Raw genomic sequence first — 71050 nt, forward strand, 5'->3', positions numbered from 1 at the left:
TACAAAAGCTCATGGCAGCATCCGGCCGAGAGCATAAAAGTGCAGTTTCTTTCTGCTTTCTACCTTCAGGGCTTTTTTGAGCTGCCAGAGTCTGCTTGGCTCATGGAAAGACTCCTTGGAAATGTCAGGGGATTAATGTCCCACTTAGTGTGATAGAAGACACTATTTCAGGAGGTGGGGGAGTGCCCCTGAGGTCAGTGCTCTATAGACAGAGGATGGTAGTTTGCACAAGAATGCCCCAGATCTTTGCTCCCATCTTTGGAACTCCCTGCCCACTGGAGCACCTTTTGGCAATAGCTGTAACCCCAGTCGAGTACTCTGATTTGGTCTGTTTGCCCTTCCCTGTCTCACTTTCCTTTGCTCCTCATTTCCTGCTCTCAATTACCTATGATCATCTCCAAATAAACTACCTAAACCAAATCCTGGTATCAGGATCTGATTTCAGGGGAACTTGAACAGGGATCACAGGCCTCGAAAACCTGAAAAGTATGGCCTAATAACCTAGGTGGCGTCTCAGACCTTTCTAAAAATTGTGTGCGAAGAGAGGGGAACTTTTCTCTTGATAATTTTTTCTCCATACTTCTGTTAAATGTTGTGGTAGGTTATGGAACTTCATTGAGAAGGCTCTGAAATTGCAATGTTAGTGTGCAGACAGACAAAGGAGAGTTGGGTAAACAACCATGACACCTGGATGACTACCATGCATTAAGATGGTGGTTATACACTACTGATTCCCTGAATCTGACCCAATATTCTAGCTATTTGGTTTTTCTACAACTAGGGCCAGTATGGAGCCTCTTCCTCCTCAATAGACTCCACGTAGAACTCAGTCTGAATACGGGTCTACGGTATTCCTGGATGGTATTGCTCTCAGTAATTGTTCAGTACTTTCAGACCTCTTGCTTGTCTATTTGCTTAGACTTGTGATCGTTCTTAACTCTGAATTTTATCTATGTTTCCTTGGTTCTGTATTTAATAAGTCCAAATATGAATCAATTCCTAAGGCTCACTTTATTTTTGGGCACTGCTGGGGAACAAACCCAGGGAAAATGTTGTACCATTAAGCTGTACTCCTAGTTCCTAAACCTCACTTTTTTTTCCCCTTAAATTCTTTTATTGGTACATTTTAGGTAAACAATACATTTACATCTATCATTTTGTGCTTCTATCTGTACATGATGCATCTTGGTTCTTATTTTTTCCCCCATTACCGTGTGCCCTACACCCCTCCACCCTCCCCTATTTACATAGACTTTGTTTCCGTTTTTTTTCTTTTCTCCTAATTTTTCCTTTCCCTCCCTTCCTTTCCCCTTCCCCTCCCACCACCCCTACCCCTTTGGACCTTTCTTCCTATTTCAAATTATCAATTATTCGTTTTAATCATTTTAGTCCTCAGTTACACTTTCAGTTTCTCACACTAGAGAAACTATTTGGTATTTACACGTGTGTCCTATTTATTTCACTTAAAAGTATGGCCTCAATGTGCAACCATTGAGCAATAAATGTCTCTAATTTCTCATTTTTATGGCTGAGTAGTACTCCATTTTATTAAAACACCATATTTTCTTTAATCAGTCTCCAGTTCATGGGCAATTGGGCTGCTCCCAAGTTTTAACTATTACAAACTGTGCTGCTATGAACATGGGCGCGCATATATCACTATGGTATGATTCTTTTAATTCTTTGGGGAAAATCCCCAGCCAGGGAATAGCTGGGTCAAATGGGACTTCCAGTTCTAGTTCTTTGAGGCATCTCCATACTGATTTCCACAGTGGTTGCACCAGTCTACACTCCCACCAGCAGGGTTCCTCTTTCCCCACAGCCCCACCAGCATTTGTTACTGGTTGATTTCTTGATAGCAGCCATTCTTTCTGGGGTGAGGTGGAATCTCAGGGTTGTTTTCATCTGCATCTCTCGAATGACCAGTGATGTTGAACATTTTTTCATATGTTTATTTGCCATTTCTACTTCTACTTCTTTGTGTGATAAATGTCTGTTCATTTCAGATGCCCAGTTTTGGATTGGGTCTTTAAATTTGGGAGGTCTAATTTTTTTAAGTTCTTTATAGATTTGAGATAGTAGACCTTTGTCTGAGGGATCGCTGGTGAAAATGTTTTCCCACATTGTGGGTTGTCTCTTCACACTGCTGGTGATTTCTCTTGCTGTGCAGAAGCTTTTTAATAAGAAGAGATCCCACAATAGGGGCTAGGGATTTAGCTCAGTGGTTCTGGCGCCTACCTTGCAATTGCAAGGTCCCGAGTTCAAGCCCCAGTACCAAAAAAAAAAAAAAAAAAGAAGAGATCCCACTTGTTGATTGTTTGTGCTAGTTCATGGGCAAATGAGGTTTTGTTCATAAAATCTTTTCCTACACCAATGTCTTCAAGAGTTCTACCTAACCTCTCTTCCAGCTGTTTCAGCGTTTCTGTTTCAATATTTAGATCTTTAATCCATTTCGATTTTAGTTTACTGCATGGTGAGAGATATAGGTCTAGTTTTAGTCTTTGGCAAGTTGAAACCCAGTTTTTCCAGCATCAGTTATTAAAGACGCTATCTTTCCTGCAGTGAGGGTGTTTGGCTCCTTTGTCAAAGATGAGGTGGCTGAGTGTGTCTGGAGTTGTTTCTGCATCTTTTAATCTGTTCCACTAGTCCTCAGGTCTGTTTCTTTGCCAGTACCATGCTGTTTTTATCACAGCAGCCCTTCCCCTGAAGATAGTGCAGGTTGTGATGGGAGTTGATGGTCCCAGGTGATGATCCCTCCAACTTACCAAGTACAGTGGTCTGGTGTGCCTTTATTGTAGAGATTCTCTTTACTTTTCTACTGAGCTTCAGTTTTCATCAAGGAGCCTGAGAAGCCCTTTTTCTGTTACTAACTTCTGCTCTATCTTGTGGTGCTCAGGACAAGGGCCTTTATAATCCCCTGTGCCTCTGTAGTGTGAGACCAGGTAGCAGAAGAGCCGCCGGAAGGCCAGAGGCGGCGGGTGGGGGGAGTGGAACTGGGCCTTGGAGGCACCCATGAAGCTAAGAGGAGCACCGGATGCGGGGAGGGCTCCAAGCCGCACCTGGGGTCTCACTGTGGTGTGAGCGGGGCCTGGGATGGAGCTGGGGAGCTTCACACTGTTTGTCTCACCCGCTTATGGAGATACAGCATTTTAACAACAGGGGAAAAGTATTTGGGTGCAACAAAGAAGCAATATGAACACAATTTGGCACATTTGTACAATGAGATAAAAATACATGACAGGTTTTTAGTGGAGAAGCCACAAAATAGTTTCGGGGAAAAATGAGGTGAAGAGAAAATTGCTCACATGGATGACCAAAAAGGTAGGAGACAGACAGTAAGGAAGATACATGGGGAAGTATCAAAGACAGGGAGCCAGGGCAATGGAATCTTTTCAGGTATACATGTGTGGACCTTCCAATACCACTTCTAAAACAGATCCTACAGAAACCTTTTTGGCAGGTCCACAATCACCATGTAAGTGTGTACTTAACATTGCCCGAAGACACCATGAAAATGACAGTAGACATCAGGAGACGGTCCACTGAGGACCCGCATGGTTCTCCTAAACCACCTGCAACTGACCTAAGCTTCAAAGGCAAGTGGATGTGAACAGTCCTCCCTCTCACAAAAATAGAGCCTGTGACCTCTCTGGACAGAAATACATGAGTGGGTGAGTTGTTTGAAAAGTTTGTGATAGATGACATTTAATACAGGTGAACAGTATGTAGAGACATTTTCAGTAGTTGACAACCTTGGTGGCTATTGGAGAGCTCTAGGAGGTATGGTCTTTCAAACTTGTGCCCCCAAATTCGTAAGTTGAAACCTAATTTCTAATTTGATGATCAAAGAGGTGGAGCCCTTAGGAGGTGATAAGGTCATGAGGGCTATTGTTTGTCCCTTCTACCAAGTGTGTCAGCAATGAGAAGATGCCATCTATGAGCCAGAGAGAAGCCCTCACTACACAGCAAATATGCCAGCACACTGATGCTGGTCTTCTTAGTCTCCTGATTTATAAATATATTTCTGTTGTTTATAAGCTACCCAGATTATGATACTATTTTACAGCAGCCTAAACATGCACAGAGCCTAGGTTCATGTAATATAGGTTTCTGTTGGCTTATATCGATATGATCACAGATGGAATCATTGAGAAGTGAAAAGAATTTTGACACCCAGGTGTGGGTAACATTCTCCAAGGCATCATTTTTACTTCAGCCTAGGGTAGGGGCTGGTAGGACAAAGAGTGGAGGAATGAAGATATAGTATGTCAGGGAAAAGGAGTCCAGATACATGTGGTGGTGAGAAAAATGGGTGTCCAATGGAAGTTGTACATCCACAGCTCTCTGGGTGTCTTAGTTACTTTTCTCATTACTGACACAAAAGTTAAAGGAAGAAAGGTTATTTTGGCTCACAGTTTGCACAAGTTTCAGCCCATAGATGGCCAGCTTCAGGGCAGGGTGGAATGGCAGAAGGGCATCACAGAGAAGAAATAGTTCATGGCAGGCAGAAGGGAAAAACCAGCAAGCCCAGAAGCAGCACCTGACAAGTGACAGCCACAAGCCTTTTTTCTGTCCCTTACATCCTATCCAGGCTACACACCCTTAGGGCAAGTAGCAGTCACACCCAGGATGGGACACCCTTGATCCCAGCATCACACCATGAATCAATTCCAGTAATACACACCTTCCATCCAGTCACCTCTGGAAAGCTCCACCTACGACTGCGTGAGACTTGAAGAGATATCTAGATATAAGCCATAATACTAGGGGATGTAATGAGTGTCTAACAAGAGGGGACACAAGGCAGGCTTGGCAATGAACATTACGCAAAGGATTCTTCATTAGTGAGGACTGAATGAATACATGAAGAGTGGACAAATAGCTCTGTAGGTGTGGATCACCACAGGCAGACCCCACCTGCACTCACACCCACCTCCCTCCTCCACACAGAGTACTACAGCTCTGCATGCTTCTCCTCTGCCCTCCTTAGCTCCTGGATCTTCTGAGGCAGTGTCTCCGTCCAGAACTTTAGCCTGGGGGCCTTCAGGGCACGGCCCACAGTAGGATTGATGTCGAGCTGCAGGTACAGCTCCTCATGATCCAGTGCAGGCCAGTGAGGCAGACCCTGGCCATTGGGGTTCCTGTGAAGATACCCTCCCAACGGGGTGAGAGGTCAGTTTGAGCCCTGGGGAATCCCACCCTCAGTGCCTTGCTTTGCATCAGGACCTATATATAGCAAAGCTGCCAAGTGTTGAAATAAGGAGAGCTTCTCCTGACACAGAGAACAGAGCCATCCCACTAGTGTCCCCTCCATGTGAGACAGGGCTACGGGTCCTGTTTTACCCCTCCCTCTTAGAGGCAGGCTGTGACGGAATCACAGCACTATGGCCCACCATGCAGGTCACTCGGAGGGGATGAGTGACCTGTACTGGCAAGGGCCCTCTCTGTGTCCACACAATTCTTGATCATGCAGTGGAATTAACACGTGACCTAAGGATGCACATGTGCTAATAAAGTTCCCACAGAAAAGTGGCGCGCCTGATGGATTCACACACCCTGTGATGATTGAGGTAGGGAAGCATCATCTCACCCATTTCGTGCAAAATTGGCCCAATATTTCATCATCCTTCTGTTTAGTAGCTCCTCCTCCTCAGTGAAGTGCACTGCAGAGAGAAGGAGAACAAAAGGCCAGGTCTTAGACTGTGGCTCATCCCACTCATCTTGCTGACCATCGATAAAACAATCTCATCACTCAGCTGTAGCCTGATCCTGGACACCAGGCCTAGTCCCTACTTCCCCACTCACCCTAGACCAGGGCCCTCCCCTTCGTTCAGCCTTTCTCATGTCAGCTTCTAGTCGAATGGACCCTGGGCTCAGTACTGGCTCAGAAGTTCCCTCCATCTGTGCAGCAGATGCACAGTACTAACAGACCATAAGTGGCACATGCTTCTTGCTTTCTCTGATTCAGCTTTATTGTTTTATGTCAGGAGTCAGATCGAAACCCTATGTGACTCAAATGGGCATTTCAGATGGTGGACTGGGTGACTCCAGCTCCTCCCCCAGTGGCTGCCTCTGAGGTCTAAGCCCTGGTCTGTGAAGTGGCAGGGCTCTGCTCAGTTACGTGTGGCTCAGGTCAATGTGACCCCAATTAAAATCCTTCCCCCTGAATCATGGCTTCTCACTGACCTGATGGGTAGCTTGCTAATTCCACCCGGTCCCAGTACTTGTTTGTTCTATCCAAGCGAGATAAACAGTGCTTCCTCCCTCACAGCCCTGCCTGGCACCATCATGCCAGGAGTTTGGCAGTATTTGACCAGATGCCTTCAAAGCATACCCTGCTCCCTATTCCTTTCCACGCTTGTGCTCAATAAATCCTGGAGGCGCTTGAAGGCCTTTGTCTTTGTTGCCTAGAATGGTACTGATTGGCCCCAAGACCCAGCTTTTTCTCTAAGTCTCATTTCTGATGTTTTTCTTTAATTAGCCTTATACTGTTGTGACTCACAGGAGACCAGGACCCACTGTAGGGTTCTGTGGTGACATCCTCCCTCCCGTTCCTACACATCTGACCCTGGTAATTCATTAAAGAAACAAGAATGCCTTTGAGACGGTCCCTCCTGCCCTTTTCACACATGCTGAACAACATGGTGGGGATCAAGATAGATGAAGGAGGGAGCACTAAGTGAGTCTAAGGGCTTGAATTCTAATCCTAGCACAGTCTCTTGAAATGTAAAATAGTGGACACTGATCCCATCCTCTCTCTCTTGGCCTCAACTTCCTCATCTGGACTGTAGATTAAGGCACAACTCAGGGACCCAGCCAGACCCCCATCCCTGCTCCTGGATGTGCAGGAGACTCACCTTGGTTGTCCCACAAGAAATGTCCAAAGACAAAGGGAATCTCATCGCCATGGTCTGCCTTCATGTAGGGTGGCCTGATGTTTTTGAGGAAGTCGGGAGGATGCTGGAATTCATAGAAGTAGACAGTGCCATGGGAACCTGAGGATGTGGACAGCTGTGACTTGGTGACCCCTTACCTGGAGCTCTCCTGCCTCAGCCTTGAGGACAAAATGTCTAAGTCCAAAGTTGGATGGAATCTGTGTGTGGTGTGGAGCCCCAGGCTACAGCAGGAACAATGGGAAGGGCCTTGGATAAGTCATGACCTTGGATTTTCCAGTTGAGTAGTTTGGGGAACTCTGAGGGTCACTCTCCTCAGTTTCTCCACTTGTATAATGAGAAAGATCTCTGTCTCTTACATCGGGTATGAAAACAATTTTTAGTGTATATTAGGTAAAGCGACTAGTGGGCTTCAAGTTGGCATATTTGTACATGCATATAACATATGGTGATCGTTCTCCCCCCATTTCCACCTTCTCTCTTTCTTCCTGCTTCCTCTGATTCCCTTCCATTTCTCTACTACTAGTGTCCCTTCTTTCATGTCATCCCTCCTTTTCCTCCATATTTCCTCCATGTAGGAAATATGTGATATGTGACACTCTGTGCATGGCTCACTTCATTGAACATAATGATCTCCAGTCCAATCCATTTTCTGTCAAATGATGTGAGTTCATTCTACTTTATGACTGAGTAATATTCTATTGTATATACACACTTTATCCTTTCCTCTGTTTATGGGCACAAAGGTTATATCACAATAGCTTAGCTATTACGAATTATACTGTAATAAATATGGCTAGGCTGGTATCTCTGTAGTATGCTGACTTTAATTCTTTCAGAATATACTGAGAGTTGTATACTCTCAAATACCAGTTAGACCAAATGATAGCTCTAGTTTCAGTTTTTGGGAGAACTCTTATAATGCTTTCCATAATGGCTACACTAATTTTATTTCCATCAATAGTGAAGGCTTCCTATTAGGCTATATCCTTAATTTTCATCAGCATTTATTGCATTTTGTATTCCTAAGGAGAAACACAGTATTCTTTTTTTTTTTAATACTTGGAACTGAACCCAGGGCCTTCACTCAGCTACAGTCTCAGCCTGTTTTTCTTTTTTTCCAGTATTGGGGATCAAACTCAGGACTTTGTACTTGTGAGGCAGGCATGGTACCACTGAGCAAAATCCCTGGCCATTGTTTTTCAATTTTGATTTGAGACATCTCACAAATTCATCAAGTTGCCCAAATGGCAACTGCGTCAGCCTCCCAGAGGACTGGAATTAAAGGAGAGGAAGATCTAGTATCAGTCTTTTACACACATATACACTGCTCACCCAGCACCATTGGCTAAACATATATTTTTGGCTCCTTTTCAAAGAATCACATTAATGTAGTTGTTTAGGTTTGTTATGGTATTTCCTATTCTATTCCACAGGGCTACGGATCTATGTTGCATTACTATCATGCTGTTTTTGTTACTAATGTTTTGTAGAATATTTTGATGTCAGGAATTACAGCCCTGCAGAATTATACTTTTTTCTTGATATTTAACCAGGAAGACTAACTGAGATGAAGCAGAGCATCAATAAAGATATAGGACCAGATCTTGAATCTACAGACCTCACCTGAGACTCACAGCTCTGAGCTACTGCCTAGACATTAGGTCTCAGTTACAGATGTACTCACAGTGAAAATGTGCTACTTGGAGTGCAGGAATCATGAACATAAAATCCCCCATCATCTCATGGAACTGGATTTTGAGGGCCTGGGGGTCCTTAATATCCCCAATGTACTCTTCCATGAACAGGTCACCAAACTCAGCAGGCAACATCTACCTCAGGCAGAAGATTGTGGAGTGTGAAGTTAGCCAGGTTTCAATGTTCAGGAGGGAGCTTAGGGTGGGAAAACAGCTGAAGGGTCATGGACTTGGGTTTGTAAGAGGGTGACCCCACCTAAAACCAAATACACAGTTCAGCTTTTGTATGATGGAATAGCTGCATGGGCATGAATCTGGGGGTGCCATATCTTGGGGTAGGAACACAGGAGCCTCACCATCTGTGCTGACATGCTCTGCAGAACAGTCCGCAGAGTCTCTCTGTTCATTTCCTTCTGGGTGTCAGTAGAGCCGAAAAACTGGACAATGGAGGAATGGTATGGAGTTGAGATCAGCTTGTACCTGTGTAACTCAGAGGACCTCTACAAACCAAATGCACACACCAAACTACTGGGACTTGGCCTTACCATAGGAATAACCAAGCCATACTCATCACTGTTGACTCCAATGATGCTAGGGACGGGTTGAAAATCAGCAGAGGCCAGCAGCTCCTGGGGGTGCCTGGGCAGGAAGGCCCCATCCACTACAGCAGGGATGATCTTGAAGGGCTGAGGGGACATTCACATCAGGGATCAAGGTCAGCTCTGAGATATTTTCTAATGCCCAATGACTTACTTCCAGCCCCCCTTAACGTGTACCAGAATGCTCACATCCACCTCATGAATCCCACATTTGTCTTAGGAAATCTTTGTGCACATTTCCCATCCAGATCTGCATGGACAGCAATGGATGCAGATGAGGTTATTATCCCAGAGTGAAAGGGACTCACTCTCAGACAATATCACCCCCTTCATCCACACCTGAGAACAACCCACCTTTGTAATAGCCAAAATCTCCTCTTCACTCTTGCCACGTAAGCATCTCACCATGGCTTCTGAGTCAATCTGCCCACAGCCAGACACGTTGGCCACCGTCTGAAATTAGAACAGACAGGAGATGGCTCATCCTTCTAGGCAGGCACAGGATGAAGGTGGGTACAGGTAAACCCCAAATTTCACAGTATATCCTGTACAAATTGCTGCCAGTATGAAATTCTTTTATCATCCATGTTGCTCAGAAGTCTCAGCCAGAGGGGCCATTTGTTTCCATGGTTCTACCCACAATGGGAGCCCCATGAGTTAGCTTTGCTGACCACGGAGCATGCTCAGCTTGTTAGAGGCAGAGTGTGTAGACTGTCACCCTCTAGGACCTCAGCAATTCCTAGGAAGGCAGCAGTTCCCAAGGCACTTCAACTGCCTTTGTTGTCCCCACTGAAAGACAGGACAACAGAGGCTCTGAATGTGAGGGAAGAAAGAAGGGTCCTGGGCAGGGGTAGTTGAGGGCACTCACTGTGTAGATGTTCTCAGATGAGCTAGAGATGATACCAGGCAGCAGGGCCACCCCACTCTCCATGATGGCACCATGGAAGAGTCCTTGAGACATGGGGGACAAGACAAGTGACGACACGCTTACACCACCTGCAGACTCCCCAAATATGGTGACCCCATCAGGGTTGCCTCCAAAGTGAACTATATTCTGTTGCACCCAGCGTAGGGCAGCCACTTGGTCCAGGAAGCCCCAGTTACCAGCGGCATGCTGGTCTTCAGTGCTGAGAAATGACAAGGACAGGGATCACAATCCTGTCTTGGCAACGCTCAGGCTTATTTCCCAAACAAGCCCCAGAATTACCTGAAGAACCCCAGGACACCCAGGCGGTACTGGATAGTGACCACCACCACATTCTCAGAAGCTGCCAGTTTGGATCCATCATATAAGGAAGCCATGCCTACAACCAGTCCACCACCATGGATCCATACCATGACCTGGGAAATTAAGACAGAGGCCATGTGGATTCTTCCCAGCTAATATGCCACCTGGCCTCCTCATACACTATTCACTGCTTAGACTCTGTGCAACTATCACATAGGACTCCAGTAAGATCACATACCTGAGACATGGCTGACAGACCCAAGTTCAATCATGTAGACCAGGACACTCACTTTGGGGTCAACCCCATGAATCCCAGCCTGGATCTATTACTGTCTGACCCCTGGGCAATGGAAAAAAGGTGGATGGGAGTTTCTGATATTCTCCCAGTAAAGACTACTAAAAATGTTATTTCATTGGCCCAACAGAAAAACCATAGCTAAGCTCTTGGGTGTTTTCAAGAGTTCTGGTCTCTGGTACCAGTAAGGGCTCTAAGACTTCATGCCTAGGAGTCAGTCACCCATCCTGTTTCAGAAGCCCTTCTTGGACTCCATAGCAGAAGGCTTCACAGTAGGGTCCACACTGCAACAGAACCAGACTGACCATGTCCATTCTAATGTCATTCTCCTTCACTTTCATTTGATTTTGTGGTGCCTGGGCTTGAACCTAGAACTTTGTGCTTGATAGGCATATGTCTGTCATCAAGCCACATCTTTAGCCACCTTCTAATCTTGGAGAAGAAATGTCTTCCCAGACCTAGATGACCATGGCTTGACACTTACAGGCAGGCGAGATTCATCATGCACATGGGCAGGTGTATAGATGTTGAGGTACAGGCAGTCCTCAGCTACAGGGACTGAAGGAGTGGTCATATTAAACATCTTCATTATGTCCACATCTTGCAGACACCTGGGGGCAATGGCGGACAGTTATTCCAAGCCTTGTCAGAACCAGACCAGGGTACCTGCCCTGTCAGTTGTCCCGGTGACTATAGAGGCTGTAGTCTCCAAGGGGTTTGCACTACTGTCCTCCTAAGAGAGCTGCAGTATCTGCTGCTGAATCAGAGGTTCTTACAAGATTCACAGGTTAATCTGATCTCTTCCAGATACCTCCCCAATGTCATAGAACATGTGGCATAATCCAAAGCTGGAAAGAAATTTGTCTCAGCCCCTCTCTTTGGGACCTCGTGCCAATACCTTTAGCCTTCTAGGGCCTGAGCCAAGAGTCTAACATAGTTCCTCTACCCTCTGCAGCCTAGCATGTTCACAGTGGGAATCCCCCCCACAGAATGCAGAGGAAAATTGGCTGCAGGATTTAGATGGCAGAGCCACTGCAGCCTGACCCTGAGCTCAGGCACCCAACCCTTCTTTAGGGCCTGAATTTCCCCGCTCCCCAGAGAGCTTACATAGCAGGGTAGGAGGTTCCATCCCTCACACCACTCCAGGGCTCAGGGGCCTCAGGGGCTGCAAACCGCAGTGATCCTACAGGTGGCTTGGCAAATGGAATTCCCAGGAAGGTGTGGACTCCCACATCAGTGCCCTTCACGTGGACGAGGCTGCCCCGCACCTGCCCAGTGTTTGTGCTCCGGATGGGGCTGGCAGAGTCCAGGGCTGTGGGCAGAGAAATGCACATGAGAGTGAGGTCTGCCTGATCAGCTGCCTCCCACACTGTGATTATTGCCATCTCCTTGCCATCCTCAGCTCAGCCTTGTCAGGGGCCCTGATTTGAAAACCCTGGCTTCACACACATCCTGGTTGTCACACTCTCTTCTCATAATACCACTGACTGGTCATTAGCAGGTAAGGAAGGAAGTTGAACAGGGTGTTCCCAGGCAGTGAGTTCAGTGGTGACTCCTCCCTAGGGAAGGGTGAGGGAGATCATCAGGTTCCACATTAGGAGCCTTTCGGTGACAGGGTCAGAGTCTCCAAATACACTTTGTACATGGAGCCATACTGGCATCAGCTCCTGATAAGAGTCCAAAGTCTACTTGACTGTGATAGAGCAGACCAATCTACGCCCTTGAAACCAATCTATGCCTTTGCCCCATGTCAGTGACCTGGGGTGAAGAGATTCTCTAGCCTCTCAGTTCAGCTTTGGGATGTGGGGCCCAGGGGCTTCTGTGTCCTTCAAGACCTGCTACCTTGCCTCTGGAGAGTGCTAGGGCATTTTTCTAAGAGAAAGTCACACTCAGAGACAAATGACAAGGAGAAGTTATTGCTACCATTTCTGTTACACCCGAGAGCCAGGGCAGCTATAGCCATAGCCACACACACCCAGGAGGGAAATGTCCTGAATCCCACCCATCTCCAAAGACACAAGGCTTCCCACCTGCCCATGTGTGCTCCTTAGCCATCCTCAGATTGGACTTCTCTTTGGTGTTGGGTGTCCTCAGGCAGTCCTGACCCTGTCTGTGCTTCTGGGGCCCAATTTGGGGGATTGGTTTGGGCTATTTGTGGGCACGCATTTCCCACACTGTCATCTGCCATCTCTACCAGCCTCTCCCTCCCTGGCTCTTCTCTCCCACCTCACTCCCCTCCAACACTGCAGTTTCAAGCTCTGCCTCTGCAGTCTTTGCCAGATGGGACTTCTCCACCTGGCATCTTCGAGAATCTCACCTTGGCCTGGATGTAGAATTAAGAGCCCACAGGTCACAGCCCTCAGCAAGGTGAGAAGCTGGTCCAGTCCCATGGTCAGTTTGGCTGTATTTTGGTGCTGCTGGAGCTGTACTCCCTTTCACCCACAGGAAGCCTGGGATCAGAGTCCTGCCCAGTCAGAGTTAGAACCCAACAGGGAGGAGGTGGGGCATCTGGTGAGTCAGGCAAGGTGGATGCTGTAGGGGAGCAGCACTGATTGGGCAGATATTGCACTGAGTCATTGGCCAGCAGGCAGGACATGGCCATCTGTCTTCAGTCAGCTCTTTTTGAAAAAAATTTTATTAGTATATGTTTGCCATTCATAATGATTGCATTCATCCTGGGGAATTTTTACCTGTACATAACAAATCTTAATTGTCCTTTTTCCATTCTCCTGCTGTCTCTTCAACTTTCCTTCCCCTCCTCAGTATACAAAAGCTTTATTTGCATGGTTTCCTTCCATTCTCTTCTTTATCCCTTTTTCTTCCTTTGTGTCCTCCTCCAACCTCCCCTGAAATGTCTGGCACCACAGTGACAACAAAGACATTGGTATGGAACCACATGGTGGGCAGTGGTTCTGCTCCTGAGCTATATCCCAAGACCTGTTCTAATCTTCTTGTAGAACAAGTTTCGTCCCAACCTCAACTAACCATGTCTGATACTCAGAGTCAGGTTACAATCATCATTGAAATGCGCAGGTGTGTATATGGTCAGGTACAAGCAATCCTCAATAGTGGGGATTAGACTTAGGATCAAATACAAAAGGTTCAGAATCTCTGTATTCATTACATCTGTATATGGCAGACACCTAGTCACAATAGCAGAAGGTTATTCCAGGCTTTGTGCAGTGGTCCAAACAAGAACCTGGGTTCAGATTTGCTCCAAGAAACCTTATTCTCACTGAAGCCCTGTTTATGCCTGATCCTTCCATTAAGTCCCTGCCCACCAAAACACAGGACATGGGGAAGCTGCAATGGACTATAGATTTCCAGAGAGACATGAAGATGGCTGAAGGCCTTGATTTTCTCATTCTTTCTGAAGCAGGGAAATTCTCACTCTTAGCATTTCCTAGAGACCCACTGGCTACAAGTGTTGACAATCACCACTTATCCCTGTACCCATTCAGCCTTGCATGGGGAGAAGCACCCCACAGGTGTTGTGTGGATGAAGGGAAGTTAATTGCTCACAGAGGAACAGTGGGGTGTCCCTCATACACAGAACAGACTCAGAGAACCTCATCTCTACCAGTCTTTAGTTATAAGAACATACAATTGTTTGTGACCAATAGCTTGGCCTGGAAGTTGACATAGTGACTGTGGAGGACAGGGTCCCCAAAGACCCAGCACTGTCACTCTCTTCAGGGATGTACACCAACTACTTCTGGATTCTGGGGCCCTTACAAGTTGACAGAGAAAATCCAAACCTTTCTCAGAGACAGTTCCTCTGTTGGCAGTGCACACCTGGCATAACCCAATTCTAGAGACAAATGTGTCCCCTGCTTTGTTCTTCATCACCTGGAGATAAGGCCTTGTTGTTGCCAAGCCCTTAGCCAGAGCCTGGCCGAGTTCTTGCACCCTCTCCAGCCTCAGCATACTCATTTGCGAAAACTCCCCACTGCAGAGGAGAAGAGGCTCTGGGGTTCAGATGAAAGAGCCACTGCAGCCTCTTGAAAGCACAAGGACCAGAGTTCAACCTCCAGTACCAAAAAAAGAAAGAAAAAAAAAAAAGAACCACTGCAGTCCGACCTAGAAATAAGAGCACCATGCCCTCTCCAGGGCATGAATTTACTCAATTCCCAGGAAAGCTTATGCGGTGAGGTGTGAGATTCCATCCCTCCCACTACTTCAAGGGTCAGGGTTTCAGGGAAAGCAAATAGAATTCCCAGGAAGATGTGGATCCCCACATTAGCGCCCTTCCCGTGGATGAGGCTGCCACATACCTACCCTTTATGAATGGCCCCATGGGTCTCAAAGAGACCAGGGCTGCAAAAAGAAAAGGCACAACAGGGTTGGATCTTTCAGTCAACGGTCTCATGCACTGTGGGTGTTGCCACCTCCTCGTTAGCTCCAGCTCAGCATTGTAAAGGGACCCTGATTTCCTAGGGACCACACTTCCTAGCTTTCTCACTCAGTCCTCACCTCTGTCGCTTGGCCTCACCCAAAGCTATCTCACTCAGGCTCCTTGGTAGTTGGCACCATTATTCAAGGCTAGGAGCAGCCAGCAACTGGTCTCAGGTGCTGAAAGGTGAAAGGGTCCTTTTCATTAACCTGCCAGGTCCTGTGAGGCACAGGGAGGACTGTAGGAATCGATTGACAAATCGGCCATTCTCAAGGACTTCATGCCTCACCTGCCATGACATAAAGAAAGCATTTTCCCAGCACGGAGGAGGTGAGCCACTCCCAGTGCCCAAGTGGAGGCTTCTGGGCCACCGTACCACCACCACCCCCAGCACAGAGGAGGTGAGCCACCACATGGGTGCCAACAGCAACCCCCCCCCAGGTCAAAATGAGAAAACACATAAACAAGTCTTAAAAGCAGACTTCCAGGTCACCTAAAGCAACCCCAAAGGGAAATGAGATGGAACACTCTGATACTCAACCACCTGGACTCCCTGAATTTGCAACAAAAGAGGATCTGGAAAAATGAAATCAGAAATAATTTCCCACATAACAGCAGAGATTGTGCCCATAGTCACAATTAATAAATCTAGAGAGGACACAGATAAAAAAAATAGTGGAGCTGAGGAACATGATGGACTCCCAACATAAGAAACAAATGGAATCCACAAAACAGATGCCAACAGATTTCCAGGAGATTAAAAACTCCATTGAAAGTTTACACAGCACAATGAGCCAATGTGAGGACAGAATTTCAGATATAGAAGATAAGATTGCAATTAGTGACCAGGAAAAGAAAAATTTCTCTAAAATTGTACGGGACCATGAGAAATCAATCCAGCAGCTGCTGGTCGATGCAAAGAAGAATAACATAAGACTGACTGGAGTCAATGAAGAAATAGGAGAGAACACAGATGACATAAAAAAACAGTTCACAAGGGCCGGGGATTTAGCTCAGTGGTTTCACCACCTGCTGCACAAGTGCAAGGACCTGAGTTTGATCCTCAGCACCAAAAAAAAAAAAACAGTTCACAGAAGTGGTGGCAGAAAACTTCCCAAGCAGGGGAAAAGAACTTGACATACAGATACGTGAGGCATATAGGATTCCAAATAGTCGTGATCAAAAAAACATCTACACATAGGGACATAATAGTTAAGATTCCAGAAACTCAACAGAAGAACAAAATTCTACAAGCAGTCAGAGAAAAGAAACAAATCACATACAAAGGAAAGCCCATCAGAATCACAGCAGACTGCTCAACACAAACCTTCAAGGCAAGATGAGCTTGGAGTGATGTATTTCAAGCCCTAAAAGAAAACAGCCTCCAACCCAGATTGATGTACCCTGCAAAACTGTCTTTCAAAATTGATGGAAAAATAAGATACTTTCATGACAAAGAGCACCTTACAAACTTCATGAATACCAAACCAGCACTCCAAAAAATTTGAGACAGTATCCTAGGAAAAGACAACAAGCATCACAACACCAGGAAGCCCAGCAGAATAAATCCATCAGATGCAACAAGAAAACGCAAAGTGGGAGAATCCAGCAAAAAGAAAAACTCATGACAATAAGCCAGTGCGTATCTGTTATAACCATCAATGTTAATGGTCTCAATTTACCAATCAAAAGAAATAGTCTGGCAGAATGGGTCAAGAAGCAAGATCCAACAATATGCTGCATACAAGAAACACAATTAATTCAAAAAGAAACTCATAGACTAAAAGTTAAAGGTTGGAAAACAATACTCTGTGTGGCAGGAACCTGAAAAAAAGCAGGAGTAGCTATCCTCTTTGCAGATCAAGTGGATTTCAAACCAAAATCTGAAACACTTCTGGTCCCAAGAATTTCAGATAAGCGATAGCTGCCTTATATGTACAAATCTATTGTGAACATGTGTTTTCATTCCTCTTAAGTCAAAACTTAAGAATAGAACTGCTGGTTCTTAACAGTAATACAAGAAATTTCTATACTGTTTTCCAAAACGGTTTTGTCATTTTACATATACATTAGCAGTATTAGACAGTTCTAACTGGTTCACACCTAAGCTGACATTTGTTCTTGTAAAACTTTTAACTACATCTCCCTAATGAGTGTATAATATGATCTTGTTATTGTACTGATTAGTATTTTTCTGATTCTAGTGTTGCACACCTTTCCTTGTGCTGTACTGGCTATTTATCATCTTCTTGTGTCTACTTTTTAATTGGGTTGGCTATTAATGAGCTGTAAGAGTTCTTTATATATTCTGGTCATAGGTTATACGCATTGTAAATATGGTCTGTTTAAGGACTACTTTTCATTTTCTTAACGATGTCATTTAAAGTTCTAAATTTTGATGGAATCTCATTTATCATTTTTTTCTTTTATACATTATGTTTTTTGTGTCCTAGGAAATTCTTGCCTACTTTAAATTCATGAACATTTTCCCATATAATTTCTTCTTAAAGTTTTAGTCTTTCATATTGAGGTTCGTAGATCCTTTCAAGTTATTTTTATGTATGGAAATAAAGGGTTGAGGTTAATTTTTTATATATGGATACCAGGTGTTCTAGTACCATCTGCTGAAAACACTGTCTTTTCCTCTGCTATTGAATTGTTTTTTTGTTATGTCTTGTTTTTATTTTTTTTATTAAATTCTTTTATTGGTACATTGTAGGTATACAACACAATTACATTTCTCATTGGGAATTGTACCTTTACATAATGCATCTTGGTTCTTATTTTTTCCCCATTCCTAGCCCTCCCTTCATGCCCTCCACCCTTCCCTATTTACAAAGACTTTATTTCCATTTTTTCCATTTCTCAGCATTTTTCCTTTCCCTTCTTTCCTTTCCCCTGCCCCTCCCACTACCCCTACCCCTTTGGACCTTTTCTTCCTATTTTGCATTATCGATTATTCATTCTAATCATTGGTACATTTTAGGTATACAATATAATGACATTCATCATTGGAAATTTGCAACTTTACATATTCTCTCTTGGTTCTTATTTTTCACCCTTGCCCAGCCCTCCCTTCAACCCCTCCAGTCCTCCCTATTTACAAAGATTTTGTTCCTATTTTTCCACTTTCTCATATTAATTCCATTCCCTTCTATCCTTTCCCCTAGCCCTCCCACTTCCTTCCCCTTTGCCCCTTTTCTTCCTATTTCACATTACCTATTATACATTTAGTCCTTATTTACACTTTCAGTTTCTCACACCAGAGAAACTATTCGGTATTTATTCATGTGTGTCCTATTTATTTCACTTAAGAGTATTGCCTCAATGTGCATCCACTTAGCTATAAATGTCTCTAATTTCTCATTTTTTATGGCTGAGAAGTACTCCATTTTATTAAAAAACCACATTTTCTTTATCCAGTCTCCAGTTGATGGGCATTTGGGCTGTTTCCAAGTTTTAGCTATTACAAACTGCGCTGCTATGAACATGGGTGTACATGTATCACTGTAGTATGATTCTTTTAATTCTTTGGGGAAGATCCCCAGCAGTGGAATTGCAGGGTCAAATGGGGCTTCCAGTCCTAGTTCTTTGAGGTATCCCCATACTGATTTCCACAGTGCTTGCACCAGTCTACACTCCCACCAGCAGTGCAGCAGGGTTCCTCTTTCCCCACAGCCCTGCCAGCATTTGTTATTGGTTGATTTCCTGATAGCAGCCATTCTTTCTGGAGTGAAGTGGAATCTCAGTGTTGTTTTCATTTGCATCTCTCGAATGACCAGTGATGTTGAACATTTTTTCATGTATTTATTTGCAATTTCTACTTCTTTGTCTGAGAAATGTCTGTTCATTTCAGATGCCCATTTTTGGATTGGGTCTTTAAATTTGGGAGGTCTGATCTCTTTAAGTTCTTTATAGATTCGAGATAGTAGACCTTTGTCTGAGGAAGAGCAGGTGAAGATTTTTTTCCCACATTGTGGGTTGTCTCTTCACGCTGCTGGTGGTTTCTCTTGCTGTGCAGAAGCCTTTTAATAAGAAGAGATCCCACTTGTTGATTGTTTGGGCTAGTTCACGGGCAACTGAGGCTTTGTTCATAAAATCTTTTCCTACACCAATGTCTTCAAGGGTTCTACCTAATCTCTGTTCCAACTAGTTCAGAGTTTCTATTTTAATATTTAGATCTTTAATCCATTTTGACTTTAGTTTAGTGCATGGTGAGAGATATAGGTCTGGTTTTAATCTTTGGCAAGTTGAAGCCCAATTTTTCCAGCACCATTTATTAAAGAGGCTATCTTTCCTCCAGTGAGGGTGTTTGGCTCCTTTGTCGAAGATGAGATGGCTGAGTGTGTCTGGCGTTGTTTCTGCATCTTCTAATCTGTTCCACTGGTCCTCACATCTGTTTCTTTGCCAGTACTATGCTGTTTTTATCATAGTAGCTTTGTAGTATAGTTGCAGGTTGGGGGTTGTGATACCCCCTGCCATATCTCTGTTACCTAGAATTGCTTTTGCTATTCTGGGTCTCTTCTTGTTCCAAATGAATTTTTGAATTATTTTCTCAAAGTCTATGAAGTATGCTGCTGGGATCTCAATTGGAATTGCATTAAATCTATATAACAGTTTTGGAAGTATGGCCATTTTCACTCTGTTAATCCTTCCTACCCAGGAGCAGGGGATGTCTGTCCATTTTCTGATATCATCTTCAATCTCTCTTTTCAGAGTGCCATAGTTTTCAGAGAAGAGGTCTTTGATTTCTTTCGTTAGGATGATTCCTAGGTATTTCAGTTTCTTGGATGCTATTGTGAAAGGAATTATTTGCCCTATTTCTCTTTCAGTGAGTCTGTCATTTGTGTAGAGGAAAGCTATTGATTTTTATGTGTTGACCTTGTAACCAGCTATTTGACTGAATTTGGTTATTAAGTCTAGAAGACTTTTGGTGCAGTTCTTGGGTCTTCTATATAGAGTATCATGTCATTTGCAAATAATGACAATTTGACTTCTTCATTTCCTATCTTGATTCCTTTTATTTCTTTCTCTTGTCTAATTTCTGTGGCTAATGTTTCCAGAACTATATTAAACAAGAGTGGCGATAGTGGACATCCTTGTCTTGTTCCTGATTTTAGTGTGAAGGATTTCAGTTTTTGACCATTTAGTACGCTATTGGCTGTTGGTTTTTCATAGATGGGTTCTATCAGTTTGAGGTAGAGACCATCTATTCCAATTTTTTATAGAGTTTTTATCATAAATGCATGTTGGATTTTGTCAAATGCTTTTTCTGCGTCTATGGAGATAATCATATGGTTTTTGTCCTTGGCTCTATTGATATAGTGTATTACATTGATTGATTTGCATATATTGAACACTCCCTGCATCCCTGGGATGAATCCCACTTGATCAGGGTGTATGATCTTCTTGATTATCTTCTGCATTCTGTTTGCCATTATCTTATTAAGGATTTTTGCATCTATGTTCATTAGTGAGATTGGCCTATAGTTCTCTTTTTCAGTTGAGTCTTTCTTTGCTTTGGGGATCAAGGTGATGCTTGCTTCCAGGAATGAATTTGGGAGGATTGCTTCCCTTTCAGTTTCATTGAAGAGTTTAAACAGTAGTGGCAGCAGTTCCTCTCTAAATATCTTGTAGAATTCAGTGGTAAAGCCCTCAGGGCCCGGGCTTTTCTTAGTTGATAATTTTTTAATTACATTTTCAATTTCATTGGTTGATATTGGGTTGTTCAGAATTTTTAGGTCTTCTTCATTCAACTTTGGTAATTCATATGTATCTAGGAATCTGTCCATTTCTTCTGTGTTATCCATCTTATTGGCGTATAGGTTCTGGAAGTAGGTATTGATGATCCTCTGGATTTCTGCTGGGTCTGTTGTCATTTCACCCTTTTCATTCCTAATTGCATGGATTTGGCCCTTTTCTTTCCTTTTTCTGACAAGGTTGGCTAAAGGTTTGTCAATTTTGTTGATTCTTTTGAAGAACCAACTCTTGGCTTCATTGATTTTTTGTATCATTCTCTTAGTCTCCATTGCATTGATTTCTCCTCTGATCTTTATAATTTCCTCCCTTGTATGAGCTTTGGGGTTGCCCTGCTCTTCTTCTTCTAGAAGCTTGAGGTTCAGCATCAGGTTGGTTAATTGGGCTCATTTTATTTTCCTAATATGCGTATTCACTGCTATGAATTTCCCTCGTAAGACTGCTTTCATTGTGTCCCATAGATTCCGATATGTTGTATTGTCATTGTCATTTAATTGAAGGAACTGTCTGATTTCTTCTTTAATTTCCTCTGTGACCCATTGGTTATTCAGAAGTGTGTTGTTCAATTTCCACGTGTTCATGAAATTTTTTGAGTTTCTTTTGCTATGGATCTCCAATTTCATCACACTATGGTCTGATAATAGACAGGGGATAACTTCAATTCCTTTGCACTTACTTAAACATGTTCTATGTGTGAGTATGTGGTCTATTTTGGAGAATGATCCATGTGCAGCTGAGAAGAATGTGTATTCTGATTTTGTGGGGTGGAAGGCTCTGTAAACATCTGTTACGTTCATTTGTTCAAGAGTTCAATTGAGTTCTAGTATTTCATTACTTATTTTTAGTCTAGTTGATCTATCTATTTGTGACAGTGTGGTGTTGAGGTCCCCCACTACAATTGTATTAGTGCATATATGACTTTTCATGTCCATTAGTATTTGTTTCATATAGTTGGGTGCACTAGTGTTTGGTGCATAGATATTTATGATTGTCATCTCTTCCTCTTGGATTCTTCCCTTTACAAGGATGTAGTGTCCTTCTTCATCTCTCTTAATCAGTGTTGGTTTGAAATCTACTTGATCTGCAAAGAGGATGGCTACCTCTGCTTTTTCTCAGGTTCCTGTCACATGGAGTATTGTTTTCCACCCTTTAACTTTCAGTCTATGAGTTTCCTTTTGAATGAAGTGTGTTTCTTGTATGCAGCATATTGTTGGATTTTGCTTCTTGACCCATTCTGCCAGTCTATTTCTTCTGATTGGTGAATCGAGACCACTAACATTGATGGTTATAACTGAAACATATTGACTTGTCGTTGCCATGATGTTTTCTTTTTGTTGGGTTCTCCCCCTTTCCATTTAATTTCTTGTCATGCCAGATGGGTTCATTCTGCTTTGCTTCCTGGGGTTGTGATCCTCAGTGTCTGTTCCTAGGATATTGTACAAAATTCTTTGGAGTGCTGGTTTGGTCTTCACGAAGTTCCTAAGATGCTCTTTGCCATGAAAGTATCTTATTTCTCCACCCATTTTGAAAGACAGTTTTGCAGGGTACATCAATCTGGGTTGGAGGCTGTTTTCTTTTAGGGCTTGGAATATGTCACTCCAAGCTCTTCTTGCCTTGATGGTTTGTGTTGAGAAGTCTGCTGTGATTCTGATGGGCTTTCCTTTGTATGTGATTTGTTTCTTTTCTCTGACTGCTTGTAGAATTTTGTTCTTCTGTTGTGTTTCTGGAATCTTAACAATTATATGCCTATGTGTAGATTTCTTTTGATCAAGGCTATTTGGAGTCCTATATGCCTCACTTATCTGTATGTCAAGTTCTTTTCCCCTGTTTGGGAAGTTTTCTGCCATTATTTCTGTGAAGAGATTTTTTATGTCATCTGCACTCTCTCCTGTTTCTTCATTGAGCCCAATCAGTCTTATGCTGTTCTTCTTTGCATCATCTAGCAGCTGCTGGATTGATTTCTCATGTTCCCTTATAATTTTGAAGCAATTTTTCTTTTCCTCGTCACTAATTGCAATCTTATCTTCTATATCTGAAATTCTGTCCTCACATTGGCTCATTCTGCTGTGTAGACTTTCAATGGAGTTTTTCATGTCCTGGAAATCTATTTGCATCTGTTTTATGGATTCCATTTGTTTCTTATGTTGGGATTCCATCATGGTCCTCAGCTCCTCTCTAGATTTATTAATCATGTCTTGCACTAAGGGCACAATTTCTCCTGTTATCTGAGAAATTATTTCTGATTTCCTTTTTTCCAGATCCCCTTTTGTTGCCAGTTCAGTGGGTCCAGGTGGTTGAGTATCAGAGTGTTCCATCTCATTTCCCTTTGTGGTCGCTGTAGGTCATCTGGAAGTCTGCTTTTGAGACTTATTTATGTATTTTCTCATTTCAACTGGGGCAGGGGGCTGTCAGCGCCTGCACGGATTACCTCCTCTGAGCTGGGAGAGGTGGGACAGGGGCCAGGAGCAGCAGTAGGGATGGTGACCCAAAAACCCTTTCCTGTGGGCTGGGAGCAGCGGGAGGGATGGTGGCCAGGAAGCCCCTTCCTCTGGACCAGGAGCAGTCTGCTATTGAATTGTTTATGTTCTATAAAATGTTAATGTTAAATAATCTTTCAAAACTTAGTGGACCTATATGTGTGGTTCTATTCCTAGATTCTCTGTTTTATTCCATTGATCTCTATGCCTTTCCTTTCGCCAACACTGCCTTGATTACTGTAGCTTTAGAAGAAGTCTTAAAATTAGGTAATAAATGTCTTCCAACAGTGCTTTTTTTTTCTATTAACTTTTCTAGGTCCTTTGTACTCCTTCATAACTTTTAAATTTCAATATCCAATTCTTCATTTAGAGGAAGTATACATAGATCTGAATTTTTATATATACCTTGTGTTTTCTAATCCTGCTAAATTCAAATACAAGTTCTAGGGGCTCCTAGAGATTTCTTAGTATTTTCTCTGTAGATGATCATTTCATCTACATATAAATATTTTACTTCTACCTTGCCAATCATATGCTAATTCTATCTTTTTATTGCCAGACTATTTTGGTTTGGGCCTATGTTTCGAAGTTTAATGGACAGATGAAGAGTAGGCATATCTGCCCTTGTTCTCCACCTGAGGGAGAAAGCATTGTATCTTTTCCATTCATATAAGGCATTTTTGCTGCAAGTATGGAGTACATGGCTTATCCGTTGAGAAGGTTCTGTTCTGCTTCTAGTCTCCTGATAGCTTTTACCATGGACAGCTGTAGAATTTAGTTCAATAGTTTTTCTGCAACTACTGACAGGATCATATGGCTTTTTCCTTTCCTCTGTTAAAATGATAACTTATGGGGGTGGATTTTCCAATGCTGAACCAACAGTGCCATCCCTGTAATAAAACTACTTTCTACATACTGCCAGATCTGACTTCTAATAGTTTGTTTTGTTAAACAAATTTCTATCTATGTTCATACTTTCTCTTCTACTCTCTTTATCCAGTTTTAGTATTGGCACAATGTTGATTTCCTAAAATGAGAGGAGAAGTGTTCCTTCTTTTTTCTGCTTTAAATGTTTGATATAATTCATGAGTTAAAATGTATATGAGCCTGTTGTTGTCATATAGGTAGGTTTTCAAGCTAGGAATATACTTTCTTTAGTAGGTGCTATTCAAATTTTATACTTCCTCTAGAGTCAGTTTCTTTAATTTGTTTTCCAAGGTACTAGTTAGAAGTTGTCAAATTTGTTTCAAAAAATATTTTTGTAGTATGCTTTCTATATCCTTTTAAATTCTGTAAAATCTGTGGTAATGTCCTCTAAATTTTGATACTGTAATTTAAAAAATGTATAATTGATATTATGTAATAGGAAGAAAAGGTCTAAAGGAGTAGGGGAAGTGGGAGGGGTAGGGGAAAGGAAAGAAGGGAAAAGAAAAAATATGAGAAAAAAAATGGAAACAAGGTCTTTGCAAATAGGGCAGGGTGGAGGGGGTGAAGTGAGGGCAGGGGATGGGGGAAATAATAAGAACCAAGATACATCATGTAAAAGTACAAGATCCCAATGATGAATGTATTGGTACATTTTAGGTATAAAATGTAATGTACCATTTTAGGTATAAAATGTAACTTAATGGGGAAAAAAAAAGAAAGCACTTTCCATGCAAGGAGTGGTGTTACAGGAAAGGTAGGGGAGAGACCTGCAGCTGTGACCACACCATAAAATGCACAGGAAGGGATGAAGCAATTGAAAATCACTTAGCCATCCAGATAAAAATAGGTTTGCCCAGGTGGGGATTTAGCTCAGTGGTTCCACCACCTGCCTTACAAGCACAAGGTCCTGAGTTCAATCCCCAGTACCAAAAAAAAGAAAGAAAGAAACTTATGGGCCAGGGATTTAGCTCAGTGGTTCCAACGCCTGCCTCACAGGTGCAAGGTCCCGAGTTCAATCCCCAGTACCAAAAAAAAAAAAAATAGGTTTACCTGATCTTGACTGTAGTTGAAGGCAGATGATGAACACTTTGTGTCTTGTAACTCTTCACTACCTCACACCACGCCCACCCCTGAGTGCTGTGTATTCCAAGGTCAGCCCTGATCCTCTCTGTCAGACTCATGATTCTTTTGTTGTTATTTTCATCTCCACCAGATCTTCTCTCTCTGTTATCTTCCCTCAGGGAATCTCAGGATTTACCTTGCACAGTTTGGCGGGCCCAGGCACCATCCTTGTCACACCTGCAAGAGCCTCTCCCTGGACCCCAGGAGGAGAAGCAAGTGGCTTCAGTTCTGCAGAGTGTAGGTCCACCCCATGGTCATAGTTGGCTCACAGGCCAGTTTCTGGGCTGCTGCTTAAGAAGCTGTATTTATTGGCAGGCAGCCAAGCAGGGCTTTGCCAAGACTGGAGTTTGGACCTGGCAGGAAGTAAGTGGAATATTGCATGGGCAGGGCAATGAGGTGCTGTAGGCGAGGGACACAGAGTTGGCAGGGGTCACTGAGAGCCAGTCTCCAGCAGACAGGGCCTTGCTGCCCCCTCTGCTTTGGCCCTTCTATCTTCCTCCCAGTGCACCATGTGACGTCTGCAGACCATCTGTGTTACCAGAAACCCTCTCCTCTAACCTGGGGTAGCTACAGTATTTCCACTGACTTTGCAGTTTTGGGCTGGGGGTGAAGAGAAAGTTGCAAAGCTGTCAATGAGAACTTGGGGCGGCTGTAAGCTTTTTTGGTGGCCTGCTCTCACCCAGCAGAGCATACCTCTCCTACTTTAATTGGCTTGCACTCACTCTGCAGAGCATTCTTACCATTAATAAATGTTAAATGCCACTATCCTTTTCATGTTTAGTCCAATTCTTTGTTCAGGACATTGAGAATCTGGAAAACATTCCTGGGAAGAGCCCACTGCAGCCCAGAACCCTGGTAACATTTTTCACAAGCCAGCCAGGAGGTAAGGCCCTTTGGGTGCAGTTTTGTTTCTCTCTTTCCAAATTCTGTGGACTCAAACCCAGAATGAGTACACTCTGTGTGTGTGTGTGTGTGTGTGTGTGTGTGTGTGTGTGCATGCGTGCGTGCACATGTGTTACTGTTTTGTCTCCTACAGGAAAGCCTCAATCCCCTTCTTGTCCCTTGTTCTCAGTCAGGATTTCATCTGTCAGAAAACTCAAATCCCTTAACATTTGTTCTGATATTGGTTATCAGGGACAGGCAGGAACCTGGAGGGTGGGAAACATTAATGGTAGCTGGGAAGCTCAGGATGTTTTTTCTCATGGCTCCTGGAGCAGTTCCCTAGTGTGTCCCACCATGTGGAGGTGCGGATGGGTAGCACATGGCTTCTGTGTTTTTCTAAGCTGTTTTAGTCACTAAGTGTGGGCACAATGGAGTTGGGGCCTTCTGAAGCATCTTCCCCTGGCCTAGTTGCACAACAGAGCGTTTTTGGCTCAGCTCAGCCCAAGATAACTTTTGTAAACCATGCAAGTTCCATGACCTACAGTTTAGTATGCCTTTTGACCCCCATGATTTTGTTCTCCTCCATTCTTTGTTCAGCTTTCTCATTCTTGAAAAAAAAACAACAGTTATTAGTAACTTGATCTCCCGCTTGAGTATCCACCAACCATTTTTGTGCTCAATGTCTCATGTGCATGGTTCCCTTCATGATCTTTTATCCCTGGGGATCCTTAGTGAGCCACTTTCTCAGAGTCCTGTTTCTCAGGACCCCAGGAAGCCATCCTAGTCCACCTTTCTTCTACGTCTGGCAATTGTTTTGGTTCACCATGTGGGTGTGTCATGTTGTTCTCCCATGTTTGTTCACCATTCTCATTTTTAGCTGACTTCATGGACACCAGGAAATCTCAACCATATGCATGTGGGTTTCTCCTCTATTCTAATTCAGGTTAAATGCAGTCCCTGTTTCTTCTAACCAAAATTGAGGTAATTTATAAACATGTATCAGAGGGCATGAGTGGAACAAAGGGAAGAGCCATTGAAGGTGAATTCAACCAGCTGTGAGTATAGCTGGAGTCAATAGACAACAGACCCTGTGCTTGTATTTAGAACTTTCTAAAATTTTTTCTTTTTTTCCTCTATTAAATGCTAAAAATAAAGTTTCTATCTCCACTGTCCCTATGTAATTACCTAAGTAGTTATTATTGAGATAAATGGAAGGGATATTGTCTCTCAATTGCCTAGTTGGAGCCCCAGAGGCTCCACCCTGGTGTTTAAGGAGTTATATTGTGTTGCAGGGATGGAGAGGTACAAGAAAAAGGCCAGTGTTTCCTACTTTGCCAGAGACATCGACTAGCGGAATAGAATCTCATGCGAGATGCACTGGAAACTCAGTAAGTCTGGATCCTGCTGTGTGGGACCCCCTCTATAGAACTACTTCAGATCTAGTTTTCTCTCTCTCTCTCTCTCTCTCTCTCTCTCTCTCTCTCTCTCTCTCTGTCTGTCTCTCTCTCCACTCACATAGGCTGCAGGCTGGTAGGTAATTGGAACAGCTAGCTCCACCCTTGTCTTTAACAATTTGTCTTCTACTGCAATACTATTTGGGTCCAATATGAACTAAGAAATGGGGAGAGATGGATACAGAATGACAGTCTAAATTACAATACTATTCTTTAGTTACATGTTTTCTGAAAAAGGCAAGGAAAGTGGTGTGAACTCCCATAGGTTCAGGCTTTTAGAGCTCTTTATCTCTGTAAAACCCAAGAACCATGGCACTGGAAGAGCCCTCCAAGGAAGAGGAAATTTATATTATTAATGATCCTGTCCTTAGACCAGTGAGGTAGCTGGGTGAGTGGAAGGGGTGGTGTGCCACGGGTCCATCCACTCAGGGGGCACATTTTGGGGGTGGTATTTAAATACATTAGCATATTCAGATATGTTGGAAGGCAGCAAATTCACAGACCATCCTGAGCCCCTTGGACCCAATTCCTGGGCATGGTTTTTTCAGTGTTTAACAATTGAGATCTAGAAGGAGATGAAAGGAGAAAGGCTGAGAAAAAAGGACCAGCCAAAATAATGGCTGTCACAATTGGCAGTGCTTTAAGCATGTCCAAGTCATCCAAGGGAAAACACAAGTCCAATCAAGCAAAGAGTTCCTGCTCTAACTGCAAGGAAACTGGACACTGCATACAACTGTACCAAGCCATGGCCCAGCCCCTGCTCCATGTGTCAGGTGGCTGAGTGTCCTGCCTCACGGCACTGGAGGATTGACTGTGCCCTGTCTTGGAAAAGTGCTAGGTCAGCAAAAACTCTCTCCTCCTGCTCTGATAAAGAGGACTGAAGGGGCTCAGGGCAATCTACAATGCACCTAGCATGGATATGTCCATCTCCTGTGAGGAGCCCCAAGTGACACTAAATATCATAGGTAAACAATTTCAATTCCTCATAGATACAAAAGAGGCTTATTCTGTCTTTACTTTCTCTCTGGACAGACCTCCTCTAGATTTATAGTCATAATTGGGGTCAAGAGGACACCTAGTTGGAGCTTTATACATCTGCAGACATGTCAGTTTGAAAGTCAAATATTCCACTATGAGTTTTTAATTTCCCATGATGTCCCACTCCCTTACTATAAAAAGATGTACTAATAACACTGTGGGGAAATCTCCAAATGTGGCAAAGGCCAAAGTGATTTTACCTGTTGAGACTACACCAGGCCTCCTTGACCTAGTTAGATCCTGATATAATAAAATAAAGCCATGATTCTGGACATCCCTGAGGTTACCATAAAGCCATGCAGTATTTTCTTCCTGCCTCACTGATGTCTACAGGTTCAGAAGTTAGCTTCTCTTGTAAACAGGTGATTTCTTTGATCTATGCAAGCAGGTAGGACGTCAGTGACCTTCCCCTCCAGGACCTGAGGAGGTATGGTTCACTGATGGAAGTAGTTTTGTGAAGAAGGACAGCAAAAGGCAAGTCCTGCAGTTGTGAGTTCACAACAGGTCACTGAGGGCAAATACTTCCCCCAGGGACCTCTGCTCAAAAAGCAAAGCTCAAAACACTCAGGCATTGATAGAAGGAAACTTTTACACAGACTCCACATACACCTTTCTGATGCTACGTGCTATGCAACAATCTGGAAAGAAGGAGTCTTATTAACTAACAAAAACATGTCATCTATAAAACACAAGCAGGAAATTCTACACTTCCTGGAGGCAGTCGATTTACTCAGGGAGGTCACTGTCATTAACTGCAAGGAACACCAAAAACACATGACAAAATTCTCTTTGAAAAAACACAAGGCTGATAGAGAGGCATGAATGTCAGCTTATAGCTCCTCAATATTCCAGACAGCTGCATTCACTTTTCTAGGATAAAGCCAGCCCCACCTTAACTGTCTGGGGAAAAAGACTATCCAAAACATAAAAGCTACTCCTATGAACCTCTGGAAGACCTTAGGCTCCTCACAAAAGACAAGACTCCAGTACTGCTCTAGTACACATAAGTAAAGTCACTAAGGATTATTACCCATCATGGCTAAAATTGGCCCTTGTATTAGGACTCCTGTTTTTAATTAGGTCCACTATGAGGATAATCTTGCTAGAGATATGGCTCTCAGGATCTTGGGAATTTATCTAATATCTCTCTTCACCATATTTTCTCCTGCATAGGAAGAATGGAAATAACATGTAATGTCTCCAATTGGTGGATCTGTCATAGTACAACTCTTAAGACAGACCAGGGGGCTCCGGATTTAGCTCATTGGTGCCGTATCTCCCTCGCAAGCCCAAGGTCCAAAATAAAAAGGACAGACAGGGAAATATTATGACTTGCTCCTTCACACATTTGGGCTCTGCATTCCCAACCTCATAGTAAGTGTATCCCTTCGAGTCTTCAGATCATGATCCAGACTACAGATAGTCCATGACTCTCTTGACAAATTAATCCACTGTTTCTCATGAACAGACACTTCAACAGTTCCTGATACAGAGGCACTAACTCCTTTCTTATTGTCTTTTCATTGATTTTTTTCCCTATTACTCCAACCAGTAAGACACAACATCTTAAGGTAGTTGGAGAGCACATAATCACCAATAGGTAGGACCTACAGCCACCTTTTGGCTGGAAGTAGCTATATGAAGACTGAGATCATCACATTCTCTGAAACCCAAAAAGAATCATGGAGATTTTTGTCTCTCAGGGGGAAATGATATAGGAGATTAGAGCATGGCCAACTGGCTTGGGAAGTAAGCATGACCTGTCAATTACAGAAATACAGGACACACGTAAAGAAAAATTATTTCCAGTTCCTGCATCTTGGACCAATCAGAAAGTGCTATCTTCAATTCTTTTGCCATAAAATCAAACAAGTTTTTTATAGGACAGCCTAGAACTGATGTAAGAATGAGGGGTGCAAAAGGGAGCCACTGTTAACCATGTGGCCACTGTAAACTCTTTCAATATCTAGCTCTCACCCTGCAGAACATACTTCTTTTCCACTTTAATTGGTGTGCACTCACTCTGCACAGTATATTTCTTTACCTACCATTAATAAATAAAACCTAGCTCAAAAAAAGTTGGAGAATCTTGGAGGTTCCCCAGCTCCTCCCAGCTCAAAACCATGGTCCAAACTCCTACATGTTTTTTTGTGTGGTTTTTTTTGGAGAGAGGGGGGTTCCCCCATTAACTTTATTGGTACATTTTAGGTATACAGTACAGTTACATTCATCATTGGGATCTTGTACCACTACATGAGTCTCTTGGTTCTTTTTTTTTTTTTCCCCCTTCTCTTGCCCTCCCTTCACCCCCTCCACCCTTCCCTATTTGCAAAGACCTTGTTTCCATTTTTTTCCTCTTCTCATATTTTTTCCTTTCCCTTTTTTCCCTTCGCCTACCCCTCCCAATTCCCCTGTTCTTTTAGACCTTTTCTTCCTGTTGCACAGCATCAGTTATACATTTTTTAAAATTACAATATTAAGATCTAGGAGGAGTCGCACGGAAGACGCCTAATCACCCCGCTGCAGACAGGCAGGTCTGTGCATGCCCTACCGAGGTACTGAGTCGCGTGGAAGACACCGAATCAACCCGCTGCAGACAGGCAGCCACCTGGTTCCACACTACAAAGACACAGAGGACACCAGACCACCAGACCAAGGTACTGAGTCCCGCTGTTCCTGGCCCAGAAGTAGGGGCTTCTGAGCCGTCATACCACTGCTCCTGGTCCAGAGGATGGGGCTTCCCAGTCACCATCCCTCCCGCTGCTCCCAGCCCAGAGGAAAGGTCTTTTGGGCCACCTTCTGTCCCGCTGCTCCTGGCCCAGAGGATGGGGCTTCCAGGTCACCATCCCGCCCGCTGCTCCCAGCCCAGAGGAAAGGGCTTTTGGGCCACCTTCTGTCCCACTACTCCTGGTCCAGAGGAAGGGGCTTCCCGGCCACCATCCCTCTCGCTGCTCCCAGCCCACAGGAAAGGGCTTTTGGGTCACCATTCCTACCAATGCTCGAGGCCTCTGGCCCACCTCACCCAGCTCAGAGGAGGTAATCCGTGCAGGTGCTAACAGCTCCCTGGCCCAGTCAAAATGAGAAAACATGTAAATAAGTCTCAAAACCAGACTTCCAGATGACCTACAGCAACCCCAAAGGGAAATGAGATGGAACACTCTGATACTCAACCACCTGGACCCACTGAACTGGCAACAAAAGGGGATCTGGAAAATATGAAAGCAGAAATAATTTCTCAGATAACAGGAGAAATTGTGCCCCTAGTGTAAGACATGATTAATAAATCTAGAGAGGAGCTGAGGACCATGATGGAATCCCAACATAAGAAACAAATGGAATCCATAAAACAGATGCAAATAGATTTCCAGGACATGAAAAACTCCATTGAAAGTCTACACAGCAGAATGAGCCAATGTGAGGACAGAATTTCAGATATAGAAGATAAGATTGCAATTAGTGACCAGGAAAAGAAAAATTGCTTCAAAATTAAAAGGGAACATGAGAAATCAATCCAGCAGCTGCTAGATGATGCAAAAAGGAATAGCATAAGACTGATTGGGCTCAATGAAGAAACAGGAGAGAGTGCAGATGACATAAAAAATCTCTTCACAGAAATAATGGCAGAAAACTTCCCAAACAGGGGAAAAGAACTTGACATACAGATACGTGAGGCATATAGGACTCCAAATAGCCTTGATCAAAAAACTCTACACATAGGCATATAATTGTTAAGATTCCAGAAACACAACAGAAGAACAAAGTTCTACAAGCAGTCAGAGAAAAGAAACAAATCACATACAAAGGAAAGCCCACCAGAATCACAGCAGACTTCTCAACACAAACCATCAAGGCAAGAAGAGCTTGGAGTGACATATTCCAAGCCCTAAAAGAAAACAGCCTCCAACCCAGATTGATGTACCCTGCAAAACTATCTTTCAAAATGGATGGAGAAATAAGATACTTTCATGACAAAGAGCACCTTAGGAACTTCATGAATACCAAACCAGCACTCCTTTACACAATATCCTAGGAACAGACATTAAGGATCACAACCCCAGGAAGCAAAGCAGGTGCATGAGAATATTACCTATCTCAGTTGCAGGGTATAAAGCAAGGTGGTTTAGGAAGAGAACACTAGAAGTCACTTCCTGTCTTCCTCCTTATCCATGAGAAGGTGCCTCCTTCATTATTTTCTCCTGGCAGCTTTTGGACAACTCAACTTCTTCCATTTGTTTCATTGCAACATTTCCACCCAAAATGGCATTCTTGTACTTCAGTTCTGCCTGATATTTCAGATCATTTCTTCCTTGTTACATGACTCAGTTTGATCAAAGCTTTGTCCACTTCTTTTCAATTGAGTTTTGACTAGGAAGGGTCAGCATTACTATGGCTATGACCAGAAATGCCCCAAAATATTAGTTGTTGTTATTGTTGATGGATTATTACTTATTGTTCTGGACAGCTTTCTTCAGCTATAGCCGTGTTTTTGGCAAGTGCCTCCCTTATCCTCAGATGATTAAAAGGAGGCCATTTTCTTCATGTCTCTCCTAGTTGGAAGGAAAGTTCAAGGAACATGTTAGTCACGAATTCTTTTGTTGTTAGTTATAAAACATTAACCTCAACTAGCTTAAGCAAAAGAGTGGAAAGGAGAGTGGGTTAGCTTACAAGATCAAGGGAAGAACTAACAGATCCAGAATCTTGGCAAAGAGAATGATATATGTCTGCCTATTCGTCATCTTTCTCCGGTTTTGTTTGACTTCTTCTGAGGGAAGGTCCTTGTTACAGCCTCCAATTCCCATCCTCCTAGCTCAGCATCCCCAAGAGAAGGGCAGTATTTGCTTTTACCTAATGTTTGTTCATAAGTCATAGGAAAGGCTCTAGACAGCTCACCTGGAGTCGCACACTCTCTCCTAGCACCAACTACTGTTGCTAGAGGGATGAGGATTATGATTGGCTTGGCCTGGGATGCTGAGGGGAGTGGATTAGGGAACTATGACAGCCTCAGAATGACAGGGGCTGGCTCTAAGGCAAACAATATCCACTCCTGAAAGAATGCTGCTGCTTTTTCTTGGTGGGATAATAAGTATAAGTAAGTTCCTGGAAAGACACTGGGAATAAAGAATAAAGTTGGTGGATTTTATAGGTTGAAGGCTTCTCTCTTGAAAATTATTTACCCTGGGACCTTTTCTCAGGAAGAGGAGAAAGAAGCCCACCTAGCTAGGGTGGATTGTAGGATCTGGGAGAATGAGATCAGGATAAAGCGGCCATGGGAACATCTTCAAGATCATTGCCCTCTCCTGGGCTATGGGCCCTCAGCTCGTTTTGAGGTTCTGAGACTCAGTAGGGATGAGTGTGGTGTCTCCAGCACACTTGGCCCTCTATGCACATGGAAGCCTCCGTTCAATGGACTTTTCCTTCTGAACTATATAGAACCTTGCAGCTGGCTGTGACTGGTAGTAGTCTACCCTGGGCTCCATAAGTCTGAAAAAGAAGCATGAAAAGGGTTTCATTTCTCTCCTGCCTGAGAGTTTGGACGTCCCACCTCCTGGGAGTCATTCCTAGTTCTGAATAAGAAAGCAGCTAAAGTGGTAGCATATGAGAGTCTTTTTTTTCTTATTAATGGTTGCCATGGATTATAAAATGGAACCCAGCAGGCACGGAAGGGCTTGCATCTGTTTAAAAAGCACCAGTCCATTCAGAGGCCAAAGAAAGTCTTTTGAGAGTGTACTGTAAAGAGTGTTGTCAGTGGTTTTTGTAGCTGCAAGCCCTGGCAGGGATTCTGGACCAAACCGATGCCATCTCATTTTCAGCTCCAATCACAGTTTGGGAGTTAAGTCAGAGTGCAGCTGCAGTGAAGCTGTATAGGGCTGATTCAGAAACCATTTTTAGAGGGTCTGGGGCCAGGGTTGAAGGGCTACTTGTTCTTGCTCTCAGGGAGCTCCCAGTCAAAACCACCAAAATTCATAAATTACACGTAACTGTAGAAGAAGAGTGGATGGGGACAAAAGTCTGAGGAATGTAAACAGCACTGAGCAGGTTTGACAGAGAGAGGCATTTCCTTTGATCAGGTAAGGGCGGGGGAAGGTGGTGGGGTTGAGAGTCAGAAGGGGGAAGGACCATCATTTTGTCACTGGATGTATTTATAACTTCTGTGGTATCCAAAGAAAAACATAAGAAACATCAGGAAAGAGTTTATTTTGCTGAATTATAGAGTATTTTAGTGATTTTAGGGTATTTCCTAAGCAAGCAATAAAACATCTCAAGATTGGTTAAAAGGAGAGGATCTGGATAGCGCTTCATGCAGAATAAAAGATCTTTTTTTGTCAAAATATTTTCCATTTATATCCAAGCTTAGACTTCACTTCCCTTTCCCAATAAGAAGCCTCATCCACTTAAGAGATGAGAGGGAAAGGATAAACCTGCTCAACAAAGTATCTGCTCTGGTTGGGAGGGAGAAATAAGAGGTCTCATCCTGCAATCCATACCAGGCTGGAGTTGCCCTTAAACATAGGACACCCAGTTCAATTTGAATGTCAAAAATTGTAAATAGGTAAGGGCGGAGGGGGTGAAGGGCACACAGGTAATGGGGAAAAAAATAAGAACCAAGATATATCGTGTACAGGTGCAAACACCCAATGATAAATGTAAACAAATTGTGTACCTAAAATGTACCAATAAAATTAATTTAAAAATGTTTTTAGTGTAAGTGGGCTTTGGTTACCCTAATCCAGACTTGGCACTACGTAGATGACCTGGGGTTTTCCTCTCTTATGTAGTTCATTAGATCAAATGATTATCCATATTACATGCCTGATAAAACAAGTCCCATCACTATTGTCCCTGTTCTAGCTCCCCAGGGTGTGATAGAAGAGGGACTTTATTTTGCTCGGGCAGAATAATGGAAATACACTGGCTGAGGATATACCAACAAGAAATTAATCTTGGGTGTGTTAAAAGTCCAATTGCCTTTTGAAACTCCCTCCCAGGGAGGAATAAGAGTCCTCCTCACCCCAGACACGTGCAATGGGAGAAAGGAATAATGGACAATTCATGGAGGAGGCAGAGCTCACAGAAGATGATATCCAGGAGGGAGGGAGTAAAGAGGTTGAAAGGATGAGAGTTAAAATGATAGAGAGCATTAAAAGATGAATCTTCTCAGCTGATCCACAGTGGCTGGTTCTATGGGGAATGCTCTGAAAATCTAGTATTAAGGGCCCATAGGTTTTGAATGAACTGGGTCATGTTTTCAAAGGCAGTACTTCTTCAACTGTAAGGTCAAACATAGTACCTAAGGTTCTTGTTAAAGTAGAGATTCTGGTTCAGCTGGTTTGGGGTGGAGTCTGACAGTGTGTTTCTCTTTGTTTTTTATAATTATGAACTTTATTTTCATTTACTATGCCAAGATTTTCCTGAAAGACACTTTACATTCAGTCTTTATAATTCACTTTGCAGGCAAGTTCTAACATACAGTATGTACTCGGAACCAGTTTTTGAAGTCAATGTAAAAAAACAATACTGTGGATACTATTTTTGGTTTTAGTCATGACTTAAGAGACTTTAAACTTTCAGGGTCAGTATTATTTTGCTATGGCAATGTTTTACCAAGAAGAAAGTGGGTAACTTTTCCTCAACAAGGTTAAGACATTATTTTTAATTAATAACATAATTGTACATTGGCGCCCACCGTCATAATCATCTATACAAATGTATTCTCTCAAATTGGTGCAGGAGAAAACTTAAAGGAACATGTAAAAAGACCAAAAGCAAACAATTCAAGAATCAGAATTAAGAAAAATAGCAAGGCCATCATCCCCAAGGAAAAATATAAGGTGTCTGTATTATAGTTATAATTTTCAAATGTGTGGGTAAGCATGCAAACGTAACTGCCCAACGTAACTCAGCAACACGAAACTACTGTGTAAGGTAGAGTAACCGGAGGTGGCTCTGCAGTCTTGTCTTCTCTCGAGGCCGCCTGGAGATTCCAAAGCGCATGCTCTGGAGCCTGGAAGTAGGAGGACCGCGCTGCTGGGAAGAGAGAGTGCACCTCCTGCCCAGAGATGATGGCTAGGGGGGGTCACAGTCTCCCTGATGCAGTGAGTGACATGAGTAAAACACTTAAGGGAACAATAAAACATTTAAAGAAAACCGTGCTTTAATGGAAAAAGTGACATGTGGGGGATAGATTCTGTGAAAGGCTCTACTGATATTTTCAAATGACAACAATTACAGAGAAATCCATTTCACTAAACAAAGCCACACCTAAGAGGAGGCATTTTGATATTTCAGGCACAACTCCAAGCAGTTAAACTCATTTAAAGAGCAAATCTGTTATATTCAGATTTTTAATTGTTAAAATACTTAGTCAGTTCCCTAATATCTATATAAATACAATGAACAGTAGTCTCAGATGCCTGGAAATATTGCACAAATGAAAATGAGATTCCAAAAGAAAAATGCTGGATGTCTCAATTATTAGAAACATTCTAAATTATGTAACTCTGTAATCCATTGTTTACTGCCTTAAAACCATCCTTACCTACACTTATAAACTCCTTAGGCCAACCTTTCTTTAGAAAAGTTGATGCGCATCCTATTAACAACCAAATACATTATTCTGCATACTCTTAATTTTCTCTTTCACAAACGTGAAATTTAACCACCATATAACTTCTTCCTCAGGACTTTGAATTTATACATTTCAAGTGTGTTTACTGATACCACAATAACAACAGAATTAGTGATCTAAGCTTTTGCAGGAGGAAGGCTTGGCCCAGAGCTGATCTGCAGAAGCAATAAACAGAGCAAGCTGAATATGAGAAGCTGAGCTCTGTTATTCTGGAGAGCGTTACGCTCCCTTCCATTTCTGACTTCATATTTACGAAGGACCTGACCAGCATGACACTGCAGCTTTTAAAGAAAACGGCAGGAAAATACTTTACTTGTATGAGCATTCTAGATATTTTTTCTCTTAAATATGCTTCATAATTATACTGATAACCCTATCTTCTGCCAAGAGTAAGGCTCGACAAAGGTACAGAGAAGCTGAACCATTCGTGGGTTAACATTTCTACAAATTCATCAGGGAGAATAAAAAATAGCGAAAAGGAATAAATTACTGGAGTTAATACTTTTACGTTACAGTCAATGAAGACATTTTCTTTAGACTGGGTAGGTGAAAATAAAAATGTGAAAAGTTTCCCCTAAGGATAAGGCCAACGTGTAAATAGTATTTCTTAAGGGTCTATACCAAACTTCTAAACAAACCAGGAGCCTACTATGTAATTCATTAGGACAGCATCCTATTTGCAATGCCTGAAATCTGTATTTTTTCCTCCTTCAAAATGAAGGCTCACACGATGCCTGTCTACAAAGCTGCAGCCGTCCAGGCTCAGCTCCACACACAAAGCAGAGCTCTACCGATGGCGACCTTACACTAACAGTACCTGGACTAGGCATAGGGTTTTCTGACGTTAGCACAGGAAATCTGAAATACTGAGACAAATGCTGTGGCGTGAGTGTGCCATACTAGATTTGTGCTGTCCGCCTAATACCAAGTCTAACAAAAGGTTTGCGGCAGCCTCACGTGCATGACTCTTGGGGGTAAAGCCTGGATCAGAATGTGAGCAAACACCACTTTGGGAATTTCCACTCAAGCATTTGATGTTTTTCTCTTAAAAGAGAGCAAATAATTTCAGTAATGTATATTTCTTACAGGAATCCCTAGAAATTCGAATGATTGGGGGGGGGTCATAATTCCTTTTGATATATATTTGGTTAACTGATCAAAACATAAATTGACCTTGTAAGGTATTTTTGTCTAAAAATATTAATTTCAATTCAGATAGCTTTGGATGACCAGCCTAAAGATAACATGATCTCAGAGAATGGAAGGCAAATTTACTGAACTGTCCAACAAGTGGCCCAAAGAATGATTGTGTGCATACACGTGATGGCTTGGAGATTCCACAGCTCCCTGGGGTAGCACATTAAAATAAATGAGCATATTTCTTTAGAAATATCTCTTAATAAAACACAATTTCCCATGTATAGTCCTTTCCCCCCCCCCAATCTACTTTTCAAGGAACTGTCATTCAAACATGCACCAACTGAAAAGAGAAACCTAGGAAATCAGAAAAGCAAAACTATTATGAATTCTACCTTTCTCAAGAGTCTTAAATTTTAATTTTTTCAAAATATTTTAACTTATTTTGCTATAGAAAATAAGCTTTAAGTCCCTATGTGTGGGATACTTATATCCCACCAAAGTTTTGTGCAAATATTTCAAGTCCATTATTCCAAGTCTTCGGATATACACTGTGTTTTTCTAACAAGCACCTGAGTGATGCTAATGCTGCTGGAACATTGCCCATATTTTGAATAGTGCTAGAGAGAAACAGTACTGGATCCGTGTTAGAAATTGGTAGAGCAACTTGATTGCAATAAGAGTCAATACTATTGCCATAGGGAAGGAAGATCGAACTCAAGTTCTACTACAGCAGGGCTAACTTGGCATTTATAACCAACAGACAGGGTGAGGGAGAGGACAAAATTACAAGAGGAAGTTGGTTAGGTTGCAGGGATTGTAGAAGAGGAAATTGATTGGCTACCAAGCGTAGGGGATTCTTGCTGAACTGACCTTAAATCATTCTCGCTAAAAATACCCTCAGCAGACCAAGGATGCTGCTTAGTCACGAAGAGGGTTTTTAGAAGCCCAGTGAAAGCTTGGCCAAAGTGGGTGGCCTTGTCAGTAGCAAAGGACTAGGGCTCAGAATTTACTCCTACGTCACTTTGTCACTTCATTTTTTTTTGAAATGAGCACCAATTCTACCCAAATTAAAGGACCAATGCTATAGAATGTTGCAATGCTCACAATAAATCTACATGTTAATTAGGAGAAAGCTGACAAGAAGTTCTCAGATGAAAAGCTATTTGGGTTACCATCCTGTGACTCTGTTTAGTGGAAATGATAATTCTGGGTGCCAGAGGACTATTAAAAGTCTCCAGTCCTGGAGAACCAACGAGGTAGAAATGCTAGCCAAAGTGACTATAATTCTGGACCCTGACTTCAAGCAAGAGTTCATGTACATCCCTCTCAGACACTAATTCCAGTAGAGTTCTCTTTCAACCCTCTCTCAATGTACTTGAAAAAATACGTTTGTGAATATAAAAATATTGTACACTTATTACATGTACCAGTATGTTTTCTGTTGCTAATAGCACAATACTACACTGAGTGAGTGTCAAGGAAAGGAATTTATTTTGGTTCACAGTTCTGGAGGTATACAGTTGAAAGGTCACATCTGGTGATGGCCTTCTCATAGGCAAAGTCCTGAGGTAGCACAGGGCATTACACTGAAAGAGACAGGGAGCGCATGTGTTTGTTTATCTCTTTTCTGGTCTTTATCCCTCTTCTCATATGGCAACCAGGGTTCAATAATAGGGTATCCATGTTGGCAACTTAATCTAATCCTGACCATCTCCCAGAGGCCTCACCTCTAAACACCATAGTTAGGATAACTTTCTACTCTCTCAATATCTCACAATGAGGATGAAATTTTAAGACAGGAAGCCTTGAGGGACACACTTAAACCATATCCAAGCCACAGCATGGTAGATGAGTATGTAGACATGCATGTGTATGCATGTCCATCTCATTTCATACTCTTATAATTTGCTTTTTAATAGATTACTTATCTGTGAACATTCTCCTAAGGAGCATGCAGTGCTAAAGTGTGATAAACGCTGAGATGAGGTTCAACAGTTTCTCAAACTTTCCAAAGAAAGGAGCTCTGTAGAGAGAGTGATTTGCCCCTTCAGCAACAAGGAGCTTGAGAGGCAAGGCATCTCATCTCAGGGGCTAAATCACAGTGTCTCTGCAGGGCCAGCAAGGGCAGACTGCCTTCTCTTTTAGCCACCTTGATAATTCTCCCACTATCTCCCTCCTCACCCCATCCCTAGTAGACAAACAGCCCTGCAAACTCTCTTCTCCTTTTCCAGGGACTCTCTGCAGGCTCTCTTTGGTGAAGAGAAAAGAATGTGGGGTTCTTTTTCTTCTGGATTGGTCAATGAGAAAGCTTCAGCAGAGAATGCAGAATGAAGAAGAGAAGATCATCTCTCAGGTTCTGGGGTGATCCTTCTCCTTTGCTGTCTCAACCTCCTTCATCCCAGGCCAACTTTTGGCACTTGAAAGACCACTGTAACCTTTTCTTTTTCTGTATTTGTCAAACATTTATTTCTCACTTTTCTTTAAAACTTCACTATTGCTTTGTTTCTTTCTAAAATGGAAACCAAGGGGTTTTGTTCTTGGGAAGCAGAGAGAGAAGATGTGGAAAGAAAAGATCCCAGGATTTGGAGCCTGGAAAGTAGGATCCCTTTTCCACCACTTCTTTTCTTCAAGATTTGTACATGAACAATGGTAAAGTAAGAGAGGTTTTTTTCCAGATGACCTCTCAGATGACCTTGGGCAATTCAAGGACTCTCTTTGGCTCCAGCTTCCTTATTTGAGAAATGGAGCTAGAAATCATTCCTCCCTGTCCACATCAAAGAAATAGATGACTGATGTATGGAGTAGAAATTGCTAGTCATATGTCGCTTGTTATTATTTTTTGTTTTATTTTTTACATTTGCTGCCATGATCAGTCTTACAGTAAAAACACATTTTAACAAGGTTTTTTTCAAGTTATTTCACTTCCAGTTTCAAGTTAGTAAGTCAAAATGGTAAAAATAGAGGATAAAAGTTATGTCATGAAAATGCTTCTCAGTGGCAGTCCCCTCTCAGAACAGTAGCTCCTTTCAATTAGTTTCTTTGCTTACTTCCAAAAATATTTTCTATCTGTATAAACTTATGCATATATATGTACACATATGTATACATTTATTTTTTTTTAAATTAATCCACTTTTGTGTCTTTTGTTGTTGTTAACCATATAGTAATCATTCCATATTAATACATTTTACTGTATATCATAATTGCGTATGAAAGACATTAAGTTTATTTCAGCGGTTGGCTATTTCCAGTTCTGCTATAACGACCATCCTGTGTTGTCTGTATTTATTTATTTATTTATTTGTTTGTTTGTTTGTTTATTGAGACAGTGTCTCACTGTGCAGTTCATGCTGGCTTTGAACACACTATGTAGCTCAGGCTGGCCTCAAACTCCTGTGATCTTTTTGCCTCAGCCTCCTGAGTGCTGGGATTGCAGGAACGCACCTCCACACCTGGCTGTCCTGTTTGTGTATCTATATCATAAAACTATAGAAGTAGGGTGGGTGGGTGGAAGCTTATGAGCACTTTACATTTTAGTGGAAATTGCCAAATTGTCCTCGGGAGAAATGTCAACAATTTACATTTACATTGATAGAGTGTTTTGACACGCTCTCACCAATACTGTGTATTAATCTCTATTAATTTGAATTTATAATGCTGTCTAATACCTAGTTTAATTGTCTGTTGCTGTGATTTTTGAGTGATCTTGAACATCTGTCTCTTGTATATACTTTAAAGTCATGGATCTGTGGCCTACTTGCACATGCTCTTTTTCTATCTAAGAGAACACACACTGAGAGGGCTGCCCAAATTGGCTCTGCTCCCCAGGGCTTGTCTGGTCTCCCTCCCAGCCCTCTATGTCTCCTGTGTCTCTGGTCTCCATGATTCCAAGCTGCTCCAGCAGGCATGGAAGCCCAGGCCATGTATCTGCACCAGTGCGCCCATCCATTTGTCACAGTGAATTAAGGCTGAGCGCAGACTTCTGTGTTATTGATGACTTTTTTTCTAGGTACCAAAAGCAATTTTATTCCTCTTTACCAAATCCCAGGGAGCTTATGTGAGGCAAGTGCCCTTGAAATGCTACAGTATAGCAAATGCATATGTGAAGGTATGCAATTGGCTATCTAAACACCTAGTGACTGGAGTCTGCATGCATATGTTTTTTGGTTTTTGTTTTTTTTCTTTTGTACCAGGGATCAAACTCGAGTTCTTGTGCTTGCGAGGCAGGCAGTGGAACCACAGAGCTAAATCCCTGGCCTGCATGTATATGTTTGACTGTGGCAATCACAGGAGCCCCAAACCAGGCAGCCTCACTGCGCTGGGCCCTCCAAGATACGTTCACCTGTCTCCAGCTCTAATGTGGACTTGCTGAAAAAGACTGGGCAAGATCCACTCTGTCTCTGGGGCTCAGTTTCATGGCCCAGGGGCCTTCAAACCACAGTGATGATCTATTACCTGTGGGAGGAGAGGGAAGAAATGAGGTTTGGGTAGGGAGAGCCTCTGCCTGCCCAGTACACCCGAGAAAGCCACTTCTGTGCTGATGGGTGGCTCCACAGTAGTGTCCTGCATTGAACAGAGCCTGTTAAACCCTAGTAGTCTTGTTCTGTCCAATCCTGGTCTGGGAGCTGCCCAGAGAGTGGCCTTGGCTCGGCCACTAGGGCTGCATCCCTGAGGTTCTGCAGCTGGAGGCAGCAGCTTCTGGTACTTCTCTTGGTAGACTTCTTGAGATTAGGAACCTATGTGGTGCCACAGCTGGTTTGTTGGGTCATTTCAGCCAGCACTGGGGGGGACACTCTATGTGCCTCCAAAAGCATTGCAGATTTAAAGCCATAATTGCTGTAGGATAAGGCAATATTATAGATTACATACCTCTCTCCCAGTATTACCTATTAAATTCTTAAAATACTTGCTGGAGGTAATCTTCTCTTCCTTACTGTGAAATATTTAAAAGCATATTTCTTCTACTCTATATAGAATCTGTATAATTTGATACTTACCTGGACACAGGATGGGATCAGGTCTAAAGACAATGAGAAAAACTCACATTCTTGGTGTTTATAGGAAAAGGGGCCCACTGTTTTATAAGATTGAAAGCACAGATGTTAAAAGAGGAAAAAGGTACATAGAATTTTCAGTGGCAACTATATTACTCTTGGTCCTTTGAGCAGCAGATATTAAGACTGGATTAGACATGCAAGGATTTAATGAGCCAAAATGTCTGCGGAAGAAAATGTGGAGGGAGTTGGGAAAGGCTAGGAGAGCTGCCAGATTGCCTTGCAAGTCTGATTCCCAAAGGGAGGAGAGGAGGAGGAGGGTTGGGTGGAATTGAAGTATTGTGAGCCTATGGAAGGCTTCAAGGAAATTCTGAGTCAATGTCACATGTCAGAGAAGTCCTGCATCTCTTAGGAATGGACTTGCCTTAGCATTCCCATGGCACCCAGTTAGCAGTAAGGAGCAGCCTGAGGAAGTGTATCTATGGATTGCATCACAGCCTCTGGAGCCCCTGGGCAGTTATGCTTCCAGTTATAAATGGGGGGCTGAAAGGAGCATTATCATGGCTCTGTGTCATCTGACAATACTGTCTATAACTTTGTCCTACGAGTAGTCACCTCACTTTGTTGGGAAACTGAGAGACAATTATGCAAGCCTGTCTTTGAGGAAGAAGTTTCTTGGGATCTATGAGTTCTTGGGATTTTGTCAATAATATACATTTTGAGATAGGCTTGAAGTACCCATCAAAGAGTCCTGTGCCTTCTCTGGCTCTGTTGCTTTGTGGGAATCATAAAGTTATCTCTTTCTTTCGTTTCCCCAGAACCCTAGAGATCCAGCCCCAGACACTATTGGTGCCCCGTATCTCATGTCCCCTTACAAATTCAGCCATAACAGTGGGGACAGTTCTACAAAAGCTCATGGCAGCATCCGGCCGAGAGCATAAAAGTGCAGTTTCTTTCTGCTTTCTACCTTCAGGGCTTTTTTGAGCTGCCAGAGTCTGCTTGGCTCATGGAAAGACTCCTTGGAAATGTCAGGGGATTAATGTCCCACTTAGTGTGATAGAAGACACTATTTCAGGAGGTGGGGGAGTGCCCCTGAGGTCAGTGCTCTATAGACAGAGGATGGTAGTTTGCACAAGAATGCCCCAGATCTTTGCTCCCATCTTTGGAACTCCCTGCCCACTGGAGCACCTTTTGGCAATAGCTGTAACCCCAGTCGAGTACTCTGATTTGGTCTGTTTGCCCTTCCCTGTCTCACTTTCCTTTGCTCCTCATTTCCTGCTCTCAATTACCTATGATCATCTCCAAATAAACTACCTAAACCAAATCCTGGTATCAGGATCTGATTTCAGGGGAACTTGAACAGGGATCACAGGCCTCGAAAACCTGAAAAGTATGGCCTAATAACCTAGGTGGCGTCTCAGACCTTTCTAAAAATTGTGTGCGAAGAGAGGGGAACTTTTCTCTTGATAATTTTTTCTCCATACTTCTGTTAAATGTTGTGGTAGGTTACGGAACTTCATTGAGAAGGCTCTGAAATTGCAATGTTAGTGTGCAGACAGACAAAGGAGAGTTGGGTAAACAACCATGACACCTGGATGACTACCATGCATTAAGATGGTGGTTATACACTACTGATTCCCTGAATCTGACCCGATATTCTAGCTATTTGGTTTTTCTACAACTAGGGCCAGTATGGAGCCTCTTCCTCCTCAATAGACTCCACGTAGAACTCAGTCTGAATATGGGTCTACGGTATTCCTGGATGGTATTGCTCTCAGTAATTGTTCAGTACTTTCAGACCTCTTGCTTGTCTATTTGCTTAGACTTGTGATCGTTCTTAACTCTGAATTTTATCTATGTTTCCTTGGTTCTGTATTTAATAAGTCCAAATATGAATCAATTCCTAAGGCTCACTTTATTTTTGGGCACTGCTGGGGAACAAACCCAGGGAAAATGTTGTACCATTAAGCTGTACTCCTAGTTCCTAAACCTCACTTTTTTTTCCCCTTAAATTCTTTTATTGGTACATTTTAGGTAAACAATACATTTACATCTATCATTTTGTGCTTCTATCTGTACATGATGCCTCTTGGTTCTTATTTTTTCCCCCATTACCGTGTGCCCTACACCCCTCCACCCTCCCCTATTTACACAGACTTTGTTTCCGTTTTTTTTCTTTTCTCCTAATTTTTCCTTTCCCTCCCTTCCTTTCCCCTTCCCCTCCCACCACCCCTACCCCTTTGGACCTTTCTTCCTATTTCAAATTATCAATTATTCATTTTAATCATTTTAATCCTTAGTTACACTTTCAGTTTCTCACACTAGAGAAACTATTCGGTATTTACACGTGTGTCCTATTTATTTCACTTAAAAGTATGGCCTCAATGTGCAACCATTGAGCAATAAATGTCTCTAATTTCTCATTTTTATGGCTGAGTAGTACTCCATTTTATTAAAACACCATATTTTCTTTAATCAGTCTCCAGTTCATGGGCAATTGGGCTGCTCCCAAGTTTTAACTATTACAAACTGTGCTGCTATGAACATGGGTGGACGTATATCACTATGGTATGATTCTTTTAATTCTTTGGGGAAAATCCCCAGCCAGGGAATAGCTGGGTCAAATGGGACTTCCAGTTCTAGTTCTTTGAGGCATCTCCATACTGATTTCCACAGTGGTTGCACCAGTCTACACTCCCACCAGCAGGGTTCCTCTTTCCCCACAGCCCCACCAGCATTTGTTACTGGTTGATTTCTTGATAGCAGCCATTCTTTCTGGGGTGAGGTGGAATCTCAGGGTTGTTTTCATCTGCATCTCTCGAATGACCAGTGATGTTGAACATTTTTTCATATGTTTATTTGCCATTTCTACTTCTACTTCTTTGTGTGATAAATGTCTGTTCATTTCAGATGCCCAGTTTTGGATTGGGTCTTTAAATTTGGGAGGTCTAATTTTTTTAAGTTCTTTATAGATTTGAGATAGTAGACCTTTGTCTGAGGGATCGCTGGTGAAAATGTTTTCCCACATTGTGGGTTGTCTCTTCACACTGCTGGTGATTTCTCTTGCTGTGCAGAAGCTTTTTAATAAGAAGAGATCCCACAATAGGGGCTGGGGATTTAGCTCAGTGGTTCTGGCACCTGCCTTGCAATTGCAAGGTCCCGAGTTCAATCCCCAGTACCAAAAAAACAAAAAAAAAAAAAGAAGAAGAGATCCCACTTGTTGATTGTTTGTGCTAATTCATGGGCAAATGAGGTTTTGTTCATAAAATCTTTTCCTACACCAATGTCTTCAAGAGTTCTACCTAACCTCTCTTCCAGCTGTTTCAGCGTTTCTGTTTCAATATTTAGATCTTTAATCCATTTCGATTTTAGTTTACTGCATGGTGAGAGATATAGGTCTAGTTTTAGTCTTTGGCAAGTTGAAACCCAGTTTTTCCAGCATCAATTATTAAAGACGCTATCTTTCCTCCAGTGAGGGTGTTTGGCTCCTTTGTCAAAGATGAGGTGGCTGAGTGTGTCTGGAGTTGTTTCTGCATCTTTTAATCTGTTCCACTAGTCCTCAGGTCTGTTTCTTTGCCAGTACCATGCTGTTTTTATCACAGCAGCCCTTCCCCTGAAGATAGTGCAGGTTGTGATGGGAGTTGATGGTCCCAGGTGATGATCCCTCCAACTTACCAAGTACAGTGGTCTGGTGTGCCTTTATTGTAGAGATTCTCTTTACTTTTCTACTGAGCTTCAGTTTTCATCAAGGAGCCTGAGAAGCCCTTTTTCTGTTACTAACTTCTGCTCTATCTTGTGGTGCTCAGGACAAGGGCCTTTATAATCTCCTGTGCCTCTGTAGTGTGAGACCAGGTAGCAGAAGAGCCGCCGGAAGGCCAGAGGCGGCCGGGGGGGGGAGTGGAACTGGGCCTTGGAGGCGCCCATGAAGCTAAGAGGAGCACCGGATGCGGGGAGGGCTCCAAGCCGCACCTGGGGTCTCACTGTGGTGTGAGCGGGGCCCGGGATGGAGCTGGGGAGCTTCACGCTGTTTGTCTCACCCGCTTATGGAGATACAGCATTTTAACAACAGGGGAAAAGTATTTGGGTGCAACAAAGAAGCAATATGAACACAATTTGGCACATTTGTACAATGAGATAAAAATACATGACAGGTTTTTAGTGGAGAAGCCACAAAATAGTTTCGGGGGAAAATGAGGTGAAGAGAAAATTGCTCACATGGATGACCAAAAAGGTAGGAGACAGACAGTAAGGAAGATACATGGGGAAGTATCAAAGACAGGGAGCCAGGGCAATGGAATCTTTTCAGGTATACATGTGTGGACCTTCCAATACCACTTCTAAAACAGATCCTACAGAAACCTTTTTGGCAGGTCCACAATCACCATGTAAGTGTGTACTTAACATTGCCCGAAGACACCATGAAAATGACAGTAGACATCAGGAGACGGTCCACTGAGGACCCGCATGGTTCTCCTAAACCACCTGCAACTGACCTAAGCTTCAAAGGCAAGTGGATGTGAACAGTCCTCCCTCTCACAAAAATAGAGCCTGTGACCTCTCTGGACAGAAATACATGAGTGGGTGAGTTGTTTGAAAAGTTTGTGATAGATGACATTTAATACAGGTGAACAGTATGTAGAGACATTTTCAGTAGTTGACAACCTTGGTGGCTATTGGAGAGCTCTAGGAGGTATGGTCTTTCAAACTTGTGCCCCCAAATTCGTAAGTTGAAACCTAATTTCTAATTTGATGATCAAAGAGGTGGAGCCCTTAGGAGGTGATAAGGTCATGAGGGCTATTGTTTGTCCCTTCTACCAAGTGTGTCAGCAATGAGAAGATGCCATCTATGAGCCAGAGAGAAGCCCTCACTACACAGCAAATATGCCAGCACACTGATGCTGGTCTTCTTAGTCTCCTGATTTATAAATATATTTCTGTTGTTTATAAGCTACCCAGATTATGATACTATTTTACAGCAGCCTAAACATGCACAGAGCCTAGGTTCATGTAATATAGGTTTCTGTTGGCTTATATCGATATGATCACAGATGGAATCATTGAGAAGTGAAAAGAATTTTGACACCCAGGTGTGGGTAACATTCTCCAAGGCATCATTTTTACTTCAGCCTAGGGTAGGGGCTGGTAGGACAAAGAGTGGAGGAATGAAGATATAGTATGTCAGGGAAAAGGAGTCCAGATACATGTGGTGGTGAGAAAAATGGGTGTCCAATGGAAGTTGTACATCCACAGCTCTCTGGGTGTCTTAGTTACTTTTCTCATTACTGACACAAAAGTTAAAGGAAGAAAGGTTATTTTGGCTCACAGTTTGCACAAGTTTCAGCCCATAGATGGCCAGCTTCAGGGCAGGGTGGAATGGCAGAAGGGCATCACAGAGAAGAAATAGTTCATGGCAGGCAGAAGGGAAAAACCAGCAAGCCCAGAAGCAGCACCTGACAAGTGACAGCCACAAGCCTTTTTTCTGTCCCTTACATCCTATCCAGGCTACACACCCTTAGGGCAAGTAGCAGTCACACCCAGGATGGGACACCCTTGATCCCAGCATCACACCATGAATCAATTCCAGTAATACACACCTTCCATCCAGTCACCTCTGGAAAGCTCCACCTACGACTGCGTGAGACTTGAAGAGATATCTAGATATAAGCCATAATACTAGGGGATGTAATGAGTGTCTAACAAGAGGGGACACAAGGCAGGCTTGGCAATGAACATTACGCAAAGGATTCTTCATTAGTGAGGACTGAATGAATACATGAAGAGTGGACAAATAGCTCTGTAGGTGTGGATCACCACAGGCAGACCCCACCTGCACTCACACCCACCTCCCTCCTCCACACAGAGTACTACAGCTCTGCATGCTTCTCCTCTGCCCTCCTTAGCTCCTGGATCTTCTGAGGCAGTGTCTCCGTCCAGAACTTTAGCCTGGGGGCCTTCAGGGCACGGCCCACAGTAGGATTGATGTCGAGCTGCAGGTACAGCTCCTCATGATCCAGTGCAGGCCAGTGAGGCAGACCCTGGCCATTGGGGTTCCTGTGAAGATACCCTCCCAACGGGGTGAGAGGTCAGTTTGAGCCCTGGGGAATCCCACCCTCAGTGCCTTGCTTTGCATCAGGACCTATATATAGCAAAGCTGCCAAGTGTTGAAATAAGGAGAGCTTCTCCTGACACAGAGAACAGAGCCATCCCACTAGTGTCCCCTCCATGTGAGACAGGGCTACGGGTCCTGTTTTACCCCTCCCTCTTAGAGGCAGGCTGTGACGGAATCACAGCACTATGGCCCACCATGCAGGTCACTCGGAGGGGATGAGTGACCTGTACTGGCAAGGGCCCTCTCTGTGTCCACACAATTCTTGATCATGCAGTGGAATTAACACGTGACCTAAGGATGCACATGTGCTAATAAAGTTCCCACAGAAAAGTGGCGCGCCTGATGGATTCACACACCCTGTGATGATTGAGGTAGGGAAGCATCATCTCACCCATTTCGTGCAAAATTGGCCCAATATTTCATCATCCTTCTGTTTAGTAGCTCCTCCTCCTCAGTGAAGTGCACTGCAGAGAGAAGGAGAACAAAAGGCCAGGTCTTAGACTGTGGCTCATCCCACTCATCTTGCTGACCATCGATAAAACAATCTCATCACTCAGCTGTAGCCTGATCCTGGACACCAGGCCTAGTCCCTACTTCCCCACTCACCCTAGACCAGGGCCCTCCCCTTCGTTCAGCCTTTCTCATGTCAGCTTCTAGTCGAATGGACCCTGGGCTCAGTACTGGCTCAGAAGTTCCCTCCATCTGTGCAGCAGATGCACAGTACTAACAGACCATAAGTGGCACATGCTTCTTGCTTTCTCTGATTCAGCTTTATTGTTTTATGTCAGGAGTCAGATCGAAACCCTATGTGACTCAAATGGGCATTTCAGATGGTGGACTGGGTGACTCCAGCTCCTCCCCCAGTGGCTGCCTCTGAGGTCTAAGCCCTGGTCTGTGAAGTGGCAGGGCTCTGCTCAGTTACGTGTGGCTCAGGTCAATGTGACCCCAATTAAAATCCTTCCCCCTGAATCATGGCTTCTCACTGACCTGATGGGTAGCTTGCTAATTCCACCCGGTCCCAGTACTTGTTTGTTCTATCCAAGCGAGATAAACAGTGCTTCCTCCCTCACAGCCCTGCCTGGCACCATCATGCCAGGAGTTTGGCAGTATTTGACCAGATGCCTTCAAAGCATACCCTGCTCCCTAGTCCTTCCCATGCTTGTGTTCAATAAACACTGGAGGCGCTTGAAGCCCTTTGTCTTTGCTGTCTAAAGCAGCACTGATTGGTTCCAAGACCCAGCCTTTTCGCTAAGTCTCATTTCCTGTCTTTTTTCTTTAACTACCTTTGTGTTGTCATGGCTCACAAGAGACCAGAACCCACTACAGGGTTCTATGGTGACATCCTCTTTCCCATTCCCTACACATCTGACTCTGGTAATTCATTAAAGAAACAAATACGCCCTTGAGACAGTCCCTCCTGCCCTTTTCACCCATGCTGAACAACATGGTCAGGATGACACCACTGGGTGGAGTGCAAGGGCTTCGATTCTAATCCTAGCACAGGCTCTTGAAGCATAAATTAGTGGACACTGCTCCTGTCCTCTCTCTGGGCCTCAACTTCCTCTTCTGGACTGTGGATGAAGTCACAACTCAGGGAGACAGCCAGAGCCCCATTCCTGCTCCTGGATGTGCAGGAGACTCACCTAGGTTGCCCCACAAGAAGTATCCAAAGACAAAGGGAATCTCATCACCATGGTCTGCCTTTGTGTAGGGTGGCCTGATGTTTTTGAGGAAGTCGGGAGGATGCTGGAATTCATAGAAGTAGACAGTGCCATGGGAACCTGAGGATGTGGACAGCTGTGACTTGGTGACCCCTTACCTGGAGCTCTCCTGCCTCAGCCTTGGGACACAACATCTAAGTCCAAAGTTGGATGGAATCTAAACAGTGTGGTGAGGAGCCCCAGGCTACAGCAGGAACAATGGGAAGGGTCTTGGATAAGTCATGACCTTGGATTTCCCAATTGAGTAGTTTGGGCAACTCTGAGGGTCACTCTCCTCAGTTTCTCCACTTGTATAATGAGAAAGATCTCTGTCTCTTACATCGCGTATGAAAACAATTTTTAGTGTATGTTAGGTAAAGCGACTAGTGGGCTTCAAGTTGGCATATTTGTACATGCATATAACATATGGTGATCGTTCTCCCCCCATTTCCACCTTCTCTCTTTCTTCCTGCTTCCTCTGATTCCCTCTACTTCTCCACTACTAGTGTCCCTTCTTTCATGTCATCTCTCCTTTTCCTCCATGTTTCCCCCATGTAGGAAATATGTGATATGTGACACCCTGTGCATGGCTCATTTCATTGAACATAATGATCTCCGGTCCCATCCATTTTCTGTCAAATGATGTGAGTTCATTCTACTTTGTGGCTGAGTAATATTCTACTGTATAAATGCACTTTCTTTATCCATCCATCTGTGATGGCCGTGTAGGCTATATCACAATAGCTTAGCTATTACGAATTATACTGCAATAAATACGGCTAGGCTGGTATCTCTGTAGTATGCTGACTAATTCTTTCAGAATATACTGAGAGTTGTATACTCTCAAATACCAGTTGAATCAAATGGTATCTCTAGTTTTAGTTTTGGAGGAACCCCTATAATGCTTTCCATAATGGCTACACTAATTTTATTTCCATTAATAGTGAAGAAGGCTTCTTATTTCCCTATATCCTTAATGTTCATTAGCATTTATTGGATTTTGAATTCCTTTTTCTTCCATGCAGCCATCAACCAATCAATTTGATGTAGTTGTTACAGTGTTTCCTATTCTTTTTCATTGGGCTACGGATCTATGTTGCATTACTATCATGCTGTTTCTGTTACTAAGGTTTTGTAGTATATTTTGATATCAGGAATTATGAACTTCCAGAATTACACATTTTTCTTGAGATTTAATGATGAAGATTAACTGAGATGAAGGCCATCAAGTGCCTGGAGCCACAGTCTCAAAAAAGATATAGGACCATAGGCTGAGGATTTAGCTCAGTGGTTTCACTGCCTGCTGCGCAAGCGCAAGGACCCGAGTTTGATCCCTGGTACCACCCTCCCCCACAAAAAAAAGATATAGGACCAGACCTTGAATCTACAGAACTCGCCTGAGACTCACAGCTCTGAGCTACTGCCTAGGCTGTCAGGCCTCAGTTATAGACATACTCACGCTGAAAATGTGCTACTTGGAGTGCAGGAATCACGAATATACAATCCGCCTTCATCTCATGGAACTGGATTTTGAGGGCCTGGGGGTCCTCAATGTCCCCCATGTACTCTTCCATGAACAGGTCACCAAACCCAGCAGGCAACATCTAGCTCGGGCAGATTGTGGAGAGTTAGGTTAGGCAGGTTTCTGAGTGCATGAGGAATCTTAGGGAAGGAAAACAGCTGAGAGGTCATAGACTTGGGAGTGAAAGGGGGTGACCCCACCCACAACCAAATACACAGTTCAGCTTTTGTAGGATGGAATAGCTGCATGGGCACGAACTTGGGGGTGCCATATCCTTGGGGTAGGAACATAGGGGCCTCACCATCTGTGCTGACATGCTCTGCAGAACAGTCCGCAGAGTCTCTCTGTTCATTTCCTTCTGGGTGTCAGCAGAGCCGAAAAACTGGACAGTGGAGGAATGGTATAGAGTTGAGACTGGGTTTGGCCTGTACCTGTGTAACTCCTACAAACCAAATGTGCACCCCAAACTACTGGGACTGGGACTTACTATGGGCAAGGCCCAGCCATACTCATCATTGTTGACCCCAATGATGCTGGGGACAGGTTGAAAGTCAGCAGAGGCCAGCAGCTCCTGGGGGTGCCTAGGAAGAAAGGCCCCATCCACCACAGCAGGGATGATCTCCAAGACCTGAGGAGGCATTCACATCAGGGATCAACATCAGGTCTCAGATATTTTCTAATGCCCAGTGACTTATTTCCAGCCCCCCTTAACTCATCCCAGGATGCTCACATCCACCTAATAAATTCCAAACTTGTCTTAGCAAATCCTTCTGCACATTTCCCATACAGATCTACATGGACAGGGACAGATGCAGATGACTTTCTTTATTAGCCCAGAGTGAAAGGGACTCACTCTCAGACAATATCACCCCCTTCATCCACACCTGAGAGCAGCCAACCTTTGTAATAGCCAAAATCTCCTCTTCACTCTTGCCACGTAAGCATCTCACCATGGCTTCTGAGTCAATCTGCCCACAGCCAGACATGTTGGCCACCATCTGAAATTAGTTCAGGCATGGGCTGGCTCATCCTTCCAGGCAGGAAGAGGATCCAGTTGGATGCAGGTAAACCCCAAATGTCAGCATAAGCTGTACGAATTGCTGCCAGTATGAAATTCTTCTATCATCCCTGTTGCTCTGAAGTCTCAGCCAGATGGGACATTTGTTTCCATGGTTCTACCCACAATGGGAGCCCCTTGAGTTAGCTTTGCTGACCACAGAGCATGCTCTGCCTCTTAGAGGAAGAGTTGTATGGATTGTCACCCTTAAGGACCTCAGCATTCCTTGGAAGGCAACAGTTCCCAAGGCACTTCAACTTCCCTCATTATCCTCATTGAATGGCAGTGCAACAAAGTCTCTGAAGGTGAGGGATGAAAGAGTGGTGCTGGGCAGGGGTAGTTGAGTGCACTCACTGTGTAGATGTTCTCAGATGAGCTAGAGATGATATCAGGCAGCAGGGCCACCCCACTCTCCATGATGGCACCATGGAAGAGTCCTTGAGACATGGGGGACAAGACAAGTGAAGATACGCTTACGCCACCTGCAGACTGCCCAAAAATGGTGACACGGTCAGGGTTGCCTCCAAAGTGAGCAATATTCTCTTGCACCCAGCGTAGGGCAGCCACTTGGTCCAGGAAGCCCCAGTTACCAGTGGCGTGCTGGTCTTCAGTGCTGAGAAATGACAAGGACAGGGATCACAAGCTTATTCTGGCTCTGCTCAGCCTTATTTCCCAGCCCAACTTCAGACATACCTGAAGAACCCCAGGACACCGAGGCGGTACTGGATAGTGACCACCACCACATTCTCAGAAGCTGCCAGTTTAGATCCATCATATGAGGAAGCCGTGCCTAAAATTAGTGCACCACCATGGATCCATACCATCACCTGGGAAATTAAGACAGAGGCCATGTGGATTCTTCCCAGCTAATATACCACCTGGCCTCCTCGTACACTATTCACTGCTTAGACTCTGTATAACTATCACATAGGACTCCAGTAAGATCACATACCTGAGTCATGGCTGACAGACCCAAGTTCAATCATGTAGACCAGGACACTCACTTTGGGGTCAACCCCATGAATCCCAGCCTGGATCTATTACTGTCTGACCCCTGGGCAATGGAGAAAAGGCGGATGGGAGTTTCTGATATTCTCCCAGTAAAGACTACTAAAAATGTTACTTCATTGGCCCAACAGAAAAACCATAGCTAAGCTCTTGGGTGTTTTCAAGAGTTCTGGTCTCTGGTACCAGTAAGGGCTCTAAGACTTCATGCCTAGGAGTCAGTCACCCATCCTGTTTCAGAAGCCCTTCTTGGACTCCATAGCAGAAGGCTTCACAGTAGGGTCCACACTGCAACAGAACCAGACTGACCATGTCCATTCTAATGTCATTCTCCTTCACTTTCATTTGATTTTGTGGTGCCTGGGCTTGAACCTAGAACTTTGTGCTTGATAGGCATATGTCTGTCATCAAGCCACATCTTTAGCCACCTTCTAATCTTGGAGAAGAAATGTCTTCCCAGACCCAAGATGACCATGGCTTGACACTTACAGGCAGGCGAGATTCATCATGCACATGGGCAGGTGTATAGATGTTGAGGTACAGGCAGTCCTCAGCTACAGGGACTGAAGGAGCGGTCATATTAAACATCTTCATTATGTCCGCATCTTGCAGACACCTGGGGGCGATGGCGGACAGTTATTCCAAGCCTTGTCAGAACCAGACCAGGGTACCTGCCCTGTCAGTTGGCCCGGTGACTATAGAGGCTGTAGTCTCCAAGGGGTTTGCACTACTGTCCTCCTAAGAGAGCTGCAGTATCTGCTGCTGGATCAGAGGTTCTTACAAGATTCACAGGTTAATCTGATCTCTTCCAGATACCTCCCCAATGTCATAGAACATGTGGCATAATCCAAAGCTGGAAAGAAATTTGTCTCAGCCCCTCTCTTTGGGACCTCGTGCCAATACCTTTAGGCTTCTAGGGCCCGAGCCAAGAGTCTAACATAGTTCCTCTACCCTCTGCAGCCTAGCATGTTCACAGTGGGAATCCCCCCCACAGAATGCAGAGGAAAATTGGCTGCAGGATTCAGATGGCAGAGCCACTGCAGCCTGACCCTGAGCTCAGGCACCCAACCCTTCTTTAGGGCCTGAATTTCCCCGCTCCCCAGAGAGCTTACATAGCAGGGTAGGAGGTTCCATCCCTCACACCACTCCAGGGCTCAGGGGCCTCAGGGGCTGCAAACCGCAGTGATCCTACAGGTGGCTTGGCAAATGGAATTCCCAGGAAGGTGTGGACTCCCACATCAGTGCCCTTCACGTGGACGAGGCTGCCCCGCACCTGCCCAGTGTTTGTGCTCCGGATGGGGCTGGCAGAGTCCAGGGCTGTGGGCAGAGAAATGCACATGAGAGTGAGGTCTGCCTGATCAGCTGCCTCCCACACTGTGATTATTGCCATCTCCTTGCCATCCTCAGCTCAGCCTTGTCAGGGGCCCTGATTTGAAAACCCTGGCTTCACACACATCCTGGTTGTCACACTCTCTTCTCATAATACCACTGACTGGTCATTAGCAGGTAAGGAAGGAAGTTGAACAGGGTGTTCCCAGGCAGTGAGTTCAGTGGTGACTCCTCCCTAGGGAAGGGTGAGGGAGATCATCAGGTTCCACATTAGGAGCCTTTCGGTGACAGGGTCAGAGTCTCCAAATACACTTTGTACATGGAGCCATACTGGCATCAGCTCCTGATAAGAGTCCAAAGTCTACTTGACTGTGATAGAGCAGACCAATCTACGCCCTTGAAACCAATCTATGCCTTTGCCCCATGTCAGTGACCTGGGGTGAAGAGATTCTCTAGCCTCTCAGTTCAGCTTTGGGATGTGGGGCCCAGGGGCTTCTGTGTCCTTCAAGACCTGCTACCTTGCCTCTGGAGAGTGCTAGGGCATTTTTCTAAGAGAAAGTCACACTCAGAGACAAATGACAAGGAGAAGTTATTGCTACCATTTCTGTTACACCCGAGAGCCAGGGCAGCTATAGCCATAGCCACACACACCCAGGAGGGAAATGTCCTGAATCCCACCCATCTCCAAAGACACAAGGCTTCCCACCTGCCCATGTGTGCTCCTTAGCCATCCTCAGATTGGACTTCTCTTTGGTGTTGGGTGTCCTCAGGCAGTCCTGACCCTGTCTGTGCTTCTGGGGCCCAATTTGGGGGATTGGTTTGGGCTATTTGTGGGCACGCATTTCCCACACTGTCATCTGCCATCTCTACCAGCCTCTCCCTCCCTGGCTCTTCTCTCCCACCTCACTCCCCTCCAACACTGCAGTTTCAAGCTCTGCCTCTGCAGTCTTTGCCAGATGGGACTTCTCCACCTGGCATCTTCGAGAATCTCACCTTGGCCTGGATGTAGAATTAAGAGCCCACAGGTCACAGCCCTCAGCAAGGTGAGAAGCTGGTCCAGTCCCATGGTCAGTTTGGCTGTATTTTGGTGCTGCTGGAGCTGTACTCCCTTTCACCCACAGGAAGCCTGGGATCAGAGTCCTGCCCAGTCAGAGTTAGAACCCAACAGGGAGGAGGTGGGGCATCTGGTGAGTCAGGCAAGGTGGATGCTGTAGGGGAGCAGCACTGATTGGGCAGATATTGCACTGAGTCATTGGCCAGCAGGCAGGACATGGCCATCTGTCTTCAGTCAGCTCTTTTTGAAAAAAATTTTATTAGTATATGTTTGCCATTCATAATGATTGCATTCATCCTGGGGAATTTTTACCTGTACATAACAAATCTTAATTGTCCTTTTTCCATTCTCCTGCTGTCTCTTCAACTTTCCTTCCCCTCCTCAGTATACAAAAGCTTTATTTGCATGGTTTCCTTCCATTCTCTTCTTTATCCCTTTTTCTTCCTTTGTGTCCTCCTCCAACCTCCCCTGAAATGTCTGGCACCACAGTGACAACAAAGACATTGGTATGGAACCACATGGTGGGCAGTGGTTCTGCTCCTGAGCTATATCCCAAGACCTGTTCTAATCTTCTTGTAGAACAAGTTTCGTCCCAACCTCAACTAACCATGTCTGATACTCAGAGTCAGGTTACAATCATCATTGAAATGCGCAGGTGTGTATATGGTCAGGTACAAGCAATCCTCAATAGTGGGGATTAGACTTAGGATCAAATACAAAAGGTTCAGAATCTCTGTATTCATTACATCTGTATATGGCAGACACCTAGTCACAATAGCAGAAGGTTATTCCAGGCTTTGTGCAGTGGTCCAAACAAGAACCTGGGTTCAGATTTGCTCCAAGAAACCTTATTCTCACTGAAGCCCTGTTTATGCCTGATCCTTCCATTAAGTCCCTGCCCACCAAAACACAGGACATGGGGAAGCTGCAATGGACTATAGATTTCCAGAGAGACATGAAGATGGCTGAAGGCCTTGATTTTCTCATTCTTTCTGAAGCAGGGAAATTCTCACTCTTAGCATTTCCTAGAGACCCACTGGCTACAAGTGTTGACAATCACCACTTATCCCTGTACCCATTCAGCCTTGCATGGGGAGAAGCACCCCACAGGTGTTGTGTGGATGAAGGGAAGTTAATTGCTCACAGAGGAACAGTGGGGTGTCCCTCATACACAGAACAGACTCAGAGAACCTCATCTCTACCAGTCTTTAGTTATAAGAACATACAATTGTTTGTGACCAATAGCTTGGCCTGGCAGTTGGCATAGTGACTGTGGAGGACAGGGTCCCCAAAGACCCAGCACTGTCACTCTCTTCAGGGATGTACACCAACTACTTCTGGATTCTGGGGCCCTTACAAGTTGACAGAGAAAATCCAAACCTTTCTCAGAGACAGTTCCTCTGTTGGCAGTGCACACCTGGCATAACCCAATTCTAGAGACAAATGTGTCCCCTGCTTTGTTCTTCATCACCTGGAGATAAGGCCTTGTTGTTGCCAAGCCCTTAGCCAGAGCCTGGCCGAGTTCTTGCACCCTCTCCAGCCTCAGCATACTCATTTGCGAAAACTCCCCACTGCAGAGGAGAAGAGGCTCTGGGGTTCAGATGAAAGAGCCACTGCAGCCTCTTGAAAGCACAAGGACCAGAGTTCAATCTCCAGTACCAAAAAAAGAAAGAAAAAAAAAAAGAACCACTGCAGTCCGACCTAGAAATAAGAGCACCATGCCCTCTCCAGGGCATGAATTTACTCAATTCCCAGGAAAGCTTATGCGGTGAGGTGTGAGATTCCATCCCTCCCACTACTTCAAGGGTCAGGGTTTCAGGGAAAGCAAATAGAATTCCCAGGAAGATGTGGATCCCCACATTAGCGCCCTTCCCGTGGATGAGGCTGCCACATACCTACCCTTTATGAATGGCCCCATGGGTCTCAAAGAGACCAGGGCTGCAAAAAGAAAAGGCACAACAGGGTTGGATCTTTCAGTCAACGGTCTCATGCACTGTGGGTGTTGCCACCTCCTCGTTAGCTCCAGCTCAGCATTGTAAAGGGACCCTGATTTCCTAGGGACCACACTTCCTAGCTTTCTCACTCAGTCCTCACCTCTGTCGCTTGGCCTCACCCAAAGCTATCTCACTCAGGCTCCTTGGTAGTTGGCACCATTATTCAAGGCTAGGAGCAGCCAGCAACTGGTCTCAGGTGCTGAAAGGTGAAAGGGTCCTTTTCATTAACCTGCCAGGTCCTGTGAGGCACAGGGAGGACTGTAGGAATCGATTGACAAATCGGCCATTCTCAAGGACTTCATGCCTCACTTGGCATGACATAAAGAAAGCATTTTCCCAGCACAGAGGAGGTGAGCTGCTCCCAGCGCCCATGTGGAGGCCTCCAGGCTGCTGTACCACCGCCAACCCCAGCACAGAGGAGGTGAGCCACTCCCAGTGCCCAAGTGGAGGCTTCTGGGCCACTGTACCACCACCACCCCCAGCACAGAGGAGGTGAGCCACCACATGGGTGCCAACAGCAACCCCCCCCCAGGTCAAAATGAGAAAACACATAAACAAGTCTCAAAAGCAGACTTCCAGGTCACCTAAAGCAACCCCAAAGGGAAATGAGATGGAACACTCTGATACTCAACCACCTCGACTCCCTGCATTCGCAACAAAAGAGGATCTGGAAAAATGAAATCAGAAATAATTTCCCACATAACAGCAGAGATTGTGCCCATAGTCACAATTAATAAATCTAGAGAGGACACAGATAAAAAAAAATAGTGGAGCTGAGGAACATGATGGACTCCCAACATAAGAAACAAATGGAATCCACAAAACAGATGCCAACAGATTTCCAGGAGATTAAAAACTCCATTGAAAGTTTACACAGCACAATGAGCCAATGTGAGGACAGAATTTCAGATATAGAAGATAAGATTGCAATTAGTGACCAGGAAAAGAAAAATTTCTCTAAAATTGTACGGGACCATGAGAAATCAATCCAGCAGCTGCTGGTCGATGCAAAGAAGAATAACATAAGACTGACTGGAGTCAATGAAGAAATAGGAGAGAACACAGATGACATAAAAAAAACAGTTCACAAGGGCCGGGGATTTAGCTCAGTGGTTTCACCACCTGCTGCACAAGTGCAAGGACCTGAGTTTGATCCCCAGCACCAAAAAAAAAAAAAAACAGTTCACAGAAGTGGTGGCAGAAAACTTCCCAAGCAGGGGAAAAGAACTTGACATACAGATACGTGAGGCATATAGGATTCCAAATAGTCGTGATCAAAAAAAATCTACACATAGGGACATAATAGTTAAGATTCCAGAAACTCAACAGAAGAACAAAATTCTACAAGCAGTTAGAGAAAAGAAACAAATCACATACAAAGGAAAGCCCATCAGAATCACAGCAGACTGCTCAACACAAACCTTCAAGGCAAGATGAGCTTGGAGTGATGTATTTCAAGCCCTAAAAGAAAACAGCCTCCAACCCAGATTGATGTACCCTGCAAAACTGTCTTTCAAAATTGATGGAAAAATAAGATACTTTCATGACAAAGAGCACCTTACAAACTTCATGAATACCAAACCAGCACTCCAAAAAATTTGAGACAGTATCCTAGGAAAAGACAACAAGCATCACAACACCAGGAAGCCCAGCAGAATAAATCCATCAGATGCAACAAGAAAACGCAAAGTGGGAGAATCCAGCAAAAAGAAAAACTCATGACAATAAGCCAGTGCGTATCTGTTATAACCATCAATGTTAATGGTCTCAATTTACCAATCAAAAGAAATAGTCTGGCAGAATGGGTCAAGAAGCAAGATCCAACAATATGCTGCATACAAGAAACACAATTAATTCAAAAAGAAACTCATAGACTAAAAGTTAAAGGTTGGAAAACAATACTCTGTGTGGCAGGAACCTGAAAAAAAGCAGGAGTAGCTATCCTCTTTGCAGATCAAGTGGATTTCAAACCAAAATCTGAAACACTTCTGGTCCCAAGAATTTCAGATAAGCGATAGCTGCCTTGTATGTACAAATCTATTGTGAACACGTGTTTTCATTCCTCTTAAGTCAAAACTTAAGAATAGAACTGTTGGTTCTTAACAGTAATACAAGAAATTTCTATACTGTTTTCCAAAATGGTTTTATCATTATATTCACATTAGCAGTATTAGACAGTTCTAACTGGTTCACACCTAAGCTGACATTTGTTCTTGTAAAACTTTTAACTACATCTCCCTAATGAGTGTATAATATGATCTTGTTATTGTACTGATTAGTATTTTTCTGATTCTAGTGTTGCACACCTTTCCTTGTGCTGTACTGGCTATTTATCATCTTCTTGTGTCTACTTTTTAATTGGGTTGGCTATTAATGAGCTGTAAGAGTTCTTCATATATTCTGGTCATAGGTTATACGCATTGTAAATATGGTCTGTTTAAGGACTACTTTTCATTTTCTTAACGATGTCATTTAAAGTTCTAAATTTTGATGGCATCTCATTTATCATTTTTTTTCTTTTATACATTATGTTTTTTGTATCCTAGGAAATTCTTGCCTACTTTAAATTCATGAACATTTTCCCATATAATTTCTTCTTAAAATTTTAGTCTTTCATACTGAGGTTCATAGATCCTTTCAAGTTATTTTTATGTATAGAAATAAAGGGTTGAGGTTAATTTTTTACATACGGATACCAGGTGTTCTAGTACCATTTGCTGAAAACACTGTCTTTTACTCTGCTATTGAATTGGGTTTTTTGTTATGTTTTGTTTTTTTTTTAAATTAAATTCTTTTATTGGTACATTGTAGGTATACAACACAATTACATTTCTCATTGGGAATTGTACCTTTACATAATGCATCTTGGTTCTTATTTTTTCCCCATTCCTAGCCCTCCCTTCATGCCCTCCACCCTTCCCTATTTACAAAGACTTTATTTCCATTTTTTCCATTTCTCAGCATTTTTCCTTTCCCTTCTTTCCTTTCCCCTGCCCCTCCCACTACCCCTACCCCTTTCGACCTTTTCTTCCTATTTTGCATTATCGATTATTCATTCTAATCATTGGTACATTTTAGGTATACAATATAATGACATTCATCATTGGAAATTTGCACGTTTACATATTCTCTCTTGGTTCTTATTTTTCACCCTTGCCCAGCCCTCCCTTCAACCCCTCCAGTCCTCCCTATTTACAAAGATTTTGTTCCTATTTTTCCACTTTCTCATATTCCATTCCCTTCTATCCTTTCCCCTAGCCCTCCCACTTCCTTCCCCTTTGCCCCTTTTCTTCCTATTTCACATTACCTATTATACATTTAGTCCTTATTTACACTTTCAGTTTCTCACACCAGAGAAACTATTCGGTATTTATTCATGTGTGTCCTATTTATTTCACTTAAGAGTATTGCCTCAATGTGCATCCACTTAGCTATAAATGTCTCTAATTTCTCATTTTTTATGGCTGAGTAGTACTCCATTTTATTAAAAAACCACATTTTCTTTATCCAGTCTCCAGTTGATGGGCATTTGGGCTGTTTCCAAGTTTTAGCTATTACAAACTGCACTGCTATGAACATGGGTGTACATGTATCACTGTAATATGATTCTTTTAATTCTTTGGGGAAGATCCCCAGCAGTGGAATAGCAGGGTCAAATGGGGCTTCCAGTCCTAGTTCTTTGAGGTATCTCCATACTGATTTCCACAGTGCTTGCACCAGTCTACACTCCCACCAGCAGTGCAGCAGGGTTCCTCTTTCCCCACAGCCCCGCCAGCATTTGTTATTGGTTGATTTCATGCTAGCAGCCATTCTTTCTGGAGTGAAGTGGAATCTCAGTGTTGTTTTCATTTGCATCTCTCGAATGACCAGTGATGTTGAACATTTTTTCATGTATTTATTTGCTATTTCTACTTCTTTGTCTGAGAAATGTCTGTTCATTTCAGATCCCCATTTTTGGATTGGGTCTTTAAATTTGGGAGGTCTGATCTCTTTAAGTTCTTTATAGATTCGAGATAGTAGACCTTTGTCTGAGGAAGAGCAGGTGAAGATTTTTTCCCACATTGTGGGTTGTTTCTTCACATTCCTGGTGGTTTCTCTTGCTGTGCAGAAGCCCTTTAATAAGAAGAGATCCCACTTATTGATTGTTTGTGCTAGTTCATGGGCAAATGAGGTTTTGCTCATAAAATCTTTTCCTACACCAATGTCTTCAAGAGTTCTACCTAACCTCTCTTCCAGCTGTTTCAGCGTTTCTGTTTCAATATTTAGATCTTTAATCCATTTCGATTTTAGTTTACTGCATGGCGAGAGATATAGGTCTAGTTTTAGTCTTTGGCAAGTTGAAACCCAGTTTTTCCAGCATCAATTATTAAAGACGCTATCTTTCCTCCAGTGAGGGTGTTTGGCTCCTTTGTCAAAGATGAGATGGCTGAGTGTGTCTGGAGTTGTTTCTGCATCTTTTAATCTGTTCCACTAGTCCTCAGGTCTGTTTCTTTGCCAGTACCATGCTGTTTTTATCACAGCAGCCCTTCCCCTGAAGATAGTGCAGGTTGTGATGGGAGTTGATGGTCCCAGGTGATGATCCCTCCAACTTACCAAGTACAGTGGTCTGGTGTGCCTTTATTGTAGAGATTCTCTTTACTTTTCTACTGAGCTTCAGTTTTCATCAAGGAGCCTGAGAAGCCCTTTTTCTGTTACTAACTTCTGCTCTATCTTGTGGTGCTCAGGACAAGGGCCTTTATAATCCCCTGTGCCTCTGTAGTGTGAGAACAGGTAGCAGAAGAGCCGCCAGAAGGCCAGAGGCGGCGGGGAGGGGGGGGAGTGGAACTGGGCCTTGGAGGCGCCCATGAAGCTAAGAGGAGCACCGGATGCGGGGAGGGCTCCAAGCCGCACCTGGGGTCTCACTGTGGTGTGAGCGGGGCCCGGGATGGAGCTGGGGAGCTTCACACTGTTTGTCTCACCTGCTTATGGAGATACAGCATTTTAACAACAGGGGAAAAGTATTTGGGTGCAACAAAGAAGCAATATGAACACAATTTGGCACATTTGTACAATGAGATAAAAATACATGACAGGTTTTTAGTGGAGAAGCCACAAAACAGTTTCGGGGAAAAATGAGGTGAAGAGAAAATTGCTCACATGGATGACCAAAAAGGTAGGAGACAGACAGTAAGGAAGATACATGGGGAAGTATCAAAGACAGGGAGCCAGGGCAATGGAATCTTTTCAGGTATACATGTGTGGACCTTCCAATACCACTTCTAAAACAGATCCTACAGGAACCTTTTTGGCAGGTCCACAATCACCATGTAAGTGTGTACTTAACATTGCCCGAAGACACCATGAAAATGACAGTAGACATCAGGAGACGGTCCACTGAGGACCCGCATGGTTCTCCTAAACCACCTGCAACTGACCTAAGCTTCAAAGGCAAGTGGATGTGAACAGTCCTCCCTCTCACAAAAATAGAGCCTGTGACCTCTCTGGACAGAAATACATGAGTGGGTGAGTTGTTTGAAAAGTTTGTGATAGATGACATTTAATACAGGTGAACAGTATGTAGAGACATTTTCAGTAGTTGACAACCTTGGTGGCTATTGGAGAGCTCTAGGAGGTATGGTCTTTCAAACTTGTGCCCCCAAATTCGTAAGTTGAAACCTAATTTCTAATTTGATGATCAAAGAGGTGGAGCCCTTAGGAGGTGATAAGGTCATGAGGGCTATTGTTTGTCCCTTCTACCAAGTGTGTCAGCAATGAGAAGATGCCATCTATGAGCCAGAGAGAAGCCCTCACTACACAGCAAATATGCCAGCACACTGATGCTGGTCTTCTTAGTCTCCTGATTTATAAATATATTTCTGTTGTTTATAAGCTACCCAGATTATGATACTATTTTACAGCAGCCTAAACATGCACAGAGCCTAGGTTCATGTAATATAGGTTTCTGTTGGCTTATATCGATATGATCACAGATGGAATCATTGAGAAGTGAAAAGAATTTTGACACCCAGGTGTGGGTAACATTCTCCAAGGCATCATTTTTACTTCAGCCTAGGGTAGGGGCTGGTAGGACAAAGAGTGGAGGAATGAAGATATAGTATGTCAGGGAAAAGGAGTCCAGATACATGTGGTGGTGAGAAAAATGGGTGTCCAATGGAAGTTGTACATCCACAGCTCTCTGGGTGTCTTAGTTACTTTTCTCATTACTGACACAAAAGTTAAAGGAAGAAAGGTTATTTTGGCTCACAGTTTGCACAAGTTTCAGCCCATAGATGGCCAGCTTCAGGGCAGGGTGGAATGGCAGAAGGGCATCACAGAGAAGAAATAGTTCATGGCAGGCAGAAGGGAAAAACCAGCAAGCCCAGAAGCAGCACCTGACAAGTGACAGCCACAAGCCTTTTTTCTGTCCCTTACATCCTATCCAGGCTACACACCCTTAGGGCAAGTAGCAGTCACACCCAGGATGGGACACCCTTGATCCCAGCATCACACCATGAATCAATTCCAGTAATACACACCTTCCATCCAGTCACCTCTGGAAAGCTCCACCTACGACTGCCTGAGACTTGAAAAGATATCTAGATATAAGCCATAATACTAGGGGATGTAATGAGTGTCTAACAAGAGGGGACACAAGGCAGGCTTGGCAATGAACATTACGCAAAGGATTCTTCATTAGTGAGGACTGAATGAATACATGAAGAGTGGACAAATAGCTCTGTAGGTGTGGATCACCACAGGCAGACCCCACCTGCACTCACACCCACCTCCCTCCTCCACACAGAGTACTACAGCTCTGCATGCTTCTCCTCTGCCCTCCTTAGCTCCTGGATCTTCTGAGGCAGTGTCTCCGTCCAGAACTTTAGCCTGGGGGCCTTCAGGGCACGGCCCACAGTAGGATTGATGTCGAGCTGCAGGTACAGCTCCTCATGATCCAGTGCAGGCCAGTGAGGCAGACCCTGGCCATTGGGGTTCCTGTGAAGATACCCTCCCAACGGGGTGAGAGGTCAGTTTGAGCCCTGGGGAATCCCACCCTCAGTGCCTTGCTTTGCATCAGGACCTATATATAGCAAAGCTGCCAAGTGTTGAAATAAGGAGAGCTTCTCCTGACACAGAGAACAGAGCCATCCCACTAGTGTCCCCTCCATGTGAGACAGGGCTACGGGTCCTGTTTTACCCCTCCCTCTTAGAGGCAGGCTGTGACGGAATCACAGCACTATGGCCCACCATGCAGGTCACTCGGAGGGGATGAGTGACCTGTACTGGCAAGGGCCCTCTCTGTGTCCACACAATTCTTGATCATGCAGTGGAATTAACACGTGACCTAAGGATGCACATGTGCTAATAAAGTTCCCACAGAAAAGTGGCGCGCCTGATGGATTCACACACCCTGTGATGATTGAGGTAGGGAAGCATCATCTCACCCATTTCGTGCAAAATTGGCCCAATATTTCATCATCCTTCTGTTTAGTAGCTCCTCCTCCTCAGTGAAGTGCACTGCAGAGAGAAGGAGAACAAAAGGCCAGGTCTTAGACTGTGGCTCATCCCACTCATCTTGCTGACCATCGATAAAACAATCTCATCACTCAGCTGTAGCCTGATCCTGGACACCAGGCCTAGTCCCTACTTCCCCACTCACCCTAGACCAGGGCCCTCCCCTTCGTTCAGCCTTTCTCATGTCAGCTTCTAGTCGAATGGACCCTGGGCTCAGTACTGGCTCAGAAGTTCCCTCCATCTGTGCAGCAGATGCACAGTACTAACAGACCATAAGTGGCACATGCTTCTTGCTTTCTCTGATTCAGCTTTATTGTTTTATGTCAGGAGTCAGATCGAAACCCTATGTGACTCAAATGGGCATTTCAGATGGTGGACTGGGTGACTCCAGCTCCTCCCCCAGTGGCTGCCTCTGAGGTCTAAGCCCTGGTCTGTGAAGTGGCAGGGCTCTGCTCAGTTACGTGTGGCTCAGGTCAATGTGACCCCAATTAAAATCCTTCCCCCTGAATCATGGCTTCTCACTGACCTGATGGGTAGCTTGCTAATTCCACCCGGTCCCAGTACTCGTTTGTTCTATCCAAGCGAGATAAACAGTGCTTCCTCCCTCACAGCCCTGCCTGGCACCATCATGCCAGGAGTTTGGCAGTATTTGACCAGATGCCTTCAAAGCATACCCTGCTCCCTAGTCCTTCCCATGCTTGTGTTCAATAAACACTGGAGGCGCTTGAAGCCCTTTGTCTTTGCTGTCTAAAGCAGCACTGATTGGTTCCAAGACCCAGCCTTTTCGCTAAGTCTCATTTCCTGTCTTTTTTCTTTAACTACCTTTGTGTTGTCATGGCTCACAAGAGACCAGAACCCACTACAGGGTTCTATGGTGACATCCTCTTTCCCATTCCCTACACATCTGACTCTGGTAATTCATTAAAGAAACAAATACGCCTTTGAGACAGTCCCTCCTGCCCTTTTCACCCATGCTGAACAACATGGTCAGGATGACACCACTGGGTGGAGTGCAAGGGCTTCGATTCTAATCCTAGCACAGGCTCTTGAAGTATAAATTAGTGGACACTGCTCCTGTCCTCTCTCTGGGCCTCAACTTCCTCTTCTGGACTGTGGATGAAGTCACAACTCAGGGAGACAGCCAGAGCCCCATTCCTGCTCCTGGATGTGGAGGAGACTCACCTAGGTTGCCCCACAAGAAGTATCCAAAGACAAAGGGAATCTCATCACCATGGTCTGCCTTTGTGTAGGGTGGCCTGATGTTTTTGAGGAAGTCGGGAGGATGCTGGAATTCATAGAAGTAGACAGTGCCATGGGAACCTGAGGATGTGGACAGCTGTGACTTGGTGACCCCTTACCTGGAGCTCTCCTGCCTCAGCCTTGGGACACAACATCTAAGTCCAAAGTTGGATGGAATCTAAACAGTGTGGTGAGGAGCCCCAGGCTACAGCAGGAACAATGGGAAGGGTCTTGGATAAGTCATGACCTTGGATTTCCCAATGGAGTAGTTTGGGCAACTCTGAGGGTCACTCTCCTCAGTTTCTCCACTTGTATAATGAGAAAGATCTCTGTCTCTTACATCAGGCATGAAAACAATTTTTAGTGTATATTAGGTAAAGCGACTAGTGGGCTTCAAATTGGCATATTTGTACATGCATATAACATATGGTGATCGTTCTTCCCCCCATTTCCACCTTCTCTCTTTCTTCCTGCTTCCTCTGATTCCCTCTACTTCTCCACTACTAGTGTCCCTTCTTTCATGTCATCTCTCCTTTTCCTCCATGTTTCCCCCATGTAGGAAATATGTGATATGTGACACCCTGTGCATGGCTCATTTCATTGAACATAATGATCTCCGGTCCCATCCATTTTCTGTCAAATGATGTGAGTTCATTCTACTTTGTGGCTGAGTAATATTCTACTGTATAAATGCACTTTCTTTATCCATCCATCTGTGATGGCCGTGTAGGCTATATCACAATAGCTTAGCTATTACGAATTATACTGCAATAAATACGGCTAGGCTGGTATCTCTGTAGTATGCTGACTAATTCTTTCAGAATATACTGAGAGTTGTATACTCTCAAATACCAGTTGAATCAAATGGTATCTCTAGTTTTAGTTTTGGAGGAACCCCTATAATGCTTTCCATAATGGCTACACTAATTTTATTTCCATTAATAGTGAAGAAGGCTTCTTATTTCCCTATATCCTTAATGTTCATTAGCATTTATTGGATTTTGAATTCCTTTTTCTTCCATGCAGCCATCAACCAATCAATTTGATGTAGTTGTTACAGTGTTTCCTATTCTTTTTCATTGGGCTACGGATCTATGTTGCATTACTATCATGCTGTTTCTGTTACTAAGGTTTTGTAGTATATTTTGATATCAGGAATTATGAACTTCCAGAATTACACATTTTTCTTGAGATTTAATGATGAAGATTAACTGAGATGAAGGCCATCAAGTGCCTGGAGCCACAGTCTCAAAAAAGATATAGGACCATAGGCTGAGGATTTAGCTCAGTGGTTTCACTGCCTGCTGCGCAAGCGCAAGGACCCGAGTTTGATCCCTGGTACCACCCTCCCCCACAAAAAAAAGATATAGGACCAGACCTTGAATCTACAGAACTCGCCTGAGACTCACAGCTCTGAGCTACTGCCTAGGCTGTCAGGCCTCAGTTATAGACATACTCACGCTGAAAATGTGCTACTTGGAGTGCAGGAATCACGAATATACAATCCGCCTTCATCTCATGGAACTGGATTTTGAGGGCCTGGGGGTCCTCAATGTCCCCCATGTACTCTTCCATGAACAGGTCACCAAACCCAGCAGGCAACATCTAGCTCGGGCAGATTGTGGAGAGTTAGGTTAGGCAGGTTTCTGAGTGCATGAGGAATCTTAGGGAAGGAAAACAGCTGAGAGGTCATAGACTTGGGAGTGAAAGGGGGTGACCCCACCCACAACCAAATACACAGTTCAGCTTTTGTAGGATGGAATAGCTGCATGGGCACGAACTTGGGGGTGCCATATCCTTGGGGTAGGAACACAGGGGCCTCACCATCTGTGCTGACATGCTCTGCAGAACAGTCCGCAGAGTCTCTCTGTTCATTTCCTTCTGGGTGTCAGCAGAGCCGAAAGACTGGACAGTGGAGGAATGGTATAGAGTTGAGACTGGGTTTGGCCTATACCTGTGTAACTCCTACAAACCAAATGTGCACCCCAAACTACTGGGTCTGGGACTTACCATGGCAAGGCCCAGCCATACTCATCATTGTTGACCCCAATGATGCTGGGGACAGGTTGAAAGTCAGCAGAGGCCAGCGGCTCCTGGGGGTGCCTAGGAAGAAAGGCCCCATCCACCACAGCAGGGATGATCTCCAAGGCCTGAGGAGGCATTCACATCAGGGATCAACATCAGGTCTCAGATATTTTCTAATGCCCAGTGACTTATTTCCAGCCCCCCTTAACTCATCCCAGGATGCTCACATCCACCTAATAAATTCCAAACTTGTCTTAGCAAATCCTTCTGCACATTTCCCATACAGATCTACATGGACAGGGACAGATGCAGATGACTTTCTTTATTAGCCCAGAGTGAAAGGGACTCACTCTCAGACAATATCACCCCCTTCATCCACACCTGAGAGCAGCCAACCTTTGTAATAGCCAAAATCTCCTCTTCACTCTTGCCACGTAAGCATCTCACCATGGCTTCTGAGTCAATCTGCCCACAGCCAGACATGTTGGCCACCATCTGAAATTAGTTCAGGCATGGGCTGGCTCATCCTTCCAGGCAGGAAGAGGATCCAGTTGGATGCAGGTAAACCCCAAATGTCAGCATAAGCTGTACGAATTGCTGCCAGTATGAAATTCTTCTATCATCCCTGTTGCTCTGAAGTCTCAGCCAGATGGGACATTTGTTTCCATGGTTCTACCCACAATGGGAGCCCCTTGAGTTAGCTTTGCTGACCACAGAGCATGCTCTGCCTCTTAGAGGAAGAGTTGTATGGATTGTCACCCTTAAGGACCTCAGCATTCCTTGGAAGGCAACAGTTCCCAAGGCACTTCAACTTCCCTCATTATCCTCATTGAATGGCAGTGCAACAAAGTCTCTGAAGGTGAGGGATGAAAGAGTGGTGCTGGGCAGGGGTAGTTGAGTGCACTCACTGTGTAGATGTTCTCAGATGAGCTAGAGATGATATCAGGCAGCAGGGCCACCCCACTCTCCATGATGGCACCATGGAAGAGTCCTTGAGACATGG

The 71050-nt window shown here is 43.9% G+C and overlaps 2 protein-coding genes and 1 pseudogene across 4 annotated transcripts in view; all 3 read right to left on the reverse strand.

Moving 5' to 3' along the window:
• Window positions 1-1948: 1948 nt before the first annotated feature.
• Window positions 1949-13325, reverse strand: LOC101696584 (cocaine esterase). Its single transcript, XM_004843079.3, has 12 exons — window positions 13030-13325; window positions 11820-12024; window positions 11197-11323; window positions 10397-10530; window positions 10058-10316; window positions 9544-9642; window positions 9136-9276; window positions 8947-9027; window positions 8581-8725; window positions 6858-6995; window positions 5591-5663; window positions 1949-5141 (listed from the first exon to the last, which is right to left on the reverse strand). Exons 1-12 carry the CDS (start codon window positions 13100-13102, stop codon window positions 4955-4957), a joined length of 1662 nt encoding a protein of 553 aa, XP_004843136.1. The 5' UTR covers window positions 13103-13325; the 3' UTR covers window positions 1949-4954.
• A 33049-nt stretch (window positions 13326-46374) lies between these two features.
• LOC101702623 (cocaine esterase-like) lies at window positions 46375-57426 on the reverse strand. Of its 2 annotated transcripts, XM_087181857.1 has the most exons (12): window positions 57238-57423; window positions 56028-56232; window positions 55405-55531; window positions 54604-54737; window positions 54265-54523; window positions 53753-53851; window positions 53341-53481; window positions 53155-53235; window positions 52791-52935; window positions 51275-51412; window positions 50023-50095; window positions 46375-49573 (listed from the first exon to the last, which is right to left on the reverse strand). In XM_087181857.1, the coding sequence occupies exons 1-12, from the start codon at window positions 57308-57310 to the stop codon at window positions 49387-49389; spliced, it is 1662 nt and encodes a 553-aa protein (XP_087037983.1). In that variant the 5' UTR covers window positions 57311-57423; the 3' UTR covers window positions 46375-49386. The 2 variants fall into 2 exon arrangements, with proteins under 2 accessions (XP_087037983.1, XP_087038010.1); XM_087181884.1 differs by lacking the exon at window positions 51275-51412 and having other exon boundaries at window positions 57238-57426.
• An 8519-nt stretch (window positions 57427-65945) lies between these two features.
• The window catches only part of LOC147830649 (cocaine esterase-like), an 8176-nt pseudogene continuing 3071 nt past the window's right edge, over window positions 65946-71050 (reverse strand). The window contains exons 5-12 of the transcript XR_015439798.1: window positions 70956-71050; window positions 70444-70542; window positions 70017-70172; window positions 69847-69927; window positions 69483-69627; window positions 67966-68103; window positions 66714-66786; window positions 65946-66264 (exon numbers count right to left, since the gene is read on the reverse strand). The exon at window positions 70956-71050 is cut by the window's right edge and continues 164 nt beyond it. The product of XR_015439798.1 is annotated as a cocaine esterase-like (transcript). The remainder of the gene's footprint in view (window positions 66265-66713; window positions 66787-67965; window positions 68104-69482; window positions 69628-69846; window positions 69928-70016; window positions 70173-70443; window positions 70543-70955) is intronic.

The sequence above is a fragment of the Heterocephalus glaber genome, unplaced genomic scaffold (genome assembly GCF_053883595.1).
Source record: "Heterocephalus glaber isolate CG9 unplaced genomic scaffold, H.glaber_assembly_v1.0 deba00000071, whole genome shotgun sequence".
Classification (NCBI taxonomy): domain Eukaryota; kingdom Metazoa; phylum Chordata; class Mammalia; order Rodentia; family Bathyergidae; genus Heterocephalus; species Heterocephalus glaber.

Bases quoted from the DNA above. Each gene is read 5' to 3' on its own strand.
- LOC101696584 (XM_004843079.3), bottom strand. From the start codon at position 13,102: ATGGGACTGGACCAGCTTCTCACCTTGCTGAGGGCTGTGACCTGTGGG. The intron at 11,324-11,819 runs GTAAGCTCTCTG...CATTGCCCCCAG, and splicing joins GGAACCTCCTACCCTGCTAT to GTGTCTGCAAGATGTGGACA. The intron at 9,643-10,057 runs GTGAGTGCCCTC...TTCTAATTTCAG, and splicing joins CATCTGAGAACATCTACACA to ACGGTGGCCAACGTGTCTGG.
- LOC101702623 (XM_087181857.1), bottom strand. From the start codon at position 57,310: ATGGGACTGGACCAGCTTCTCACCTTGCTGAGGGCTGTGACCTGTGGG. The intron at 51,413-52,790 runs GTGAGTATGTCT...CCACATCCTCAG, and splicing joins CCAAGTAGCACATTTTCAGC to GTTCCCATGGCACTGTCTAC. The intron at 49,574-50,022 runs GTGAGATGATGC...GTATCTTCACAG, and splicing joins GCCAATTTTGCACGAAATGG to GAACCCCAATGGCCAGGGTC.